Source organism: Nicotiana tomentosiformis, chromosome 12, assembly GCF_000390325.3.
Source record: "Nicotiana tomentosiformis chromosome 12, ASM39032v3, whole genome shotgun sequence".
NCBI lineage: Eukaryota > Viridiplantae > Streptophyta > Magnoliopsida > Solanales > Solanaceae > Nicotiana > Nicotiana tomentosiformis.
The window spans coordinates 31,855,305-31,920,818 of NC_090823.1; the positions used below are offsets into that span (position 1 = coordinate 31,855,305).

Below are 65,514 nucleotides of genomic sequence, written 5' to 3' on the forward strand. Positions count from 1 at the left end.
GATGTGATTTGAGGCCTCGACTAAGTTCGTACGATGTTTTAAGACTTGTTGGTATATTTGGTTGAGGTCTCGGGGGCCTCGGGTGAGTTTCGGATGGTTAACGGATCGAAAATTGGACTTAGACCAAACCTGGAAAATTCTGCCTTCTAGTACAATCGCACCTGCGGAATTTGGCTCGCATGTGCAAGCTCGCAGAAGCGAGCTTGGCAGCGCATAAGCGGATGGGCTTGGAAAAGGGCAGTGGTCGTCGGGGCACATGGAGGACCGCTGAAGCAGACTCTCACTTGCGACGAGTCGATCGTAGAAGCGGAAGTGAGCCTGGAGGGTTGCTTCGCAGAAGCGACAGTGCCGCCGCAAAAGGCGAGTCCGCAGAAGCAGACCTTTTGTCCGTAGAAGCGAAGGAAGCCGCAGAAGCGAGGGAGGACCTCGCATCTGCGAGACCGCAGATGCGGCCAATTTTATCGCAAATGCGAAAGCCCTTGCCATAGTACAAAAATAGAAGGGTCCGAGATTTTTGTCATTTTGGACCTTTCAAGCACGGTTTGGGGCAAATTTTCAGAGAGAATTCACGGGGATTCTTGAGATAAGTCAGTTGTGACTATTTTTAGTCGATAATATTGAATTATCGTCGAGTATTCCGACTAGATTACGTGTTTTTGAGGTGAAATTCGAGAATTTGGGCTTAGGGATTTCAAAATAAGAATTTAAGATTTTGAGGTCGAGTTGATGTCGGAATTTGGTAAATTTTGTATGGTTGGACTCGTGGTTGAATGTGCATTCTTATTTTGTAACTTTTGTCGGGTTCCGAGACGTTGGCCCCACTGTTGAGTTTTGGGTGAATTTTCGGATTTATTTGGGAAATTTAGTATTTTCATATGGAATTGATTCATGTCATTTGTGCTGACTGTATCGAATTAATTGTGACTAGATCCGAGGCGTTCAGAGGCCGATTCGCGAGGCAAGGGCATATTGGAATAGAGAATTTGCATGGTTTGAGGTAAGTAATACTTCTAAACTTGGTTCTAAGGGTATGAATCCCTAAATTAATTATTTGGAGGTGGCGCACATGTTAGGAGACAGTCGTGTGGGCGTGCGCCATAGAAACTACTTCTTAATTATTTTCGTGGAGTTGCATAATCAAATAATGATGTCATTATCCACATATCCTCTACGTGTTAGAGAAATTTGAGCTGAGACTCATATTAAAGATTATGTTTAGGCTACGTACCAATATTTTGGGACTCACAGGGGTCGTATTGCTGTTGAATTAACTGTTTTTTAAAATGTAAATTTCATACTCAGTCATGTTCATCCATTTGTGAGGATATTTATGGGATCGGGTTGCACGACGCAGCAAGCCATATTGGCTTTATATATATTTATTATTATATGGATCGGGTTGCACGTCGCAGCAGGCCTTATAGGCTTTATTGTTATGGGATCGGGTTGCACGCCGCAGCAAGCCTAAATGACTTATTATAGCGCTTGGACTGAAGGAGCCACTCTGGAGTCTGCACTCCCCACAGTGAGAACAGTTGATATTATGTTGAGTACGAGAGGTTTTTATTATGTTGCATCACATATGACATGTACATTGGCATGTAAACGTAGAAATGTCATAATCCTCGTATCATTCGGATTTAATCTATTTTCTTGTATTGAGTTTAATTGTGGAACTTGAAAGTATGCCTACATTTTTGTACTTTTATTTTCTATGACTGGACTATAATTATTGAGCTCGTCACTACTTTCAGCCCAAAGGTTAATCTTGTTACTTATTTAGTACATTGGGTCGGTTGTACTCATACTACACTCTTCACTTCGTGTACAGATCCATGTACTTCCGAATACGGCGGTTGCTAGATTTGGAGATTTATCTGTTGGAGACTATCGAGGTAACTGCTTGGAGTCTGCAGACCTTGACTCTCTTTCCTTTCGGTTATTTGTATTGTTCTATAATTTTAGATAGTATTTTTATCAGTCAGACTGTGTTGTCATTTAGATGCTCATGTACTTAGTGACACCGGGTTTTGGGAGTGTATGGTATAAAGACAATATTTTGTATCAAAAATTGTGGGATTTTACTCTTAAATTTATTTATTGTGTTTTCAAACTTAAAGGAATTTGTGGTTTATTGAGGTTATCAGCTTGCCTAGTATTAAGATAGGCATCATTACGACAGATTTTGGGTCGTGACAGGAAGCTTACGATTTTTGGTTGATTATGTGCTATAAATTACTCGTAGAACAAATTTTCACATAACATAATACAACATTTGATTAAATGCATAATAAAAAACAATTGTCATATATTTAATGCAATATTTGGTTGGAGGTATTAAATAATATATTAAGTTATAATGAGAACATGTGTATTAACAATTTGGGGATTAAACTATATTTAAATGGAAAAAATACCCTTAAGTGAGTAATTCTTGTCCATTGAACTAGCAGATATAAATACATACACTTGGTTATGAATTTTTTATTTTCCAACAAAAAACATTATCAATTTATACAAGTATAACTCAAAGTAAATAGAACTCATGCCTTAGAATGAAAGTTGTGGAATAATACTACATACTTACCTAGATGTTACCTAAAGTAATATTTTGTTATAAATGATGTCCATATACCTGATCCATTCCAAAATGCTGGCACAAGGTTATCCATCTATGAGATGGTGTTTACTTCTTTTTTGTTCTTTTTCTGGGAAATAGAAACCTTGTGTTTTTTTTTCTTTTTCCATCAACTAATCCTAACCAGCTTGTTGAAGAATTCTTATGAAGCTACTGAGCTAGTTAAACATCGTCATAGATATTTAATACATAGAAATATTATATAATATCCTTTGCAAGTAAAGTAAGCATTCTTAGCTGCACTTAACTAGCTATATTTTTGGCTTCTGTTTGCAGTGAATTGTTCACAAAATTTGAGTGGCATTCTCTCGTATTTGCCTGTTCTCCTTGAGTGAGCCATCAAATAAAGTAAACTGAGCTTGGCATTATCTTTCTGCAATGTATCTTCTCCTCAAATCAGGTAACAGTTTCTTGGACTCCTAACTAGTTTTGCCTACTTACCCGCATTCAGTATGTTACATCAAAACAAGCGATTTAACCATATAACAACAACAACCCAGTATAATCTCACTAGTGGGGTCTGGGGAGGGTAGTGTGTACACAGACTTTACCCCTACCCTGGGGTAGAGAGGTAGCGATTTAACCATAAGAGTCAAATATTAAAGTGAGAATACATATTATTAAAGTGCATGTAAGTTTTTTTGCAGCGTGCTCCAACCTAAGCCTAGATTGGCTATCCTTATATGAATACATGGAGTGTCATCCCTGGTTTCTCTGGGTTTTTTTTTGTTTCCCCTTAGTAGAGAAGTCAGCTGAAGACATTGGAGTTATAAATTTTTTTCTCATTCCATTTTCCAAGAACAATAAAAGAGAAAGATGAATATGTTGGACTGCTATTCACTTTGTAACGAGTGTTCTCCAGTAAACAAAATAACTTATGGCAGTGCTTGCTTTTAATCTATACACGGCCATCGGTAAATGAAAAAAAATACTATTGCCATATACATAAATATATATGTACACATATATTTGAGAACTGATACAGACAGAAAATATTCCTCATAGTCAAAAAGATCTTGGTAAGTCTCGCAGCAATACCTTCTGTTAGAGATTGAATGAAGATTGTAACTTGAACAAACTTCGAGCAGGATCATGTGTTTTTCTCCAGTACTGAGAGTGCTGGTGTTAAATAGTTGTTTGCTTTGTCAGGTAAATGTGCAACCTGCAATGTATATAAGAAACTAAAATGAGAAACAAGATATTATTGGTAGAAGGACAAATTCATCCAGAAAGTGAAGTAAATGCTGTACGATATTTTGCCTTAGATTTTTCAATTGAACCAAACCCCACTTGTGGGACTACACTAGGTATGTCGTCGAGATTTTTCAATTGATAAAATCTGCTAATTAAAGGCCTTACCAACTCGTACAGCTCCTTCCCGGGTTCAGCTACGTATTCATAACATACCTAGACAAGGGAAAAAAGGTAAATAGCCACTTTTTCAAACTGTGCTATCGAAACAAATAGAGTGTTCCTCACATCAAAGCTCTTGTTTCTGGCTGTCGAATCATGCAATGCCTTCACACATATGTCAGCCACATCAGCACAACTGATTCCCTGCATTTACCCTTACGAAATGTAAGCTCAATTGTAAGTGCAGTAATACTCTCATGAGTACAGTATGACTCTTACCTGGGATATACGATTTCCTTGATCGAATATGAGCGCGCGTTGACCACCTGGTTCTTCCTGCAGGAACCAATCGTTAAAAATCTTCACATTTTGCTATAATATAATATTTTGGGTGGTAGGTCTCTCATTACTTTCAATAGAATTTGAAATAATTTGTGGTACAACTGCTAAATCGAGCCCCTGCTTCCTTTAGCATTTGATTAGTGGAATACCACATTATTTGGAAGCCGCTAAGCAGAACTTCCCATAGAAATACATCTTTACCACCACACTGATAACTAATTCCATCCTACTCTAACTCTTTGCATTTGATTTATCTTTCAATGAACTTTAGAGCATTGTTCTTAAGCAACAGGTTAACACTTGTTCTGACAAATAAGGAGAAAGAACACTTCTTGCTCTCCCACTCAAAGCCTTGATACAACCTATCGACAAACCATATGTGATGTAAGATTAAATGGCCTAAATGGGGTACCTAATTCTGAGCAAAGCAAAAGCTGATACAAATTCGCCTTATTGCTCAAGGTCAATCCTAAAGTTAACCAGAAGCCAATCATTGACTCGCTATTTCCAGTTCAAAGTGAATACCAATACATGAACAATAGGAAAACATATTTACCATCAGGGGACCTGGGCGAATTATTGTGTATCCAAGGCCAGACCTCCTTAATGAATCTTCACCGGCCTAGAAAATTTCAAAAAACCAGGGAATCAGTTTTAATCCAAGAAAACTAATGAAGGAAGATTTTGAAGAAGAGCTCACCCTCTTGGCTCGCAAAACTTGCTCCCGTCTTGTAGGCTCTATTCCCGACCCCGTACATGATACTAAGACAAAGTCAGTTTCTTGCCCAGTCTGCAAATTTACAATCCCTTTGGTAATAAGTAGATAGTCCAACATATTTCTTGTATCAAACAAATGATTCTTCAACCAAATCAGCATTTTAAATAACTGATGAAAAAGAAAAGCAATAGCACAATCCGAAAACACGACTATTTATAAACCTTTTACTTATATCCAAACAGCGAAGAGATCTATAAGTTGTATCCCACCAACTACTAAGTCACCTAAAATCTGCAGTCAGTGCTTCAACACACAAATGTCACAAGGTTTAGAACTTTTCTGTTGGTGAGGATAATGGTAGTATCTGGGCCAACTTGCGCATCTTTACGATTTAGAACTTAAAAGTATTATACTGAATCCAGAGCTATGTCTTAAAATTCCTTCCCAGTATCTTTTGAGCAGACAACCACACAAGAAACGTAAAGACTGGTCAGAAAATGCCAGGTAGGAGCTATAAAAGAATTGGTTGAAGAAGGATGAAATAATAACAAGCAGACCACTTCTGTGAAAGTAATATCCACACCCCTTCCCTACAAAAAAAAAGCTCTCTGTGAGTGTGTGTGTGTGTGTGTGTGTGTGAGAGAGAGAGAGAGAGAGAGAGAGAGAGTGCTCCACCACTACTGGTTATTCCTGTTCCAATATGCATGCAAGGGCAATTGATATGAATCTATGTAAGCATAACCTCCAATCAAGGCTTGCTAAAATGGCAAACTTGTGGCACCAAGATCCTAGAGTTTTACCACAATGGTGTACTTGTTACTTTGGTTTCTATTTAAGCATACATAAAAATGTTTTGAGTGAGCAGTAGAATCATAGAATACTACGCCAAAAACACGTCACTTCTCGAAAAAAGAGAACAAGTATTCTCTTTTACATTGACAAAGACCTGCCACAGTAATGAACATAGAGCTAGATGGAGATTAAAGTTGTCATCTATCACATAAATGGGGAAATGAGCAGCTCGAAGAAGGAATACTGAGTGGTCCCTGGCTTCAGTATTGGTCAGGACATGGCGGCTAGCAGATAATAATGGGTTGATTGAATGCACTAATCACCAATGACCATCAATTTGAGAGTGGGACTCAAATTAACTCTTGGGAATCAATAATTTTAGCATGTTAATTACATGCATTTTAAGTTTATCCAAGAACTAGGACATTTCACAGGTTGAACCAAATTGACGGAACTCCAAACTTTTGCGGCCAACTGAGGTAAATATAGAAAATAAAGCTGAAAGTAGAATGGAGTACTTTTATCAGGAACTCTCTAGACTGTAAATTATCTTGAAGATACTAAAACAGTTACCAGTCAAATTCCTTTCAGCTCATAGATTATGACTGTTATATGCAGATCATAAGCAAAAACAGGAAGAAACGGAAGTATCACATTATGCTGTTGCACAAACAGACAACTGAACTTACAGGCAAAGCTTTAATATATTCCATAATTAGCTGAAAGCTTCTCAAATCTTGGTTCACCCCACTAGGTCCATCAATTGGCCTCTGTAGCAAATGACAACACGGTTAGATAGTGATCAGAGATAGCAGAATGCCGATAAAACACAGAGTGATCAGCTTGCCGATATTTTCACCAAGTCCCTCACCAGTGCTCATATTAGTTACATATGTAACAAGCTCGGTACATCTATATTATTATAAAAGCATGAGGTTTACAAAAATAACCTTTTAATATTAAGCATAATAAATCACAATAAAAGGATATAACCGGAATTCTAGACATTAGCTTTCTAATCCTATTAGTTTTAGGACATAATATTACACGTTAGGAATCCTACATAATTACCTTTAGGAATCTTATTAGTATAATTATTTTCGGGCATAGATATATAATACCACAATCCACATGTTAGCATGTAAACCTAATACCTTTAGGAACACGTTAGATTTCCTATTAGTATAATTACTTTCGGGATATGGACATATTTTTAGCCATGTAATCTTATTACTTTTAGCATATACTTCTTAAAAAATTCTTATTACTAATTTAATTTGAAAACGTATTGTATTGTCCAAATCCATTTAGAAACAGGAGAGCCTATATATTATTATAAAACACGAATACAATATTGATAGACCAAAATAGCCCTAAAACATTAAACAGAAGAACTCATAGGGAAATGATATAACTGTAATAACTTATTTTTTGGACTACAATAACTACTATGTTAATTTTTTTAATATTTAAGATTTTAAAGTTAATACAATATGTCTATTGAATTCTTATTAAAAATATCTAGGAAGGGTTAATAAAATCAATTTCATAAGAATCCTCCATATTGGTAATACATTACAACTCTATAATATTCAATACCAAGAAAAAATAAAAGTAATGTTAAACGGACTGCATAAAGCATTGAAATTGGGAGAAAATCCCCACGATAATATATTATTATATTATATTTGAAATGCTTTCCTACTCAAATAATATTTTTTTATTATTAATTTTTTGTGTAATATAGAAAAATATACCCAAGTATTAAAGAACAACTAAGAAAATTTTTAAGAATATAAATGTGTGACAAAGAGAAAGAAAAAGGTTGGTAAGAGTCAATACCACTAATGATTTTGTAAACACAAAGATCTAAAAGTGGTATGTCAGAACGATCTTTTTACTCTTTGAAAATAAAATTTATGGTCGATAAAATTATAATTACGGTTAAATATTCAAACATGAGATGAACTAATATTAAGAATCTGAATCAACAGAAAATAAATTATTTTTTATGCTAAAACCAAATAATCAAATCTTTCAATTAATTATTTAGCAAGAGGTTCCAATTAAATTGTTGTTTAAATTCATCATATGAGTAAAATTATTTTTCAAGTTAAAAAAATATATCTTAGGGTACATAAATTTATTCCACAAAAAGAGTGTTAGAGATTTAAAAAAATAGATCACAAAGTAAAAAAGATTAGTATAATATTAAGAAGGCCATACAAGTGTTTGAGGAAGCACAATCAAAGCTAAATCCTGAACAATAATAAGCTTTCAAGACTATATTATAAAAAGTCGACTCTGGTATAGCGAAATTATACTTTGTAGATACCTCCGGCGGAATCGAAATAATATTCTTATGTCATGCATTACTTGAAAATGTCAAATCAAGAGGCATGATATTGTTAGCAATAAGAACAAGTGATGTACCAGCAATGATTTTATTATGAGGTCGTACAACTCATTTTAGATTTGATATACCTTTTCAAATAACTGAAATAACTACCACAAATATATCAAAGCAGAGCATTAGTGCTAAATTTATAAGAAAAGCAAAAGTGATAATATGGTATGAAGCGCTTTTGGCTAAGCGTCAAACGATCGAAACAATCGCCCAGAGTTTTAGAGATATATTGGATATCAATGAATTGTTTGGTGGAAAAGTAATAGTTTGGGAGGTGAATTCTGTCAAGTACGATCAGTAGTACCAAAATTGACGAAAGCAGAAACTGTAAAGCTAGCTTGCCAAAATTATATTTATGGACTCAAATGAAAAATATTCAAATGACGAGAAATATTAAAGTAAGAACAGATCCAACATTTAGTGACTTTTTGCTTCGTGTCGGAAACGAAGAAGAGCATCCAATAAAAGATGATTTGGTTCTTCTAGAACACTTGGTTATCAATCCTAATGGTAATAGTAGTATGTTTAATAAGGAAAATATTTTCATCATTAGATTAAAACATAATTTGTGCAAATTATATGATAGAAATTAAAGAGCTATCTTAGCTAACAGAAATGAATATGTTGATCAACTAAATAAAAGATTGATTGCTAAATTTTATGGTAAAAACAAAATATTTTTCAGTTTTGACTTAACAGAAAATGATACCAACAATTACTACCATGAAGAATACTTAAATACTTTAATATCAAACGGCCTTCTACCGTACATGTTTGTTGTCAAGTTCATTATTTCTTACGTATGTTAGTGTCACCATATATATAACAGACTAAGTTAAAATTAATCTTCCATTGCATATAGGTTGATATTGAAGAAAAATATGTCGTCATGCTACTAAAAACTTAGATCCGCTTAATAGCTTATGTAATAGTACACATCTGGTATATAGAAATTTTGACAATAACGGCATACATGCAGAACTTATGATACTGGTTAATGTGCTTCTAAGTATGTGTTTATCCCCGAATTCAACTTTCGTCTTCCGAAACTAAAGAATATCCTTTTAAATTTGTGTGAAAAGAATTTTCAGTATGTTTATGTTTTGTAGTTATAATAAATAAAGCACAAGGACAAACATCCTAAATATTGGACTATATTTACAACAATATGTTTTCTTACACGAATAACTATATGTTGCACTTTCAAGAGAGATATCAATATTGACAACAAGAGTTCTGATTATGGCAGAGCAATCAAAGCATTAGAAGGAAACATATACAAAAAAACATCGTTTATAAAGAAGTGTTCGGTAAGATACCACCACATTAGATACCTTTAAACTATAATACATAATTATCTACTTAACATGACTAAAATTGATCATTTGTGTAATTCTGATGTCCTTTCATTTTGAAGTCATGTATTATGCTAATGCAACAATATTTTTCGCATTTAGATGATTGTTGTATTATTATATATAAAATTTCTCTCATTAATTAAATTTTATTGTTCCTTTATATAAATAAATATTTAAACCATCATGTGCCATTATTAACGTGCAACGAACGTTTATAGATACTAGTATGATTAATATGCACCGGCTTGAGGGTGAGTGTTAGGTAGTTAGTAGTTGTATAAATAAGTATGGTCCCACATGGAATAGGATTAGTGTATGCATTGTGTATTGTTATAACTAGGGATCCTTGTATTATAGTTAAAGAGATCAATAAAATATAATTTTACGTGTATTATTTTCTCACAGATACCAAGTATCAGCAACAAGCACCGGAAAACAGTTGAATTCTACTTTGAAATAATAACAACAACAACCCAGTAAAATCCCAAGTGGGATCTGGGGAGGGTAGTGTGAATTCTACTTTGAGATGTTACAAGGATTTATGTCAGAGTATGCTTAAGGTATCTATCCTAGAGCAGGCTTTTGCAGGTAGGACAATGAATTTTGTTATCAGGATTGGATCTTCTAGTGAAAATAGCTCTTTTTCCTTAACAAAATTGGTCAAATACTTCAAGAAAGAAAAAAGATTAAAGTGCTTTAGCAATAAATATAATTTGTTTCCCTACATAAGCAAATAAGAATTATTGAAATGACTCCTCAATTATCCATATATATTCATCAAGCCTGGTCTATTGATCTATTTTTTTATTTCAAGATTTTGCTCCTGCTCTATACTTAAATAATGTGGAGTGGGCTCGAGTGTATATGCAATTTGATTCATATACAAAAAGAACATGTGGCATTCCAGAAATATGGTAACCCTAATATAACATAAAAGAAACAGTTAAAACTTACGAAGAAATGAAAATGGCAACAATGATAAAGGGAATGCTTCAGGTTGAGGGCAGACCTGTCTTCTAGGCTCAAAGCGTATGGTCAAGGTATGAACAAGGAATGGATCCAGTGGTGGATCGTCTGGACTCACCGGCCGAAACGAGGAAAATGGAACTCTCACCTGTGAAAACATGTGCATATGCAAAAACATTAGAATAAAAACTAAAGTATTAATAGAATTCATACTGGAGGCATTACTCAATTAATAATTTTCCTCCACTCCGTAAATCCGAGCTCACCCTGCAAAATCCTGCTTTTGTGCTAATTCTGGCAAAATACAGTTTGCTTTGGGTTGTATCTGCTGAAGGACCAGCTTCAAGAATTACAACATAAGATCTCCCATTCCCACCAACAGAGAATACTAGACCCTCGTACCTAAGAATCAAAATATCAATATTGACACAAGTATATGCAGTAAGCATAAATCAACAACTGGGAAAAATAGCATCGTGAAGGAGTAAAAAAGAAAAAGAAAAATTGACATTGATAGTAAATACCTGTCAAGAGTATAACCTAAAGGAAGTGACAGTTTTCTTGACAATTCAACATAGCCTCCTCTTGTGAAAACATATCCTTGGATGAGCAAAGAGAAAGAAAACTTAGAAAACAGGGATCAAAAGTTTGCATCACTGAAATTCAATATTTCACAAACATACTCAAACTCGTCTTACTTAGCACCACATTGCAATAAATGGGACTACAAGCCCCCAAATGTGTTCACAAAACAAAGTATACATGTTTTCAAGACCTGAGATCATCTTTCCTGGTTACCTGAAAAAATAGTCTCTCCGCTTTCAGTAAACTCAAACGTGGCATCCATTCCTCCATCATACTTAGAAGCAACCACATCCTGGAAATATGTCCCTTGACGGACTTCCCACCCGTTCAATGAATCTTCAGACTTGAATTTTGCAATTAAAAGCTTGCTTTTGCTACTCTTCCCGGCGCGTTGCTGTGCTAGTTTATTATTGTAGTCCTACAATTTTTGAAACAGAATGCATATACAGATTACAGACTGATCATTTCAACAAGGGAAGTATTTGAAAATGCACAAATAATAGTTGCCCGGGATTAACTACATTTTCCTTTTTGTTTTCAAAAGTCTAGCATTTCTTTCTCTCCATGTGACCCACCAAACTACTGCTGGGATATACTTCCAAATGTTACCGGACGCTTTATGAATATCTCATTTGTGCAATGAGAAGAGAAAGTCACTGTAAAGTGGTTTTTGGATGTACTCTTGTCCAGCTTTATCTTAAAGCTGGCCCTCTTATACATCAACAATATTCTTAAAGCTGCCTATACACTAAAAAAAAAAATTGTTGCCCAAGATTGTAATTGGATCTCAGTTGTGTATGCTAAATATCATTGCAGGAATTTAAAGCATTTCTGAGGAAGCAGTTCAACTTATTAGTTAAAGAAAAAGTACACCAATGGCCCAGTTAACTAAGAAAAGATAATTCTGACCTTTAACGAAGAAAAGCAAATCATCAAAATATTAAGGGGAAATGGACAATCTATAATTTGACTACATTCCTAGCACAAACTTAGTTCTTTTTCCTGAAAGTAAATCTGTTATACAGAATTCAGCCGCAAGTTCTTCATCAGATTTGACTAGTTAAATATGGATATCGATATTACTAGATAAAAATACCTTTGTTAAGATGTGTCAATTTACTATATGAAAACTTGTCCTTATCTGATATCACTCTGATATTCCAGTACAAGTATCTCGTCTAAATGGTGTCAATTGAAGGACGATTATCTTATGGGGTGGATGTCTACATTTCCATCGAATCGAGATACATATGGATATACAACAAAAATTCACATCGTTTAATGACAAGAAGATATGTTAATTGACTCTGATTGACTAGCGCTAGCAGTATTACGACAAGCATCTTATGCAGCATTTTGAAAGGAAAATGTTGCCATTCAAACTACTGTCAGACATCAACTCAACTATTGGGAGATAGAATGTGCTCTATGAGGACAACATGGAAAAGTAATTAGTATAACCTCGCCAAAATGGACCAAACAAGATAGTGGACGGAAACTAATACCTGCAAAGCTTTGGTTAGATTGTAAACCCCTTGATGATCAACTCTGATGAGATCACCCGTGATTGAAGAACGAGCAGTGGCACAATAGATGATTTTGCTGCAGCCTTGCACTGCATCTTTTAGACTAGAAGGATCACCAACGTCCCCTGTCACCAACTCCACGGATCTTGGTAACATGTCAACCACATCCGGATCAGCTTTCCTTACTAAAGCCTGCTCGGGAATGTAAAACAAATGTAAGTGATGACTTCTATCTTAGCCGGATATCAAGTAAAGTTATTCAACAGGAAAAAGGAAATTATATAGATAAATGGAGGAGCACCATTCGAAGGTGGATTTAGGATTTAAAGGCCGTGAATTCCTAAAATATATACGTCTAAAATTACGCGTCAATTCCAAACTAGTTCAGGTCAGCTATAAGAATCCTCTATATCCTTTCCACTACTCTATTCTCTAAATTTCACACTTATACCTACACTGTCATAAAACCAATAAAATTCAATAAACTCCTGTCAAACACCAGTCAAAAGTAAGTGTCTGAATAACAACTAACGTCACTAACCTTAATTCCAACTCGCTAGCATCACCTATACATATCTAAAACATTTTAATTAGACTTTCTATATGCACATACATAGTCCAACTCAGCGATATTGGTGCACTTGCAACCTGCTAATTATATGCTAAATCAGCCTCTAGCCATACGTAAATGACAATAGTTGGAAAGAGAAACTCAGAGGCGGATGTAGAGTATGCTAATGGGTTCATCCGAACCCAGTAGCCTTTGCTTAGACCCTGTACAGAGACGGAGCCAGGATTTGAACCTTATGGGTTTCAGATTGTAATCCTTTTAAGTTACTGAGTTCTAAATTAATAATGTGTACATAATCAATGAAATTCTTAAGACAAATATATGGTTTGAACAAATGCTAGTGGTTTCGGCCGAACTCGTATCCCACACTCTGGCTCCATCCCTAACCCTGTATATATGTTAAAAAATCCACCGAATAAGTACAAACAATAGATTTTGAACCTAGTAAATCAGATGGGCTGTAGTAGAATCCTGAACTCGAACCTACATTGTTCAAATCCCAGTTTCGCCTTAGTAGAAACTATATGCAATTACTAAACGAACTTACCTTCTATACACTGATAGAATGAAAGAACCTAACAGATAACTAACTACATGTAACTATCCAGAAAAAGCGACATTACGAAACTAGAAATAGAGCAATTTACCTGCTAAATATGCTACAGTGTAAAAATTCTTTACAAAAAAGAAATATATATATATATAGAGAGAGAGAGAGCAATAGGACAAAAGGTAAATTGGAGGATGTAATCGAGAAATGGACCTTGACAGTGTAACCCCTTAGCATGAGTTTGCGCACAACAATTCTACCAACACGGCTAGTCGCACCAACAACAAGGACAGTAGTATTCTGAGCACCAGGAATTGCAAATTCACACATGGGCCCACCTTCCCTAATAAGCAGAGTACTCTCATCATCAGAACGGATTGTTCTCGAAATCTGCCCTAATCCCGAAAACTTACGCCACACTTCATCGAACATTTGACGCGAACGTCTCCCTAATCCTACTGGGTTCACATCATCCAATCTCTTTATAACTGAAACTGAAGATGACTGTAACTCTTGTTGTTGCTCTTGTTCTGGTTCCGGCTCTGGTTCTTGCTTTAGCTCTTCGTTTTCAATTACTACTTTTTTTTTCTTCTTCTTGTTTTTCTTTTCGTTTTCAGTTTCAGGGCTTGACGATGAAGAAGTTGCTCGTGAAATAAAGGAACTGTTGGAGAGCTTGCAGTTTGTAGTAGTGGAAGTTGTCCATATTGGATTTGGTAGTGAATTGGGTACTTTTCTCCATATTGGATTGTAAGGATTGTTGTTGTTGCTAAATGCTACTGGAGTGAATGTTGCAGTAGTAGCACTCATCTGAAAAAGATTTTGGTGCTCAAAAATTGTTGCTCTCTAGCAATTGTTTTTTTGCAGAGCAAGTGATGAAATTGAGAATTTCGGAGGAGAATTTTGTTATTGAAATTAATCAGATCAACCAAGTCAGCAGTGATAGTGACAGACGAAAATTCCCACCACATAAATGGAGGCAACTGGCAAAGTGAATAAAGCAGTGATATTGTGATCGACCCGCCACGAAAACTAGTGTGTTTTATCCTATGGGCAGTGAAGAAAATGTAGAAACAGGGTGTGCCACGTAGAGATACTCGTTTCCTTAGATTCTTATTTTGGCAAAGTTGGTGTTTTTCCCCTTTTTTAAAAAGGAGAGAATTCAATCAACGCATTGGAGAAAAGTTTTATATTTTTTTTTAAAATGAAAGAAAACTTATTCCATGTATTTAAAAAATTTGCAATTATAAGAAAATTTTTCTAATAGAAATGACATATAATTCGCCTAAAACATTTACTCTAGGTAGGCTAATTTTTTCATATATGTAGATTATATGTTGAATTTTATTGACTTCTTCGTACATCATCAGAAGAGTAAGTGACATATACGGTAGCCAGGTCAAAATTTTCATGTATATAGATTATAGGGCAAAGGTCCAAATATGCCTTTGTATTATATGAAATTGAGCATATTTGTCACTCGTTAATAGTTTAGCTCAAATATGCTCTTACCGTCACATAGTTGGTCCATATATGCCCTTAGAGTTACACAGTTGGTCCATATATGCCCTTTTCGAAACGGAACTCACCAAAGCTAATTAGTTCTTTCGTTAATTGTATTAAAGTGTATTACAAACACTATTTTCTTTTTATTAGTAATTTTTTTCTTTACCTTTCTCTTTTCTTTCTTCTTTTTTCTTTTCTTCTCTTTTTTTTTCCTTTTTCTTTCTCCATTATCCGTTTCCTCCATTAATGATGTCTTCTCCATTTTCGTCACCAATTTCACTTGACAAAACTTATAAATTCCAATTAATAAGAAAATTCTCCCATGAGGTAATCAAGTTTCAATTTCACTGGCCCTCTAAATAAACGAAATTAAATTATTCCAAAAATTATGGTTTAAACTTTAAAATAATAAAAATATCTCAACCTTTAACAATACTCAAAAGACCAAAATATTTAAATTATTTCCAGAAAGATAATTTAATGATTAAAAGCCTAGAGTTCAAGTTGTAGTATTATAAATTTGAGTTGTTAGTCTTTTTCATCTTTTTTCAGCTGGATATTTTCTATTTTTTTATTAACTATGTAAATTAGGGGTATACATTGAACGGGTTGGTTCGGTTTTTATCAATACCAAACCAAATCAATTATATCGGTTTAGATTGATCGGTTTTGTTGGATTTTTTGAGTTTTTTGTTACATAAATATTATTTCAATCTTACTTTGTTAAATTTTTTAGAACTAAATATATGTTCAGTAAAAATTAAAAAATTGACAAACATATGATCTATAAAAATATTCTTATAGGAGAATTTTCTTAGTAATTGGAATTCGTGAGTTTTGTCAAGTGAAATTGGTGACGAAAATGGAGAATACATCAGTAATGGAGGAAATCGGATAAGGGAGAAAGAAAAGGGGGGGGGGAGGGGGGGAAAGAGAAAAAAATAGAAAGGTAAAGAAAAAAGTACTAATAAAAAGTAAATAGTGTTTGTAATACACTTTAAACGAAATAGCTAATTAGTTTAGGTGGATTCCGTTTCGAAAATGGCATATATGGGGCAATTGTGTAACTCTAAAGGCATGTATGGACCAACTATGTGACGGTAAGGGCATATTTGAGCTAAAGTATTAACGAAGGACAAATGTGCTCAATTTCGTATAGTACAAGGGCATATTTGGACCTTTTCCGTAGATTATATGTTGAATCTTATTGATTTCTTCGTATCTTTAATTTTTCATATTTAAATCCCCTTAATTAAAATTCAGGTTCCGCCATTGACCTCACCTAGGACGAAACCTCGACTAAGTACCTAAGTAGTAAGTATATATTATTTAAGTATTTCATGAAAAGGTTTTTAGAAAAAAAACATTTTTGAGAGAAAATACATTTTGGAAAAATCTTTTTGAAGAACCTTTTCAGGTTTAATGATAATAGTTTTCCAAATAATAATGTTTCAATTCTTTTCGGAAAAAAGTTTATATAAATGAATTAGGAAATAGTAGTATGTAGTCAAAACATTAGTAGACAATAGCCCTTGTTAACACCAAAGAGTTCTTTGGTTTCCCTCCTTAGGATTTGGATAATGTTAGATAAGGCCAAATATTATCTTTAGTGGACTGATATCCTACAACTAATATTCCTTGTTGGCACCAGAGAGTTCTTTGGTTCCACGTCAGGAATTGGATAATGTGAAATAATGAGAGTTCGGTCTCTAGCATGACACTTACGAAGATATAGCGAGTGTTTGGATTCACTTTTAAAAAATAGCTTATAAGGTAAAAGTCATAATTTGGTTATACCTAACTTTTGACTTTTGGCTTATTTTTATATTTTTCATGTCTAAAAGTAAGTGCTTTTAAGCATTTTTTTATCATTGTCAAAAATCGCAAAAACTAAAAAAGTGCTTGAAAACCAATAAACACTTAAAATAAGTCAATCCAAACAACTCTTAATCAGAGGCCCAGAGGAGTAATAGTAAACAGTAAAGGAAATTACAATATTTGATAATTATATTTCGTGTTTTAGGGCATGCAGTGCATATAAATGGGCATAATTAAGAAGCTATAGCTTTCCTTTGTATATTCCTTTATCCAATCAATAGTCATGCAAGTTCATATTCCAGCAGATACCTCAAATTTTTTCGTGCAAACGAGTTTGAATTTTAATTTTATTTTTTAAAAAAAGTTAAAAATATACTCTTACACCCCATAGCCATTTTTGAAAATAGTCCCTTTATCTTGTTTGTAAATTTGTCTCCGACATTTTGTGTTATGATGTGTAAAAGGTGTCTTGCTCTTCATTAGTCCCTTTCGTTTTGAGTCGCTTATACTTGTTCAATGCACTAGAAGTTTTCCTCGGAATGGTCGGTTTACTATAATAGTTTTTCGCATATATTAACCTCCTCCGTAAATAAACTGTATTTAGGTACTCATTATTTTAATATTGACAGGTTTTAGATTGACATTGGTAAGATTTTACCAGATATTTGGGCACAAAATTATGCCCTTAGCAAATGTTTGTGAAATTATGGGTTATAGGGTGATTGTGTTGGCGTCCTTCCTAATAAATACTTATTTGCACTTGTTGTTTATATCAAACAAATAGATGCATGATACATGATGCATGGGATGCGTTTGCCTATAAACTTATATCGATTAACTAAGATTTTCACCATGGTAAGTTGATTTAATTTGAGGTAAACACTAATTATGATAAGTATTTACCTTCCTTGTGTGTCGATTCAAGAAGGTTGATGTGTATGCTCACCCTTGAGCTTTCTCTTAACTTACTAAAGATCCTAGAGTTTGAGTTGGCCGACTTGAATTGTTTGTTCTCCTTAAACACTCAACTCTTCTTGATAATTCTCTTTCTGATCCTCTTATTTAATCAGGACTCATATTCCAACAATACGTCAACTCTTTTGAGCTCAAATGAATTTGACGCCAGTGTATTATTAATCTAGCTCGCTGTGCGTGGTCAGTCGTAGATTGTCTTGAGTTACATGACTTGTGACGTTTGGGTTAGCAGTTATAGAAACCCAAGTGCAGTTGTAGTAGACCGATTGCATTTACTTTAGTTTTTGTACAGATAAATGAGTCGAGACTACCTGTATTTCTTAGGTCGTTTTTATATTTTTACATTGTATATATAAAGGGTACCAAAAACCTCCAATGCATATTTTTTCATTGATTGGAAATAGAAATCACTTTCTCTCCCGACATTCTCTCTTTCTTCTTCAAAACTTAGTTCACTTTTATAAGATTTTGGATGAATTATAAACTTCACATGGTATTAAAGTAGAAAAATAGATAGCTCTTATTGTCTGCCTAATCGGACAATGAACGAAGCATAAAATGCCAAATGAAGTTGACTAGTCTACCAAAATTTCTGCAAGAAAAATGAAATTTTTTCAAGGACATACAATAATAAGAAGCATATGACCCGTTTTATCATAATTTTATAGTTTTTAAAAAGTAACTTAGTTTCTTCACAAATTGCATACAATTAGGGATTAAAGGATTTCACACGCTAGCTAATAACTTAAATATTACCGTCATCAGTGCTACTCAACTCGTCTTCTTTACAAGATCAGTGTTTGATAACTTCAACTCCAAATTCAAATTTTTAGAAGTAATTTGATATCTCAATTGCGAGAATCCAACAGGGAATTCGAGAATTGAGCAACTAAGTTAGGAGTTTTGCGGAGAAACTCGAATATCACAGCTTATGAAGTGAAGAAATTGTAATTGAGAGAAAGAGAGGATTGAGAGAGAAATTGTAGCTATATTTCATTGATGATTATAAAATGATACATTATAATTCTTTTATGAATGAATACATGACTCCTTCCGGAAGATTCTTATTCCCAACTAACTAACTACCCTTAACTAACTTCCTAACTAACTCTCAGCTAACTTGGACTTAACTAACTAACTGCATTAGCTGAGCTGGAGCTTCCAACTTGAGCTGGTTGCGATCATGCAGAATTTTGCATATCAATACTCCCCTTACAAAAGATTCTTGACCACAAGGATCAAAGTGAGGGAACTTGATCTTTAGTGCATTAAGAAATTCCCATGCAGCATAATTTGTAGGTAACCCTGTCCACTTAACTAGGACTTGAGCCACAACTTTGTTTCCTTTTTTCCCCATTTGCCTTTCTACAGTAGACTCTGCATTGGGACAATGTGGGCTGGCAATATCAGTAGTGGGAGGACAAGTGAATTGTTTGGGCAATTCATAGTATTTTTTTTAGTAAGGACACATGTATTGTGGGGTGTATTATTATTGATGGAGGAAATAGTATCCACAACTCCCACCTTCTTGATAATCTGAAATGGTCCATAGTATTTAGAAGCCAATTTATGAAATGGTTGAACAGTAAGGCTCACCTTCCTATAAAGTTGATTCTTGAAGTAAACTCAATCACCTACTTCAAAGTTTCTATCACTCCTATGAGAATCAGCCTGCTCTTCATCCTTAACTGAGTTCTCAGTAAGTGGTGTTGCAACAGTTGTAGTTTCAATTCTCTGTTGATCAGAGTGTTATCTACATTAGCTGAAGCTGATTCACCTGGCAGATAAGGCAAGTGCAGAGGAGGTGGTCTTCCATAAAGGGCCTCATATGGGATGGTTCTTATGCCTGAATGGAAGGAAGTATTAAAACAATACTCAGCCATATATAGATAAGAATGCCAGTTAATAGCCTCCTCAGAACAGAAGCATCTCAAATATGTCTCTAGGCATCTATGCAGGACCTCAGCCTGCCCATCAGTTTATGGATGATAAGCTGATGAGGTATGTAGTTGGACTCCTTGTATTGTGAGAAGCTCTTGCCAAAAAGAACTTAAGAACATTGTATCCTTGTCAATGACAATAGAATACGGTATACCATATGTCATACCTTTTTTTTGCGGGGAAATGAGTTTTTCCAATTTAAGTGACATTATTGAAATGAGATTAATTTATTTTAATTAGAGTCGTCACTTGAAATAATTATTTACGCCGTCCCAAGTCGCCATTTATTTTAGAATCTCAATTCAAGGAAAATTGACACTGTTTAAAGTCTGCGAAACGTAGAAGACCGGGTAAGAAATTCCGTTAACCCGAGATACGATGTCAGGCACTCCCGGATTTCGTTGTTTTAGCACGGTCGCTTTACAATCTACACTTGGCTTGTTAATTGATTATTACATATTTTAGAACCTACGTGCGTTTTAACCTTTACCACTCTTATTTATTATAATTATTATGGATTATCTTTGAAACAGATCACGTGTGTGTATCCGTTTTGTTTGAGTGTCAAAATCGTGTACACAATTAATAACACTTAATTAATTTTAAAATTGCTTGGCCAAAGTCGCGCGAACGCATAAATCGCTCCTAAAGCATTCTACGAATATTGTGACGATAATTATGAAAATCATTGTGAACTTGAAAGAGATGTAATTTTGATTGTTTAGATTAAATGGAATAAGCTTGAATCAATAATCTATTTTGAAAGGGAAGAAGGACGATCCCCGTACTGTTAATTCAAATTTATACTCTCGATTTTGGTTGATTGAAGGACAAGCGTGTTGGAGTTACTAATTCAAATTGAGTTAGTAATACACAATAAATTAGTCCTGGCCATATTGGCCTGACCAAATTCCAGGTGGAACTCTTATGGGGTTTGGGCCTGGAGGCCACCGAAGTGGGCCAGCTTAAAGTCAGGCTCACAACAAACCTTTAGACAAAATCGTTTTCTCAGATCTGAGCTTAAAGTGAAGCCCAAACGGTAAAGGGAAGAGGTTAATTCAGAATATGCTCATTTACATGAGCTTCATCATATCCAACATCATATACACGATCAAAAGTAGGAATAAATCAATTAACACAAAACGAAAATAATATGAACAACATTTATTGACCTACTGATTAGTTACAATCATTGATGAACGGAGTTATTACAAACCTGTTTTAAACTCATTTTACACAAACTATACAGAAAAATAGTCTTTGAACCATAGACTAAATATCAACATAACTGAGATCAAATCATTATACAAACGAACTTTTTCATATTTCTTCTTCAAATTTCCAGATCTATCTAACACTGACAAATACATTACTGCTGGAAATGGACATTTCTGCAGCTTCGATTCAACCTGAAAATCTCAATTCTAGCTCTATTTTAACTGGTCAACCATTATAATTTAAAAATGCCTTCATGATCATTATAGCATGAACAATTTATGCTCATATTTATACTAGTTTTGTACACTAAAACTCCAATCTAGTTCTAATCTGGCAAATAGACATAGAAGAGAGTATTTATCAAACCCATAAATGACTAAGTACCCCAAGGAACATTTACAGAACACATAAGTAGCCTATGATTACAAGCTTGATGGTAATATAAAATTCAAACAACTGTTACATCGGAGGTGGCGGAAATCAGTACCTTAAAAGAAGCAAGTAGATCTTTTTTTTTTAATAACCGTGGTGTCCGGGTCAGCTTGCGCGCACCTCGACTAATTCCACGGCATACCTCCCACCTCACACCAGCAACAGGTAACTCTATCCACCAAGGCTTGGATAGATGGGAAGAAGCTGGGATTTGAACCTGAGACCTCAAGATTCTCACCCACTTCATTGACCACTAGGCCACACCCTTGGGTGCAAGCAGCAAGTAGATCTTAAATGGCCAAATAAAGGCTAAACATAGCTACAAACTGAAGCTCAGCTACTAATTGACAAAGAACAGCAACAAACAACAGAAATTCCAAGCTGAAATGTCTTCAAAACCCAGAAATGCAGAGGAAATTATTTTTGAAACCACAGAACCAACTACAGCCTTTTTCTGAATTGTTTTTGTTTGTTATTTTTTTGGAGTTTTTTTTTTCTTTTCAAATCTGGAATTCAAATTTGAATGCAGAAAAATTATTTTCAGCCTTTGCAAATTAAGAAGGTGCGTGTGAAGGAAGGAATGAGTATGTATGAATTCTGTGTGAGCTGAGTGAGAGTGAATAAATGATAATCTCTAAAGTGTGTGTGTGTGTGTGTGGTGGTTGGGGGGGGGGGGGGGGTACTATTTTGTAACAGAATAGAGGCTGTATTTTTAGTTATTTCCTTTTCTTTTTACTCCTTCTAAATTCTGTTTATTACTCTTTCAAACCCCAACCTCTATATCTTCTTTATTGATGTTTAACCCTTTCCTATCTCCTAGAACTTTCTAAAACAGTTACAGAAAATATTTCTCAAGTTTAATTCCTAAACTCAACCTTCTTTATTAACCTCACGGGTACCAAAAGACTTGGGCCATCTGACCACCAGGCCCATACCCAAACTCGTCTCCTGAACTTTCACACCTAATGGGCCTGCATGTCAAACAAGACAGGCCCCCAATCAAACAAAACAAATACCAACCCAAATTGAAGTAACAGTTACAGAAGAAAAAGAAAAATTCCAACCGGAAATCAAATAAACCTAAAAATACTAATGAACTAATTTAAACATGCAATTAAACACAACTATAATCATGAAAGCACAGAATTAATTGTTATTAAGTCCTAAACTATCTAAAATATGCTAAACATATGAGAAAACAAACTAATAGAGGAGCATATGCCTTTTGACAAACTGGAAAAGAGAAAAAACTACTCATTTGAGGAGAAAAAGAAATAGAATTACCTGTTGACCTCTAAGTGAAATGCCAGAAGTAGTTTCAGCAAGATTTGGCCAGGACTTGAACTTTGAAATACCCTAATACTTATATCATTGAATAGATCTTTTTAAGATCTATCTAATGATATATGTGTAGAGGTATGCCGGTATTAAAGGTCAAGGTAATCGGAGCAGGGCCGAATGGATTAAGTATTTCTATGGGGTAATGGCGGGGTCGAAATGGGAGTACGATCTTATTATGATGATGTAGAGGAGAAAAAGAGGAGAAGAAACATGGTGGTTTCACGTCGTTTGGCTGACTCCGGCGATGGTCAACGGTGGTCAACGGCGGTTTTAGGGTGGCACGGGCAACTGAGCGATTTCAGGTGGGGTGATTGGTGGCGGCTGATGATAGAGAGGAAGGAGAGTGTATTAGGTTAGAAATGAGGTATTTTAGGACAGTCTCTGTCGTCAGATGAGATCTGATGGACGGCAGAGATTAATTGGGACTGGAACGGTGTCGTTTTGGTGGCTGAAAGGGCTGGACCGGGTATAGAAGTGGGCTAACGGACTGTTGAGAGAATCGGGCCATCCAAGCGCCTGGACCAAAAGTAGAAATAAGAGCAGATGGACTTCTTTGCTTTCTTGCGTTTGTATTATTCAAATAGCCCCTTTTAATGTATTACTCTACTTAGACTTATTTTGCACAATTAACCCACCAATCTATTTTAAACTAACAATTAACTTATTAATGCATGAATTATCCATTTAAACTAATTGATTGATCAAAACACTAATGTATATTATTTCTTGATTTTGTATTTAACAAAAGTGTAACTACATGCCATTAAAAACTAATAATACAATTAAAGTCTAAAAATGCTACAAATGAAGGTAAAATATTTTTTGATGATTTTTAATTATCTAAGAACAATCCTAGGGGTGCGACAACACAAAAATGTAATCAAATAAATAAACAAAAATTCGTAAATAACTAAAAACTATTTTTGGAATATTTAGGAGTAGTTTCATGCGCTGGCAAAAATTACGTGCTCGTACCATGAAGCCTGTAGATGACTTCCATAAACACCCTAGCAATAGATTGAGTAGTATAAGGGTGTTTAAGAGGAATAAAGTGGTCATACTTACTCAGCCTGTCTACTATGAGTAGTATCACCTCATACCCCCTTGGACTCAGGAAGTACATCAATGAAATCAACGTTGATTTGGGACCATACCTCCCCTGGAATTGGGAGAGGTTGTAAGAGACCAGGATAAGCAGCTAAGTCATACTTGTTCCTTTGACAAATGTCACACTTCTTAGCAAAGAATTTTACATCCTTTTATGCCCTTCTAGTAAAACAATCTCAAGATCCTTTTCAATGTTGCCTCAACACATGAGTGACCACCTTGGGGAGTAGAATTCCATAAATCAATGATGTACAGTCGAAGTTGTGGCACTTTACTAACCACTAGTTTGCCCTTTCTCCTCAACTGATCCGGGTGCCAAGTAAATTGCATGTGAGCTGTAGGATCCACTTTCAGTTGTTTAATTAGTGCTTTTAGCTCAGGATCGGTGTCCCAATTGTGAGCTATAGCTTGTAATAACTCTCAGCTGGTAGTAGAGATGACCAATGAAAATGTTCAGCTCCAAATACCCTAGGCATCAACTTTGTCAACCACATTAACTGAGAATTGGTGTGAAGCTTTTGTTTCAATAGAAATTTGAGGGTCGTTTGATCAAACCTGATAATGAACTTCTGGTCAAACATGTATTGAGACCACTTGGTTACAGCATAAACAACAGCTAATAATTGCCTATCATAAATTGAGAGAGCAGCATGTTTAAGGGAAAGGGCCCCGGTGATAAAAGCAATAGGGTGGCCCTGTTGCATGAGGACAACACATATTCCTTGTCCAATTGTCTTGTTAACATCATGTAATGCCAGTAGTGGTGCTTAAGTTAGAGAAGACTGTAACGACCCAAAATCTCAACCTGTCGTGAAGACGCCTAACACATTTACTAGGCAAGCTGATAATCACATAACAACTAAGTATTTGAATTAAAACCATATATTAATAAGCTCAACAGTGAAAAATCTCATGAATATCTGATAAAACAACTATAACTCTACTACAACCATCCCAAAACCTGGTGTCATTGAGTACATAAGCTACTAAGTATCAACATAATCTAAAACTCTAGTACAATTGTCTGAGAATTAGAACAGTACTGAATAAAATGAAAAGAAAGAGAGTCGGGGTTTGTGAGCGTCATAACAACTACCTCAAAGTCTCCGAGCAGGTACTGGCACCAAATATAGCAATCACCGCATCCAGATGTACCTAGATCTGCACACAAAGTGCAGAGTATAATATGAGTACAACCAACCCAAAGTACTCAATAAGTAACAGGACTAACCTTGGGCTCAAAGCAGTGACGAGCTTAGAAGGATACGGTCAGAACCAATATAATGACAACACGGATATCACAATGAGAATAACAGTAACAACTCATAGAAACTTCCATATTCAGCATGATCACAATATAGAAATTTAGACATGCTTTCAAGTTCACAAATAGAGGCCAACACTCGTAAGAACATGTCAAGTATAACTAGCATGAGGAATAGTACGTCTCTATGCCAACATGTCAAATATACACGCCAAAAGTATGATATCACAGTGGTATTTCCAGGTATTCACACTCTCAGAGTACTTAATATGTCTAACACAAATTCCCATTCTTCTCACACAATCACTCAGCACTGTACGGGTGTCTGACATCAATGCCCCTCACCAAAGCACATGTATGTATATCACTGTGCATGCGCTCACTACTGGTATGTCAGGCTCTGAAGGGGTGGATCCTGCCCATGCGCAAATATAAAGCCTATAAGGCTTGCTGCGGCGTGCAACCCGATCCACAATAAATAAATAAATAAGCCAATAAGGCCTGCTGCGGCGTACAACCCGATCCATAATATATAGCCATCTCAACTCGGCTCTCAGGCCCAACTCAGTCATCGATCTCTCAAGTCTCACGGGGATCACAATCTCATACTACTCAGCCCAACTCAGTAAGAACATATAATATAATAGTGAATGATAATAGAGACTAAGATATGATATGCAAGTAAAGGATCATGACTGAGCACACATTTGCAGTTAAAGCAGATAGCTCAAAATAGCAGAAATAACCTCACTAGGCCTCAACAGTATAAGCACATAGCCTAAACATGTTTTCCTAACATGAATTACAGTTCAATTACTCTAATAAGTAAGGCTTTCATGGATAGAACAAGACTTGAGAACAACACAGTACAAAAAAATCAATCAAATCATAATTACCACGATGCACACCCACACGTCCATCACCTAGAATGTGTGCCACCCCAACACAACCATATAACATATTTTTCAAGGATTTATACCCTCAGTTCTAATTTTAGAAATGTTACTTACCTCAAAGTGCGCAACTCAATACTTCAATAAACTTGTGCCTTGTGAATCGGCCTCTGAACGACTCAAATCTAGTTAGAAATAACTTAATATAATCAATACAAGTTATAAGAATCGATTCCATACGATAAAGCTAAGGTCTTTAATCAAATTCAAAAGGTTAACCCCGGGCCAACACCTCGGAACCCGGCAAAATTCACAAAATCCGAACTCCCATTCAATAACGAGTCCAATCATACCAAAATTATTCAATTCCAACCACAAATCGGCCCTCAAATCCCCAAATCTTACTCTCCAATACCTTGTCCAAAATCCCTCAAATTTCACCTCAAAAAACATAACTAGGAGGGAAAATCAACGGGTAATCAATATTAATGGACAAAAGTGATCAAAAGTTGCTTACCTCTTGAATTAGAGTGAAATCCCTCTCAAAGCCCAAACCCTCGATTATATCAGTCTGCCTAGCGATTCTAGCTTCTGCGGCACAAACACCGCATTTGTAATTTCGCTTTTGCAGAAGAAAGGTCGATTCTGCAAAATATCATTAAACTCCCGACTAGCCTCTTCTTCGGCCCAAATCTCGCTTCTGCAGTCCAAGGACCGCACCTGCGCAGTCTTCTCCGCTCATGCGACAACAGCCTCCAAGGCTAACATCCGCTTCTGCGACCCGCTTCCCGCATCTGCGAGCTCGCAGGTGCGGAATTTCCCTCCCAGCTCGACTGAGGACCGCTTCTACGACCCCATGGTCGTTTCTGCGGCTTCGCACCTGCGGCCAAAATCTCGCATGTGTGGTTGCACCAGAACTGAACATAACAGAAATTCCTTAAGTCAAATTCTCAATCTGATTTCAATCAAAATCACCAGTCGGGCCCCCCGGGACCCCATTCAAAGATACCAACACATCCTAAAAATATCATACGAACTTAGTCGAAGCCTTAAATCACATCAAACAACATCAAAAACACGAATCGCACCCCAATTCAAGTCTATTGAAACTAATGGATTTCCAACTTATAAAATTGATGTTGAAACCTATCAAATCAACTCCGATAGACCTCAAATTTTTTACACTAGTAATAAATAATACAACAGACCTATTCCAACTCCCTGAACCAAAATTTAAGCCTGGTATCAATAAAGTCAAATGTCAATCAAACGTCTTAACCTTCCAAACTTTCAACTTTTTAACTTTTGCCAATTCAAGCCAAAATGGCCTACGGACCTAAAAATCAATATCCGGACACACTCCTAAGTTAAAAATCACCATACAGATTTATCGGATCCATCAAAATTCCATTCCGAAGTCATTTACTCATAAGTCAATATCCGGTCAATTCTTTAAACTTAAGCTTCCAACCTTGGGACTAAGTATCCCAATTCATTCTGAAACATCTCCGGAACCAAACCAACCACCCCGGCAAGTCACAGAACCAAAAATGAATATAGAATAAGTAATAAATGGGGAAACAAGGCTCCAATACTCAAAACGATCTACTTGGCCATTACATTCCCCCTCTTTAATAAACATTCGTCCTCGAACGGGTCTAGAATCCTACCATGAGTCTCAAATAGGTATGGATATGTGCTTTACATCTCCCGCTCGATCTTCTAAGTAGCCTCCTTGATTGGCTGGCCTCTTCACTAAACTTTCACTAAAGTTATATGCTTTGATCTCAACTTTCTAACCCACTGATCTAGAATGGCCACCGACTCAACATCATAAGTCAAAACCCCATCTAACTGAACCAAGCTGAAATCCAAAACATGAGACGGATCACCATAATACTTCCGGAGCATGGAAACATGAAACCCTAGGTGAACACCCGATAGAGCAGGTGGCAATGTAATCATGTAGGATACTTCTTACATCCTATCAAGTACCTCAAAAGGTCCAATATACCGTGGGATCAACTTGCCCTTCTTCCTGATCCTCATATCACCCTTTATGAGCGATAATCTGAGCAATACCTTCTCCCCCACCATATATGTAACATCACGAACCTTCCGATCGGCGTAACTTTTCTGTCTAGAATGTGCCATGCGAAGCCGATCCTGAATCAACTTGACCTTTTCCAAGGAATCCTGAACCAGATCCGTGCCCAACAACCTAGCCTCCACCGGCTCAAACCAACAAACTGGAGACCGACACCGCCTCCCATATAAGGCCTCATAAGGCGCCATCTGAATACTCGATTAGTACCTATTATTGTAGGCAAACTCTGCAAGCGGTAGAAACTGATCCCAAGAACCCCCAAAATCCATAACATAAGCGCGTAGCATATCCTCCAAAATCTGAATGGTGCACTCGAACAGTCCTTTCATCTGAGGATGGAACGTTGTGCTCAACTCAACCTATGTGCCCAACTATCACTGCACTGCTCTTCAAAACTACAATGTGAACTGTATGCCCTGATCAGAGATAATGGATACTAGCACAACATGGAGACGAACAATCTCGCAGATATAGATCTCAGCCAACCGCTTAGAAGAATAGGTAGTCACCATCAGAATGAAATTTGCGGACTTAGTCAACTGGTCCACAATCACCCAAATAGCATCAAATTTCTTCAAAGTCCGTGGGATCCTAACAACGAAGTCCATGGTAACACACTCCCATTTCCACTCACGAATATCAAGTCTCTAAAGCAAACCACCCGGCCTCTGATACCCATACTTCACCTGCTGACAGTTCAAGCACCGAGCCACATACTCCACTATATCTTTCTTTATCCTACTCCACCAATAGTGCTGCCTCAAGTCCTGATACATCTTCGCGGCACCCGGATGAATGGAATACCGCAAACTGTGCGCCTTCTCAAGAATCAACTCACGCAACCCATCCATATTGGACACACAAATCCAACCTAGCATCCGCAACACCCCATCATCTCCAATAGAAACTTCCTTGGCATCACCATATTGTACCGTGTTCTTAAGGACAACCAAATAGGGGTTGTCATAATGACGCTCTCTGATGGGCTCAAATAAAGAAGACCGAGAAACCACTCAAGCTAGAATCTGACTAGGCTCCGAAACATATAACCTCACGAACTAATCGGCCAAAGCCGGAAAATCCGATGCTAGTGGTCTCTCACCAGCTGGAATATATGCAAGGCTACCCATACTAACTACATTTATACTCAAGGCATCGGCCACTACATTGGCCTTTTGGGGATGAAACAAAATAGTGATATCATAGTCTTTTAACAGCTCTAACCATCTCCGTTACCTCAAATTTAGATCATTTTAATTAAACAAGTGTTGTAGACTCCGATGATCTATAAATACCTCACAAGACACGCCGTAGAGATAGTGCCTCCAAATCTTCAATACATGAACAATGACTGCCAACTCTAAGTCATGAACGGGGTAGTTCTTCTCATGGGGCTTCAACTGGCATGATGCATAGGTAATCACCCTACCCTCTTGTATCAATACACACCTAATACCAATCCGGGAAGCATCACAATACAATGTATATGAACCCGATGCAGAAGGCAAAACTAGAACATGAGCTTTGGTCAAGGCAGTCTTGAGCTTCTAAAAGCTCTCTTCACACTCATCAGACCACCTGAATGGGACACCCTGCTGGGTCAATCTAGTCAAAGGTGAAACAATGGATGAGAAAACCTCCACAAAACGGCGATAGTATTCGGCCAAGCTAAGAAAACTCTAAATCTTAGTAGTTGAAGACGGTCTGGGCCAATTATGGACTGCCTGAATCTTATTCGGATCTACCTTTATACCCTCACTGGACATAAAGTTCCCCAAGAACTCCACAGAATCAAGCCAGAACTCACACTTTGAGAATTTAGCATAAAACTTCTTCTCCCTCAACGTCTGTAGTACAATCCTCAGATGTTGCTCATGTTCCTCCTGGCTGCGTGAGTACACCAGTCTATCATCGATGAATACTACGACAAAAGAATCTAGATATGGCTGGAATACACTGTTCTACAGATGCATAAATGTTGTTGGGCGGTGGTCAGCTCAAAAGACATCACAAGGAACTCGTATTGACCATAGCGGGTCCTGAATGTCGTCTTCAGGATATCAGAATCCTGAATCTTCAACTGGCAGTACCAGACCTCAAATCATTCTTAGAGAACACTCTAGCACCCTGAAGCTAGTAAAATAAGTCATCAATGCACGGTAAAGGGTACTTGTTCTTAATTTTGACTTTTTTCAGTTGCCTATAATCAATGCACATCCACATAGAACCATCCTTCTTCTTAACAAATAGAACCGGTGCACCCCAAGGCGACACACTAGGCCTAATGAATCCATTATCAAGTAGCTCCTGAAGTTGTTCTTTCAATTCCTTCAACTCTGTTGGTGCTATACAATACCTGGGAATAGAGATGGGCTGAGTGCCCGGCACCAGGTTAATGCTAAAATCAATGTCCCTGTCGGGTGGCATGATCGGCAGGTGTGTGGGAAATATATCCAGAAAGTCTCTCACTACCGGAATAGACTCAATGGTAGGAGTATCAGTAATAACATTCCTCACAAAGTCAAATATGCCAAACATCCATTCCCAACCATCCGTTGGGCCTTCAGATATGAAATCGCTCTACTGGGAACGTAGTCCAGAGAACCTCTCCACTCAATCCTAGACAACCTCGGCATCGCCAACTTCAGGGTCTTAGTGTGACAATCCAGAATAACGTGACATGGTGACAACCAATCCATGCCTAGAATAACATCAAAATCAACCATACTAAGTAGTAAGATATCAACTCTCGTCTCTAATCCTCCAATAGTCACCACACATGACCGATACACACAGTCCACAATAATAGAATCACCCGTCGGCGTAGATACATGAACATGCATAACTAAGGAATCCCGGGGCATATCCAAATAATGAGCAAAATATGATGATACATATGAATAAGTGAAACCAGTGTCAAATAATATGGAAGCATCCCTGTGACACACTAAAACAATACATGTGATCACTGCGTCTGAAGCAACGACATCTAGCCTGGCGGGTAAAGCATAACATCGAGCCTGACCACCACCTAATCGACCTTCCCCTATAGGGTGACCTCGATTTGCATGAGTCCCACCCCGAGCTGGATTAGAGGGTGGTGAAGTAACTGGTACGAAACTCATAGTCCTGAAATAGACCTCCCATAAAACGAGGACAATACCTCCTTACATGCCTAACTGTCCACACTCGAAGAAACCTCGATCTGATAATGGCGGCAGGGACTGAATCGGACTGCGAGAACCAGTATAACCACTAGAAGAACCTAGCATAGACGAACCCTGAACTGATGGAGCATGGGATGAACTCTGATCTAGGATGGCGCTGAAAGATAACTGACCTGGACGAGCACTATATGAACCATAGCTAGATGATGCACCATGATGAACCAGACGAGCCATCTGAGCGGGCCTACAAAGACGACTATTGTTGTGATGGGACTGCCCTCCAGATGAGGCACTGCTGAAACCACTCGAACTACGAGGCCTCTTGGCATCCCTCTCCTCACGCTCCTGATTGCGAACCAACTCTGGGTGTCTAGCAATATCAACCACCTAGTCAAATCTCACACCAATCGCAATCTCCCGGGTCATAATGAAACGTAGTTCATAGTTGAGGCCATCAATGAACCTCTTAATCCTATCCCTCTCGGTGGGAACCAACTACATCGCGTGACGAGCGAACTCTGAAAATCTCATCTCATACTGAGTCAGTGATATACCCTCTTGGCGTAGCTGCTCAAATTGCCAACACAACTCCTCTCTGCGAGTATGTGGCACAAACTTCTCTAAGAAGAGAACTAAGAACTCATGCCACGTAAGTGGCGCAATGCCAGCTGGCCTTCTCAACTCAGAGGCCTCCCACCATTTGTAGGCTGCCCCTATCAACTGAAAAGTATTAAATGAAACTCCACTAGTCTCCAATATACCTGATGTGCGAAGGATCCACTGGCACCTGTCTATCAAATCCTGAGCATCTTCTGACTCGGCCCCACTTAACTCTAGAAGATTAAGCCTCCCAAATCGCTCTAGTATCTTTTGCTCCTTATCACTCATAGGTGGGCCAACCTGGGCCCGATCAGCTACAACCGGCTTGGTTAGTAATACCACCGGTATCTGGAGTCCTTGAGCTACCTGCTCTAGAGTATGAGCGGCGGGAGTTTGAGCATCTCCCTCGGCCTGAGAAGTGGTTGGAGTAGCCGAAACTGAAACCTCCTAAGCAAGGCTCATGCATACAGTCAATATCCGGGCCAAAGTCTCCTAAAGGCCTGGAATCACAATGGGCACAACTGGTGCCTGATCTGGTCCCACCGGCTCAACCACATCTGGTATCTGCTCCTCAGATGGAGCAATTGGTGTCTCCACAAGTGCTTCCCTAGCTGTGGCACGAGCCGCACCTCGACCTTTACTGCGGCCTCAACCTCTCGCGACCCTAGCTGGTGGTACTGGTAGCTGTCTGCATGAACTGGTCACATGTGTTATCACCATCTGTGAGATAATAGAAGAGTAAAATTTTAGATTCCGGAATAAACAAATATACACGACAATAATACAAGAAAGTCAAGTTTCCTAACGGTCCGGTAAGCTCTGGAAGATAAGTACATACGTCTTCATACCGATCCGCAAGACTCTACTAAACCTACTCATGACTCATAAAACCTAAGTAGCCAGAGCTCTCATACCAACTTGTCACGACCCAAAATCTTAACTTGTCGTGATGGCGCCTAACACATTTACCAGGCAAGCCGACAATCACATAACTAAGAATTTAAATTAAAAATATGATTTAATAAGCTCAACAACGGAAAATCTCATTAATATCTGATAAAACAATTGTAACTCTCCTACAACCATCCAAAACATAGTGTTATCGAGTACATGAGTTACTAAGTATCAACATAATCTGAAACTCTAGTACAACTGTCTGAGAAATAGAACAATACTAAATAAAATGAAAAGAAGGAGAGTCGAGGTTTGTGAGCGTCACAGCAGCTACCTTAAAGTCTCCGAGCAGGTACTAGCACCAAATCTAGCAATCACCGCATCCAGATGTACCTGCATCTGCACACAAAGTGCAGAGTGTAGTATGAGTATAACCAACCCAATATTCTCAATAAGTAACACGACTAACCTTGTGATGAAAGCAAATAGTCAACCCCGGGCCTACGCCTCGAACCTAGCAAAATTCACAAAATACGAACACTCATTCAATAACGAGTCCAACCATACCAAAATCATTCAATTCCAACCACAAATCGACCCTCAAATCCCCATATCTTACTCTCTATTCTATAATACCTAGTCCAAAATCCCCTAAACTTCACCTCAAACATATAATCTAGGTAGAACAATCAATGAGTATTCAATATTAATAGATAAAAGTGATCAAAAGTTGCTTACCTCTTGAATTAGAGTGAAATATCTCTCAAACATTGCCCAACTCGAGCTCCACAAGTCAAAACATGAAAAAAAATCTCAAACCCTCGATTATCAGTCTGCCGAGCGATTCTCGCTTCTGCGGCATAGACACCGCATCTGCGGTTCCGCTTCTGTAGAATTTCATTAAACTCCCGACCAGCTGCTTCTGTGGTCTAAGGCCCACTTCTGTGAGATCGCACCTGTGGAGTCTTTTCCGCTCCTACAACAACAACCTCATGTGCCAACATCTACTTCTGCGACCCGTTGCCCGCATCTGCGAGCTTGCATGTGCGAAATTTCTCTCGCATATGTGCAACGGCCCAAATCAACTCAAGATCGCTTCTGTGACCCCATGACCGCTTCTGCGGCTCCGCACCTGCGGCCAAAACCTCGCAGGTGCTGTTGCACCAGAATTGAACATAACAGAAATTCCTTAAGTCAAATTCTCAATCTGATTTCAATCCAAATCACACTCTGGGCCCCCGGGATCCCATCCAAACATATAAACACATCCTAAAACATCATACTAACTTTGTTGAAGCCTCAAACCACATCAAACAATATCAAAAACTCGAATCGCACCCCAATTTAAGCCTATTAAAACTAATGGATTTCCAACTTCTAAAATCGATGTTGAAACCTATCAAACCAACTCCGGTTGACCTCAAATTTTGCACACAAGTCATAAATGACATAAAATACCTACTCCAACTCCCAGAACTAAAATCTGAGTCTGGTATCAACAAATTCAACTCTCGGTCAAACTTCTCAACCTTTCAAACCTTCAACTATCCAACTTTCGCCAATTCAATCCAATACGACCTACACACTTCCAAATCAATATCCGGACATACAATTAAGTCCAAAATCACCATACGGAGCTATCACAACCATAAAAACCCTATTCCGGAGTCATTTATTCATAAATTAATATTCGATCAACTCTTTCAACTTTAGCTTCCAACATTGGGACTAAGTATTCCAATTCATTCTGAAATATCCCCAGAACCAAACCAATAACTCCGACAAGTCACATAACCATAAATGAACATAGAATAAGAAATAAATGGTGGAATAGGGCTACAATACTCAAAATGACTGGCTGGGTCGTTACATAGACTTCAACTGCTCAAAAGTTGTAGAGGCTGCAAGTGACCATTTGAAGTAGTCTTTTTTAAGGAGATTAGTTAATGGCTTACTGTTGACCCTAGATCCCTTGATGTATCTCTTGTAATACCATGTTAGACCTAGGAATTTTCTTAGTTGTTTAATAGTAGTTGGAAGAGGCTAGTTCTTCATAGATTCTATCTTTTGAGGATCTGTTGAGACTCCCTCAGCAGTAATGAAATGCTCCAAATATTCTATCTTGTCAACTCCAAATAAACACTTGCTATGCTTAGCAAACAGTTGGTGTTTCCTTATGTCATTGAATATAGACTTTAAGTGCAGCAGATGGTCTTTCATATCTCTGCTACAGATCAATATGTCATTAAAGAAAACCACCACAAACTTTCTAAGAAAGACCTGAAAAACTGAGCTCATTAGACCTTGGAAAGTTGAAGGAGAATTTGATAAACCAAAGGGCATTACTAGATATTCATAGTGACCAGCATGAGTCGTAAAAGCTGTTTTGGCACATCTTCAATGGCCATTCTCAATTGGTGGTAACCATACCTTAAATCTATTTTTAAAAATATCTTAAACCCCCCCCCAACTCATCCAGCGGGTCCTCTACAATTGGAATGAGAAATTTATTCTTCATAGTCAGCTTATTTAAGTCTCTATAATCAACACAAAGCTTCCATGTGCCATCTTTCTTACAAACTTGAACTACCGGTGCAGCAAATGGACTCCTACAAAGTTGAATGATACCTTGATCCAACATTTGCTGAAATAATGACTCAATAATGTCATTCTTGATTGTTGGATATTTATAAAGCCTTTTGTTTATAGGTTCAGTGACAGCTTGCGATATGATTATGTGATCAAACAGTCCTCTATAGGGGGTCTATAGGTTCCTCAAATAGATCCTTAAACTCATGTAGCAATTGTAAGAGTCTAGGATTTTGTGTAACCTCTACTTTAGATTCTAGAGAATACCATTGTAATGTAGTGCACATAGCAGGTACCGCTTGAATCATATAAAGTTTGGATTTGTTACCTGAGATTCTGGTTAGTTTTCCAGCTTCAGGAGTCAAAATTTCCTTTCATGCACCCCTGAGAACATGCTTCCTTTCTTTATAATAGAACTCCATGGTAGGTGTTCTGAAATTCATCTTGATATCCCCTAATGTCAACAACCATTGCACCCCTAAAATCACTCCACAAGAGCCTAATGGTAGCAGTAAAAACCCAGTAGAGAACTCAGCCCCTTAGAACAACCAAGAGATTTTGCACACGTTATCAACTCTCATCATGTTGCCATTTGCTGCAACTACTAACTGAGGAGTAGTTGATTTAATAGGACACCTTAATTTTTTCACTATCTCTGGATCAATTAAACTATGAGAGTTGCCAGTGTCCACCAGTATATTCAGTGGTTTCTTGACATGGCAACCAGTGACTCTTAAGGTTCTGTACCCAAGAGATACATTCAAGGTATGGATGGAGATCTACACCCGCTCCTTTGGTAGACTCAATTCCAACCCTTGTTCCTGTAGTTCATCCACCACTTTTTCTGTTGGCAATTGCTCTCCTTCATACTCCTCCAATTCAAGTAGGTATAGTTGTTTCAGATTCTTGTATTTGTGACCAACTACATACTTCTCATTACAGAAGTAGCAGAGACCGTACGCTTGTTTTTCATTCATTTCTTCCAAATTCAATGTCCTCTTGTTAAATCCCTTCGATCTTGTAGAGTTACTATAGCTGGGAGTTGGTAACAAGGCCCTACTGATATTCCTTTGGTCTGTACTTCTTCTGGAAGAGTTTATTAGTGAATTTTTCATAGGTAAGGGTTGTCTAATAGAAGCAAGATAAGTTTCTTGCATTCTAGCATTGTTGTAGACTTGTGACAAAGTGGTGAGGTGTGTGATTTTTACTGGAATGTTCAATTCGTATTTCAAACCACCAAGGAAGCAGCTGATGGCATTTTCTTCAGATAGATTGACCCTGGTGAGATGCCTTTCAAACACAGCTTGATACTCCTTAACACTACATGTCTGTCTAACCTTCTTGAGCTCCTCTATAAGATCATCAAAGTTCACTCCAAACCTTTCTGCTAAAGTCACCACATATTCAGTCCATATAGCAGGTTGCAGGTATTGCGCGTACCTCATGTATATTAAATGCCACTGAATGGCTTCTCCTTCCATCTGTATTGCAGCCACTTTTAATTTTTCTTCAACTACAACCTTCTCCATGGAGAAGAATTGTTCAAATTTGAACAGCCAAGACTTTAAATCTTCACCTGAGAATCTAAAAAATTCCATCCGAGACTATCTATTGAAGTTTGAATTATGGCGATTGCAACCGGCAGGACTTTTTTCCCTATGAGGTCTTCGATCAAATGGTTCATCCTCCTGCTACAATGGAGTCTTATCTCTTCGATGTTCTTCCGAAGTTGCAATTTTTTCTTGTAAATCATGCACTTTCTGATCTAACTTTTTGAGGTTAAATACTTCTCCAGCAAGAACCCCAATATCAAAGATCAACTTCTCCATTAATTCACGCAATCTCCTACTTTGAAGAATTCTCGTTCGATCTTATTCCTTGTGTCATTTTTTAGCCAAGAAAATGACTGTTCTGATACCACTGATATCTCAATTGCAGGAATCGAATAGGGAATTTGATAATTGAGCAACTGAGCTGAGAGATTTGTGGAGAAACTTGAAGATCACAACTTATGAAGCGAATAAATTGTAATTGAGAGAAAGAGAGGATTGAGAGAGAGATTGTAGTTATATTTCATTGATGATTGTAAAATAATATATTGTAATCCTTTTACTAATGAATACATAACTCTTTATGGAAGATTCTTATGCCAACTAACTAACTACTCTTAACTAACTTCCTAACTAACTCTCAGCTGACTTGGACTTAATTAACTAAGTGCATTAGGTGAGATGTAGCTTCCAACTTGAGCTGGTTGCGATCATGCTGAATTTTGCATATCATAATTCCAACTAGATCTTATCGCCCCAACAAATTTTAGAGTTACAAACTTCAAATCTGAAATCTACAAACTAAACATCAAATAAGTTCTCCAATTTTTGCTTCAATTGTTCAGTTTAATCTCGATCCACGCCAGTTTAATCTCCCTTCGAATTGCTTCAAGTTTTTGGATTTAAATTTTTCAAGCCAGTTCCAGCTGAGTTTCAAAAACCTCACCTAATTTCATATCACAATATTTCAAAAATATATCATTGATGATAACTATTTGGCATTAAAATTGTTAAATTCACCCACAATTTGCTACAATCATAAAATCAAACCGTGTTCGACATTAATACACACAATTAACAAGCTATAAACCACTATATTTTTTTCTCTCACTGAATCTACCATTAATGGCCATCGAATTTCATCTTAAAGCCTTGAAGTGGAAGGCAAATATATTCAAAAAATAACAATCAATTTGATTCGAGCATAAAAAAAACTTGCCATAGTTTCAAAATATCGCAACACAAATAAGATCAAAAACAACAGACAATTCCAATCAAGCAAGAACAAAGAATTTCTGATATAGTATAAAAGCAGATGTAACATGGATTCATTATCAGTTAAAGTTTATTGTCATGCTTCATACAACTTCCATATATTTTTCATACAACATCGTATAGTTTTCATATAATTCATCATACATACTTTCATACAACTTTCACACAAACTCTCGTACAATTTTTATACATCTTTCAACATAGGTTTTATTGCCATTGTGTCACACTTCATAAAATATCATATAACTTGCACTTAATTATTATTATTGAACAAACAACGGATGATTGCTAAAACTTTCAAATCATGTCATCATATTCAACTAATTAATGAGTACTTGTGTGATTGTATTTTCATAAGCTCATCAATCTAGTACTTCATTGATATATTTAATATGAATCTATTAATGCATGAGATATGAAGATCAGAACTCAATAATAAAAAATTTCATGATTTTAGAGAGAGAGACAGAGTTCTAAAAGGAATATTTAAATTTTCATGGAGGGAGAGTTAGATCAGAGCGTGAGGGGGAGGGATTTAGCTGATAGGCATGGGTTACCCATTTAATTGTCTAAAATTAAGTACTTATTTACTAGCAATTTGTATACAATTGGTAATTATGTATAGAATATGTAATAAAATTGGAACCTATCAAATAGTGGAAATTAGGTTCATAATTTAGCATATATAGGTAAAAATCCCAAAACAAATCTGCATTTTGTATCTTTTCTTTCTCTTTATAGGGGATGTTGTATCTCTATATTATGTGTATTCAAAAACAGACTTAAAAATAAGATCTTTTAAGGCTTTAGACAACAATGAGCTTATAAAAGTGGGCTGTTCAAGTGAGTTTATTTTAATTTACATGGATAGAAAGAAAAATAAGAGCTTAAACCCAACAATGAAAAATTATTTTTTCTTTTTGGTGAAAAATATTTTCTTTGAAAATTACTTTCTGGCAATCAAATACCAAATAATAGCTGATATTTTCAGAAATATTTTTCAGTAGTATATAATGTTTATGTCATCTGGACGATTATGATGTTGCCGAAATAAGTAGGGGACCCAAGCATGGGGTAGGGAGGAGGAAGTGCAGATATATCCGATTTTGGGGCTACCATTAAAGTCATACCCACATTGTACAAAAATTTATAAAATTTACCCACTTTGAAACTCACTTTAGAATTCACCAATGAAGTTACAAATATATGATTTTATAAAATCTGAACTTATTCTATCGCTTCAAAGTGTAACTTCAGAATCGAATTCGAAATTCTTCCATTGCTTCAATGCAACTTTAAAAAATTGAATGTGAAATTCTTCCTTCTATTCAATACAACTTTAGAAATCGGATCTGAAGTTTCATCGCTTCAATGCAACTTCAGAAAATTAAATCTGAAGTTCCTCTTTCACATCAATGCAACTTCGAAATCGCATCTGAAGTTTGCTTGAAGCCGTCGTAACTTCATATCTCTATGGTAAATACTTCATTTTCTTCTTCCTTAAACCATATGTATTACTAATTAGCATCACGTATGCTCTCTCTAATGGATTCAATTCGAATTTCTTCACCTTTGAGCGAAACTCGTCTTATGGCGCAAACAATGACCGGCAAAGTACAAAAAGGAGCAGTCGAATGGCGGGAACGGAATGTGGGTTCCTCAGTAATTACAGTATAACCCATAAAGCTTTTTTGAAGGAGAAGAAGAGAAGCAGGAAGCCGAAGAAATTGGAAGTGCCGCTACACTGGATACCAGTTAAATTTTTTTAAAAAGTGGATACAGGTTAAATAAGGGTGACCAAATAGGACGACCGTTAAAATTTTACGGGTATGTCATCTCATATGGATACTTGGTGACAACTTAGTTTTCTACGGATGTTTTGTCAGCCCAATCATCCATAGTGTAAGGATACTCAGATAGTGTAAGGATACTCTCATAGATTTTCTTCCATAGTGTAACACTTTTTTAGTTTTCCTCTATTTTGTCGAGTCTGAATAGATCATTACAAACAATTTTTTAATCTTAGCATAAAATAATTAATTTCTATTGACATGGCTAGAGTGTTTACCCTCAAAATCGAATAACAATTAGATTTATAAGTGATTTTAAGGATACTCAGATTAATTTGATACAAAGCGATAAATTAAGTTGTTATTGAATAAAGAAAGATAAAATAAATTCAAACCACATGAGTTGAATTATTTCAGCCTTAGTGAAATAGTCACTCTCGAGTCGGGCTCACCACGACCGATACAGATGAAAAAGAACAAGATCTAAATAAAGAAAAAATAATAATATATTACTTTTAAGTGAGTATTACAATGTCCTTCATGAATTATCAAACCTCCTTTATATGGTAGTGGAGTCCTACTATAGGTACAACTCTATAAAAGATAAAAAAAATCTTCTGATTCACCAATTGACGGTTCCTTATTGATACGTGCCGAGATCCCCGCCGTGATATCCGGCCGGTCACACATATTTTGGCTTTTTGTTGGCTATGATGGATTGTTTGACAATGTTCTTCGAAGTCATTCGAGGCTAGGATCGATTCCGGGACCATGGCCTCGATATTCTCGTGGGCGGTCGTCATGCCCCCGGGTGCTGGTCCGGTGGGACTTTGGCTCGATTTCGTTCCCTTGCCTCCATGTCTCGAGCCTGGCATATTTTATCAGAGATCGGGATATACCATGAGCTTGATTTCACCCGTATACAGATAGTTCCCTCGTTTTTTGGGAAAGTAAACGACGAGAAACGACATGAGATTTTGATTCTTACTTCGACACATCGTGACAGAAATGACAAAACATTTGTAACGTCTCGTCAATCAAGTCATAATGGCATTAAATGCATGTCATCCGCCGGTCGGCTGTCCCTGGACGTGAAACGCCGCTGAACTACTATAAATACCTCCTTCTTTGTTCATTTTTACTTTACATCAAACCTTCTACCCTCGTACCTTCAGGATTTCATTACTCTTTAGCATTTTTACCCCGGTTATTCGAGGTCCTTTGCAAGAATTTTTATCCATCTTTTTCTCAAGACAACAAGTCTAATCCTTCAACTTCCTTTCTTTCTTCATCTTTCTCAGATTTTCCTCCATCTTCTTTTTCTAAAAGAATAGCAAAGACTTCCAAAATCATTCCCCAGAAAGAAGCTCCTTCCGCTTCGCAGGCGGCTACTGAGGCCGAAGAGACCACTCCGTGCGCGACCGTCGATGAACCAGTACCCGAACCCCCTTTGAAAATGTTCATCCCTGGGGGATGCTCAGTCAACGTACCGTACAGGGTCGGTGTGAGAAGGTCTCGAGATATATCTGCTCGATTACCAAAGAGGTCCTCCCTACGGTCCAAAAAGACTGTAACTGGGCCGATAAAGACATAGTGGTCCCCGACCCCGAAGAGGCCATCACCACCCATGTCAAGGGATATCTAAGTATTTATACTTATCCCTTCACATTGGGCCTGGTGGACCCAGTCATTTTAGATTTCTGCAAGAGGTACAACATGTGCCTAGGCCAGATTCATCCATCACTCAAGAGGATCATGATCCTACTCCAGCTTTTTGTGAACAAAATCGATGGGTGCTCGCTCACCATTGATCATCTACTCCGATTATACAGTCCCTGAATCTTCCGAGGAGGCTGATAAAGCTTGTGGATCGGGTTAGTAAAGCCCGTTCTCAAGTATTTATGAGGGCCGGGATCGAGGCTGGCAAGGCCGTTTTATCCGAGTGAGGACTTCGGACTTTATTTTGGCTGAGTGCAGGCCATTCCCTAAGCAGTTGAATACTTCACGTAAGTAGAACTTACTTTCCAATGTTGATTTTAAACTTACTTCTCCTTTCCTTATCGGTGCTTTGTGGTGGTGCAGCAGTCGTTCGGGTCCCAAATGTTGTCCCTCGACTCAAGGAGTGAGTCGAGGGTATCGTTTCATAGATGCCTTACTCCAAGCGCTCATGGCGCAAACTCTCGAAGGGCCATTGGAAGGCCCGTTCCCATGGTGAGACTTCTTTCCCGAGTAGGTTGTATTAGGATTCTCCTTTTAACATTAAGCCATTACTCATTTTACTTCTTTTTGCAGGCTTATCTAAGGATGTCGAGCTTAGGCCTCCAGTCGGTGGAGAGGGATTACTTGCTGAGTCCCCTGCTCCGAGACAGGCCGAAGAGAGGAAAAGGAAGAGGGCTTTGAGTTCCCCGAGCTCGGAGAAAAAAGAAAACAAGGAGAAGTCTGGTGCGCAAGTCAAAGGAAAACACCACCTCCCAAGTACCGACTTCGAATTTGCTCTATCGACTGAGGGACGAATCCGAGGGAGAAGAACCTTTTGTTCTGGTGGCCTGCGAGCCGTCGCATCTCGAAGAGCAGGGGGCCTCTGAACCAGAGATCCGTGAGACCGATCTGCCTCAAGTCAGGGAGACCGGGGTCGAGGCTTCCCAGGATGTGGGAAGTGCCCCGAAGGAGGCACTCGGCATGATAGACATCACTGAGTCACCCTTGTTTACCGAGTCCATATACAACGAGGCCCAAACGATGAAAGAGTGCCCTAACGAGGGGGACCACGGAGCAGATGACCCCCTCCGATGCTTTTCTTGATGGCGTGGATTTCACCGCCACGAAAGACGTCACCGTATTAGGTGACTTGAAGGCACCGAGGAAAAGTTCGTCCTCGGGGGCAGGTGGGCCTAACTCGAGCCAGAAACTAATCAACTTGTTCCCTGCCCCTAGTGTGGATCCTGATCGGAAGCGATCCATTATCATTACCATTCCGGAGGATGCCCGGGTTCTTTCCACCCCCGTAGGGTTGGGCAGTTACCTCCGGTTCCTGGTGACCGAAAAAGACCAGGCCAAAATGAACGAGGTAGACGCGCCCTGCATGTTCAACGAAGCACAACAAGCGCTGAACCGGGTAACTCCAGATAACTTCTGTTGATTTCAATTTCTCCTTTGATACTTGAACTAATTCATTGATAATCTTTACATTTTTCTTCGTATTTATAGGTCTCGGTTCTTTACCACAAAACTTTCCTCCGGTATCGGGATGAGCTGAACCAACTTGAAGTCGAAGTCAAAGAGCTTGCTGAGAAGAGAGATACGTACAAACTTCTCAGCGAGAAACGTGAAGGAGAGGCCAAGATCCATCGAGCAGAGTTGGAAGCGGCTCGGAAAGAACACGTCGACCTCGTTGAATAGGTAAAAATCTTTGAAGTTAGTAACGGTCGGAACCCGCAAGTTCAATAGAATATTGATTGGATCGACCAACTCAAGGTCGGAACCCGTAGGTCCAACGATGCAATCAAGGTCGAGCCCGAAGAGTGGAGAGGCAAGATGGACCGCCTGGCCTCGGAAAAGGAGATTGCTCGGGCGTATTTGACCTCTGTGGAGGCCCAACTTCGAGCTACGAGGTAGAAGGCTGAGGCACGGTCCCAAAAAGTTGAGGAGCTTCAGTCTCAGCTAAGCTCGGTTGTTGCCGATCGAGAGGCCATTGCTAAGGAGCTTAAAGTGTCCAAGTCAGTGGTCAAAGTAACCAAAGTCGATGCCGATGAGATGGTGGCCCAATATAAAGCCGATGCCAAGGCAGCCCAGGACCGCGTGAAAGATATTGTCGAATGCATGAAGTGGTCGTCCCGAAGGGAGGCCCTCGAGGAAGTTCATTCAAGGGGTTTTGATTTGTCAGCCGAGGATTCGGGAAGATCCGGGGGCGGAGAAGACTCCGATGGTCCCGATGATGAGGCGGGCTCCTGTGGAGACCAAGCCGTTTAAGTGCCTTGTAGATTTTTCCTTGTTTTTTTACCTTTGTACTTTTTTGTTAAGATTGTTTGACCTTTGTAAAGATCTTTATATATATATATATATATATATATATATATATATATATATATATAAGACTCTTTTTCCCTTCGACAGTTTTTAAGCTTGATTCCTTTTGCTTTTTTCTTTATGATTGTAAAGATATTGAATGCCTTAGCACGTAATAATTAGGTCTTGTTCGGAGGTTCGAATAGGCCTTGCTCTCAATATTATGTTGCTTAAGACTTGTGGGGGGGCTAGGTACGACCGGAAGCTTTTCCCAAAGTACTTAGAATATTATAGATTACAATTTGTTGAGGGTAGCCTTTTGAACCGATTTAGAAATTTTGAAGGTCTTATATTTTGGTTACGGGTTTCGGACGTCTCCAAGCTGTTCTAGGGCAGTCGTAGCCTTTCTAGTTTGGGTGTTGCCCAGTGTGCTTATTACCCCGAGTTGTACGATCTTAACCGAGACAACCATCCCCGAATGGGAATGGTCGTAGCCTTGAAAGTTTGGGAACTGTCTAATAAGCTTTGTGCCATCGTGCTTAGTTATACCGGGTCGTTCGAAACTGCCTTGGGAGATAATCCGCAAGTGAGGTGGCCTTTGGGCTCGATGTCTTTAGGGGATCAAATGTACGAAAGAAAAATTTTCATGGACAAAATATTTATTCGCAAGGTAGAAAATTCCTTTCATTTTTGTGCATAATATACAAAGTTACACATGTGTTCAAGCTTTGTGTCCAGGCTCGGGCGGTCTATGTGAGCACGGTTCAATTGACTATTTGTCCCTTATAGTAAAATCCTATCGATCGAGCCTAGACTATTCGAGCACAAAGTTTCTTTCCTTGCCAAAATCATTATCCGAAGGTGATGCCCCCAGTGCTCGAGGCTGATCATAGAGAAGACTCAAATACTATTGAATTGATCCTTGACATTGGTTCAGAACCAGTCTTCGATTCTAAGTTAGCACGATCCACTGTTGCCTCCTTAAAAACCTTGCCGGAAAATCCATTTGGGATAAAACCGGTTCAAGGGAAAAAGAGTGCAACGCATTCTTTCAGGCCTAAAATATTATATCGCCCTTTGATGGTCACCTGAAAGTGTTAGTCCAAAATATAAATAAATAAAATAAATAAACGGGACCGTACCTTAGTAGTAATATCGTTTCAAGTGAGTTATGTTCCAATTGTTTGGTAGTCGCTCACCATTCATTGCTCCGAGTTTGTACGACTATTTTTCGGTGATCTCGATAATTTGATACGGACCTTCCCAGTTCGGCCCCAGCTTCCCTTCGTTCGGGTCCCCAGTGTTTAATGTGACCTTCCTCAACACTAAGTCTCCAACATTGAAATGTCGAAGGTTGGCTATTCGATTGTAATACCTCTCGATCCATTGCTTTTGGGGGGCCATCCGGACGAGGGAGGCATCTCGTCTTTCATCTAATAATTCCAGGCTCATATTCATGGTCTTGTTGGTTGATTCCTCGGTTGCATATCAGAACCTGAGACTCGGTTCTCCGACTTTGACCAATATTAGAGCTTCATCTCCGTAAACCAACAAGAACGGGGTGGCCCCGGTATTGGATTTTTAGGTCATACGGTATACCCAAAAGACTTCGGGCATTTCTTTCCATTTTCTTTTGGCGTCAGTCAATCCCTTTATGAGGTTTTGGAGTATGGTTTTGTTCGTGGACTCCGATTGCCCGTTCCCACTAGGGTGATAGGGTGTTGACAGGATTCTTTTGATCTTATGATCTTCGAGAAACTTGCTTACATTTTTGTCGATGAACTGCTTCCCATTCTCACACACGATCTCAGCCGGTATTCCGAACCAACATATAATGTGGTCCCAGATGAAATCAATGACTTCCTTCTCCCTGACATTCTCAAACGCCTGGGCTTCCACCCATTTAGAAAAATAGTCAGTCATGAATGTACCGGGTGACAAGACCGAATGTAATAGCTCCTCGGACTGATGAATCATCGGAGCATGCCTTTGACATATGTTGCATTTTCGTACGAACTCCTCCACGTCTTTTTCTATGTCGATCCAATAGTAACTGACTTTGATTATTTTCTAAACTAATGATTCGGTGCCCGAATGATTTTCGCAGGTGCCTTCATGGATTAATCTGAGAACATATTCGGTGTCTCTTGGTCCTAGACATATTGCGAGTGGGCCATCGAACGTTCTCCAGAACAGTGTACCATCTTCGGACAGGTTGAGTCGGGCCGTCTTCGTATGCAGAGTCCTCGATTCCTTAGGGTTCGAGGGTAGTTTTTCGGTCTTCAGATATTCTATATATTTATTTCACTAGTCCCAAGTTAGGCTTGTTGAATTTATCTCGGTGTGACCTTCTTCCACTACCAATCTCATGAGTTGTACGACCGCCCCCGAGTTGAACTCATCGTCATCGACCGACGATCCCAAGTTAGCAAGGGCATCGGCCTCGCTGGTTTGATCCCGAGGCACGTGTTGTATAGTCCACTCCTTGAACCAATGTAATGTTACTTGCAGTTTATCCAGGTATCTTTGCATTCATTCCTCTCTGACTTCGAACATCCCATTAACTTGGTTCACCATAAGGAGGGAGTCGCACTTAGCTTCGGTCACCTCTGCCCCAAGCTTTTGGCCAGTTCGAGACCTGCAATCATGGCCTCATACTCAGCCTCATTGTTAGTTAATTTTACAGTCCTGATAGATTGTCTAACTACATTACTTGCGGGTGGCTTCAATACAATTCCAAGTCCGGACCCCTTTGCGTTCGAGGCGTCGTCCGTAAAGAGGGTCTAGATTCCCTAAGAAGTCCCTGAGTTTAACAACAATTCTCTTTTGACCTCGGGTATTAAGGCCGGCGTAAAGTCGGCTACAAAGTTTGCCAAAATTTGATATTTAATGGAGGTCTAAGGCCGATATTCGATATCGTACCCGCTGATCTCTACGGCCCATTTGGCCAACCGTCCCAAGAGCTCAGGTGTATGCATTACATTCCTTAATGGGTAAGTGGTTACGACACATATGGGGTGACATTGAAAGTACGGTTTCAGCTTCCTAGAGGCGCTTAGCAAAGTGAGCGCTAATTTTTCTAGGTGAGGGTATCTAGTTTCGGCCTCACCTAAAGTCCTCCTAACATAGTAAATTGGAAATTGCGTACCTTTCTCTTCTCGGACTAGGACCTCACTTACCGCTATTTCTGATACTGACAAGTACAGGTATAACTGTTCGTTTATCTTCGGTGTGTGAAACAGTGGTGGGCTCGATAGTTATCGCTTGAGCTCCTCCAAGGCTCATTGGCAATCCGGGGTCCATAAGAAGTTACTCTATTTCTTCAACAATGAGAAGAACCGGTGGCTCTTGTCGGAGGACCTCGAAGTAAATCATCCCAAGACGGCTATGCGTTCGGTTAACCTTTGTACGGCCTTCACGTTGTCCACAACAGTGATATCTTTGATGGCCTTGATCTTATCGGGGTTGATCTCGATTCCCCGGTTGGATACCATGAATCTGAGGAATTTACCTGATGTGGCTCCGAATGCACATTTCTCTGCGTTCTGCTTCATATTGTATTTCTTCAATATGCCGAAGGTTTCCTGCAAATGTTTCAAATGGTCATCTGCTCGCAGGGACTTAACTAACATATCGTCTATGTAAACCTCCATTTATTTTCCTATTTATTCTTTGAACATCCGATTTATTAGGCATTGGTAAGTGGCGCAAGCGTTTTTAGTCCAAACGACATCACGTTATAGTAATAGGCGTCGTACTTGGTGATGAAGGAAGTTTTTTCCTAATCACCCGGGTTCATCCAAATTTGGTTGTACCCGGAATAAGCGTCGAGAAAACTGAGGATCTCGTGGCCGGTCATTGCATCGATTATGCGATCGATGTTAGGCAAAGGGAAAGAGTCCTTGGGACATGCTTTATTCAAGTCTTTATAGTCCACACACATTCTTAATTTGTTCCACTTTTGGGGGACTACTACTACATTTGCTAACTAGTTTGGGTATTTAACCTAATGGATGGACCCTATTTTAAGTAGTTTAGATACCTCGTCCTTGATGAAAGCATGTTTGACCTCGGACTCGGGTCTCCTCTTCTGCTTGACCGGGTGGAACTTCGGTCCAGACTTAGCCTGTGAGTAGTTATTTCCAGCGGGATACCTGTCATATCAAGGTGGGATCAAGCGAAACAATCTTAGTTAGCTATAAGAAATTTAATGAGTTTTTTCCTGAGCTCGGGATTCAACCCCGTGCCCAGGTATACCTTTTGATCGGGCAAGTGTTTGATCAGTACGACTTGCTCCAATTCCTCGACCGTTGATTTGGTAGCATCGGAATCATCGGGAGTTATGAAAGACCTAAGAACCCGTAGTCGTCGTCCTCACCCATCTCTTGCTTCTCTAGTTGGGACGGAGTCAGTGTCAGTAGTTGCTATTTGGTTTCTCCCTTGGTGACCGAACCCAGCTCCTTCGGTGTCGAAAGCGTAGATATCGGGACCACCTCGTCAACCGCAAACATCTCTTTTTGAGGCCAATTATTCTCCGTAAACTATTTTATTTCTCCCGGCGTCGGGAACTTCAACACCTAGTGTAGAGTCGAGGGTACCGCCCTAATGTTGTGAATCCATGGTCTGCCGAACAAAGCATTGTACCTCATGTCCCCTTCAATCACATAGAAATTTGTTTCCTGAACGGTCCCGGCGGCGTTCACCTGTAATGTTATCTGCCCTTAAGTGGTCTCACATGCCATGTTGAACCCGTTTAGGACTTGGACGGCAGGCACGATGTGATCTTATAGGCCGAGTTGTTCCACGACCCCCGATCTGATGATGTTGGCCGAGCTACTTGGATCAATTAACACACGCTTAACTCGAGCTTTATTTATGATATTACCAGTGCATCGTTGTGGGGCTGCACGATCCCCTCAGCGTCTTAGTCGTTGAAGGATAAGTTTCCCTCCGGCACGTGATCCCGAGGCTGTTTTTCACTTGTAATGGATACATTGGTATGCTTCAGTATCGGTCCTTGGGGAACGTCGACCCCACTGATGATCATGTTAATGACGTGCTAAGGTTCCTCCTGCTCGATCTGTTTCCTAGAATCTCTATTCCTGAAGTGGTTCTTGGCTCGATCGCTCATAAACTCTCGGAGGTGTCCGTTGTTGAATAACCGGGCTACTTCCTCTCTTAATTGTCGGCATCTGTTATGTGGCCGTGAGTGCCATTATATTTGCACATTAGATTAGGATTCCTTTGGGCTGGATCGGACTATAGAGGTCGAGGCCATTTGGTATCTCTGATGCGTCCAATGGCAGATACGATGGCAGCGACATCGACGTTAAAGTTGTACTCTGATAGCCTTGGCGCCTCCTTGTGCCCGATGGGCCTGTCAAAACTATTTTTGCTCATGAGTCCTCGATTGCTTTGACCCTGATCACTCATTCTTTCACTTTTCATGGGGGTTCGCCCGGATTTGCTACCTTTTCGGTCTCCATTGCATGGCTGATACTGATCCATGTTCGACCTTGGTTCACAATCAACGTCTCTCCTGACTCTGTCGATGGATCTGACGGGGTAAAAGGACCCGAAAGGGGCTCCGAGTTGATCGTCTTCGACCCTGATTTTTGATTGATACCGATTATGCACGTCGGCCCAAGTGACAACCAGGTACTCTACTAGATTTTGTTTTAACTGTTGTGAAGTCAACGAGCTTGGAGCATTGAGTCCCTGGGTGAAGGCTTGAACAGCCCAATCGTGTGCGACCAGAGGCAAGTCCATCCGTTCCATTTGAAATCAGGACACGAATTCCCTGAGCATCTCATTATCCATCTGCTTCACTTTGAAAATGTCTGATTTTCTAGTCTCAACCTTGATAGCTCCGACGTGTGCTTTTACGAAGGAATCTGCGAGCATAACAAACGAGTCAATAGAATTAGGAGGTAGGTTGTGATACCATATCATAGCTCCCTTGGACAGAGTTTCCCCGAACCTTTTTAGCAGGACAAACTCAATCTCATTATCCTCTAAGTCGTTCCCTTTGATAACGCATGTGTAGGAAGTCACATGCTCATTTGGGTCAGTCATTCCATTGTACTTAGGAATCTCGGGCATGTGGAACTTCTTTGGGATCGGCTTCGGGGCTGCGCTCGGAGGAAAAGATTTTTGAACAAACTTCTTAGAATCCAGGCCCTTTAATATCGGAGGTGCTTCTTGGATTTGGTCGACCCTAGAATTGTAGGTTTCCTCATTTTTGTCATTGGCTTCAATTTTCTTCTCCCCCGATTCTATCTGTTTTATCAATTCCTAAAGCACGTTTATGATCTCGGGGCTAGTCCCCAATTCATTTTCATTCGGCCTCTCCGTGATCGGTTCATATCTGCGGGTGACTTCCCAGGATGGTTCGGCCACAACCCTGCTCAGCGCTCGGCTCTGGTTCTGCAACTGGGCTATCGCTGCCTGTTGAGCCTGTTACATTTCGAAGATCACCCGTAAATTGATCCCATCGTTTTCACTGTTGTGCGTATTCTGGGCAATCGACCGGACTTCCCTGTGCATGTTGTTCTCAGGATCGGTAGGCAAATTTGTATTGATGGCCATATGCGAACTGGCGTCGATAAGGTCCACGACCGGAACTCCGTCGAGATTGACTCGGGGCACCTCGTTACCGGGTGCTACATTGTTGTTCTCGCCATGGTAGTTGGACTCGGCATCTATGTTTTAGAGGGGCGGACTGGGGGTTTGACATTTCGACTTTGACCTGGTATCAAGGACACTTCAAAGAACAAGTGTAAAATAGGGGTGTGTTACGAGAATTCGTATCAAATTACCGTTATTATCCTTAGCCCCACGGTGGGAGCCAAACTATTTATCCTCAAAATCGGATAACAATTAGATTTGTAAGTGGTTTTAAGGATACACGGATTAACTTGATACAAAGCGATAAATTAAGTTGCTATTGAATAAAGAAAGATAAAATAAATTCAAACCACACGAGTTTGATTGTTTCAGCCTTAGTGAAATAGCCACTCTCGAGCCGGGCTCACCACGACCGGTACTGAAAAAGAACAAGAGCTAAAGACAGAGAAAATAATAATGTATTGCTTATAAATGTGTGTTACAATGTCCTTCATGAATTATCACACCCCTTTATATAGTATGGGAGTCTTACTATAGGTACAACTCTATAAAAGGTAAAAAAATCTTATGATTCACTGATTGCCGGTTCCTTATCGATACGTATCGAGATTCCCGACGTGATATCCGATCAGTCACGGATATTTCGACTTTTTGTTGGCTATGCTGGATTGTCTGACAATATTTTTCGAAGTCGTTCGAGGCTAGGATCGATTCCGGGACCATGGCCTCGATATTCTCGTGGGTGATCGTCATGCCCCCGGGTTCTGGTCCGGTGGGACTTTGGCTCGATTTCGGTCCCTTGCCGCCATGTCTCGAGCCTGATTTATTTTGTCGGAGGTCGGGATGTACCATGAGCTCGATTTCACCCATATACATAGAGATTAAATCAAAACTTATTAGAGGGTTCGAAATTCTACTGAACATAGTAGCTAAGGATTACAGTAATCAAATCAATCCTAGATGCCCTCCTAAACCATGTCACACAAAATAAATCATTCATACCTAATTCAGTTATAGGAAAAACATAGTCAACTACAAAGAAAGAAATTGTATTGGGATCAACCATCAGCCGGAAGAAACTCCATCTAGAAAATTGGATTACAAAATTATGTTGTTAACACTTCCAGAAAGCAGATATGGACTGATGATCATATAACAAGTACGTTTATGAAATACCAGATTCGTTGTGACATGCCATCATAGGGGAACGTTTCAATATTTTTTTGTAAAATACGATAAACTATTTATAAGACAATTGCTTATATTATTCATAGAGATCTAATTACTTTTTATATTGAACATAACATACAACTCTTTATAGTATATAGTTTAGGAGGCATCTAGAATATTGATGTGACAAATATACATTAGAGTCTCTTTCTTAGTTGTAAAGTGGAATATGTGGATTCAAACAGTACAAAGATTTCCATACCAGCTAAGCTAATGCGAAACAAATTCCTTTGTTTTACCTTTCGTTCTTAGTTTTCCATAACCACTTTTTCTCAAAAGCAAAACTAACCCCATATTAATAGTCTTTTTCACTTGTCTGACTTAATGTATTTTGATAACGAGACTTGCTTTCTAGTGAAGCATATTGATTCGTCTTTCTTTCTACTCAATGTCCTCATTATTAGTTTCACAAAATTTCTTTGTCGAATGTCTTTCTTATACTGCTAATATCTAGAAAGAAATTCAGCACGAATAATAATTATTTTCTTGAATTTTACTTTTAGCGTTCTGTTGAAAATGGAATTAGGTGATGTAGGGAAATTTGTAATTTGTACTCAACCTCCCCAGTAATGGACGTCTCTCGTGTGTATGTATCCCCCCCCCCCCCCCCCCCCCAAAAAAAAAAAAAAAAAAACCCAATTTTGCCATCAGCTTCCTCTTCTCTTTTATATCCAATAAAAAAACAATGAAAAAGTTTACTCGCATTTCAAGTTTATATATATATTATCATATAAATTATTACTCTACTTAGTTATACTTCCTCCGTTTCAATTTAGATGATATATTTTGACTTAGCACAAAGTTTAAGAAAGAAAAAAAGACTTTTGAAATATGTGGTCCTAAAAACTTAAGAGGCAAAAGTTTTGTGGGTCCATGACATTTGTGCGGCTATAAAAACGGTAAAATGGATAAACTAAAAAGTTTAAAGTTAAATTATTTCCAAATATAGAAATGTGTCATTCTTTTTTGAACGGACAAATAAAGAAAATGTGTCATTTAATTATTCCTCGATGTAGTACTAATTATAACATATTAGTATAATCTAATGTAAAAATACTATGGTCATGACTCTTCAAAGATGTGGGACTTTTAGGACTCGTTTGGTACGAGGGATAAAAAATAATTAATCCGGGGATTAAATTTGAGATGAGTTTATTCCATGTTTGGTTGTGATAAAATTGTGGTATAGCTAATTCCGGGATTAGTTATCCCGGGATTGTAATATTTTTCTATCCCTGGAAGAGGGTGAAGTAACTAATCTCGGAATAATTAATATTGGGATAACTTATTTCCAACCAAACTACCCTTAGCCTGTTTTCCTAAAACACAGTCATGAATAGACTTATGTTTAGTTTTTAATAATATTAATAATTAATAATAAATAATAAGAGGGCGCTTTGTCTTTAAAAAAAAAAAAGAGAAAGAAAAATCATGAGTGGACCCACGTGCGCTTTGAATAGTAAGATTTTATCATCATAGCCATTCACAGACAAGGCACTTTTTAAGTTTTGGTAAAGGCTATTCTGGAACAGGTGTGTGAATCAAGACAATTAGGTGGCTTTTGGAGCTTTAACATTAAAAAAACTGCAAAATACTTTTTTGCAAAAAGTGATTGTCTATGAAAAATTTGCGAAAAAAGAATTTTATTTTTCTTCAAGTTTCATGATTTTGAAGAAAAAATTACAACAAGTTTTTCCAAGTTGAAAAATTACCTGCAAATTTTCTATCAAACAACCACTTCTTTTAAAACTTTAGAAACTGCCATACCTTTTTTTGTTGTTGTGGGCGACGGATTTAGAGTTTGGTTGATTTGATAATGATTTGACACGGGATATGAGAATTGAAAACTATGTTCTTATCCCATCAAGAAAGGAAAAACAAAACATTGGATGGGACGTAATAAAAGGGGCAACTTTACTCATTTTTCCCTTTCACATCCACCTAATGTTGTCCATTGTCCACCAAGGACCACGCTTTTGTAATGGAAGTTCACGTGCTCAAGATTTTATATTAAGTAGCATAAGGGATGTTCAAGAAAAATTGAATTAAACCAACTTCAAAAAATTGAAAAATTGATTTGTAAAAGGTTTGGACTGATTTGAGGTTTGAGGGTGGTTAAATTGAACTTAAGGGATAAAGACCTAACCGTTGGAAGTTCTGAGTGTTGAAAAAGATGGCAGGGGCAAAATCCAAACCATTTGCATAGTTTAAGTGCGAATTTAACCCTTTTTCTCATTTAAAAAGGTCTTGCGTGTTGGAAAGCTTTTGTTGTTATTCAATAAGGACAAATCTAACTTATTATTATGGTAATAATAAAGATAAACTTGACTTCAATTATTAACGGAGGACAATATTTAGACCATTTCGTAAAGTTTGAGGGGAATTTGGACTATTTTCCCTTTAATATAAGATATTTTGTTGGGACTAAATGCCTTGAAGGGACTTGAATCCAGGATAAAGTGCAATAAACTTTAGCCAAGTGAGTACTTTCCTTAAGATCATAAACTTTAGAGACCGTTTGGCCATGAATTTTTTTTTTACTTTTTTTCGAATAATTTTTATTTTTTTCGAAATCAGTGTTTGACCATAAAATTTTCAGTTTTCACTTAAAGATTGAATTTTGGTTGAAAAACTCCAAAAGGTTATTTTTTTAAAATTTTCTGTCAGAACACTCACAAAAGTTAAAAAATAACTCAAAATTATATTCATGTCCAAAAATAACTCTAATTTTCAAATACCATTTTCGGTTTGAATTTTTTTTTACCTTTCTCAAAATTTTACAATTTTTATGTCCAAATGCCCGCTTAGTCAAGAGCACTTTCCTTAAGACTATAAACTTGCCAAATAAGCACTTAAGACTAGTTTTTTTTTTTTTTTTTTGGGAAGTAATCACGCAAACTTTCAGAATGTCCAGAAGCGCTTCTATTGATAAATATTAGATCTTTTGTTTGGATGTGATGGTTTAGAAAGGCCTCGAGTTTAAGGTTTAATTGTTTTGAACATGGTAAAGCTATGAAATTTAGGATAAAGTGCAATAAACTTTAGACAACCGAGTAATTTCCCCCAAGACTTTTTCCTTTTTTGAAGTAATAATCCCACAAAGTTTCACAATGCCGCACTACAAGCGCTTTTGTTTGATATACAACCCTTTGTTTGGACAAAATATTTAAAAGGGTCTCGATCGGGTCTTAAGTTTTAATTCTTTAAATTTGGCAATGTTATGGAATATAGGAAAAAGGATCTCACTTGACCTAAGGGGTGTTTGGCTGCACTTTATCCTAGAAACTAACAACCACACCAACAACAACAAAATATAGTGATCTCCCACAAGTGGAATTTGGGGAGGGTAAGATGTACGCAGCCTTACTCTTACCCTGGAAGGGCAGAGAGGTTGTTTCTGATAGACACTCGGCTCGCAAAAGAATGAAAAATAATTATGGCAACAAGTAGGAACAACAACAACAAGATAAAAAAGACTAAAGCCAAAAAAAAGTTAAACTCTAGATAGTAATAGCAGTCTATGAATAAAAAAATATCATACTAACATTAATGCTAGCGAACTGAGTAAGACAAAGAGAAACCCTCGACTACCTACTAGCCTCCTGTCCTAATCTTCGACCTCCATACCCTTCTATCTAGGGCCATGTCCTTAGTTAGCTCCAGCTGCGCCATGTCCCGCCTAATCACCTCTCCCTGAGATTTCTTAGGCCTGCCTCTACCGTTCCTGATACTTACCAGGGCTAACCTCTCACACCTTCTAACTGGGTTTTTATACTTCTTTTCTTAATATGCCTGAACCATCTCAACCTCGCATCCCGCATCTTATCCTCCACATGGGCCACTCTCACCTTATTTCGAATAACTTTATTCCTAATCTTATTTGAATAACTTTATTCCTAATCTTATCTAATTTGGTATACCCACACATCCACCTTAACATCCTCATCTCAGCTACTTTCATCTTATGGACATGAGAGTTCTTGACATGCCAACACTATGCTCCATACAACATAGTCGGTCTAACTACTACCTTGTAGAACTTACCTTTAAGTTTCAGTGGCACACTCTTATCACACAAGACACCAAAAGCGAGCCTCCACTTCATCTAATCTACTCTGATACGATGCGTGAAATCCTCATCAATCTCCCCGTTACCTTGTGTTATAGATCAGGGTACTTGAAATGTCTCTCTTGTAAATGACTTGTGTATTAAGTATCACACTCATATCTGTTTCCTGGGTAACAGCGCTGAACTTGCACTCCAAATACTCTATCTTGGTCATGCTTAGCTTGAAACCTTTAGACTTAATAGCCGGTCTCCAAACCTCCAGTCTGTCGTCAACACCTCCTTGTATCTCATCAATCAGAACTATATCATCCACAAATAACTTACACCACATCACCTCCCCTTGAATGTATCGCGTCAATGCGACCATCGCCAAGGAAACAAAATGGGCTAAGGGCTCATCCCTGATGCAATCTCATCACAATCAGAAAGTTTTCTATGTCTCCTCCCGTTGTCCTAACCCGCATCTTAGCTCTATCATACATGTCCTTAATCACTCTAATGTAGGCTACATATACACATTTAGCCTATAAACACCTTTACTTTGTCGTATATTTCCTCTAGGTCAATAAACATCATATGTAAGTCCTTCTTCATTGTCCTATACTACTCTATCAATCTCCTCACTAGATGAATGGCTTCCGTATTTGTGACGACCTGACCAGTCGTTTTGAGATCTAGCACATTATTCGACGGTTTGAGGATTTGAGTAGCTTCACTTCAGGTATTATGACTTGTACGTGTGGTCGGAATTGAAATTCGGGAAGTTCAGAATTGATTTGGAAAGAAAATTCTAATTTCTGAAGCTTTAAGTTGGAAGAATTGGCTAAGGTTTGGCTTTGAGTAAACGACCTCGGAATCGAGATTTGAAGGTTCTGATAGGTTCATATGATGATTTCGGACTTGGGCGTATGTTCGGGTTGAGTATCGGATCACCCAACAGCAATTCGACGCTTATTATGGAAAGTTGGCATTTTTGAAAGTTTTAGAATTTCATCAGTTTGGTTTGAAGTGGATTTTGATGTTATCGATGTCCGCTTGGAGTTTCAAGACTTGGAATAGCTTTTCTTATGTCATTTATGACCCGTGTGCGAAATTTGAAGTAATTTCGGATTGATTTATTATATTTCGGCACAAGATATAGAATTTAGAAATTCAAAAATTTATAAGTTTGATTCAAGGCGCGAATCATGATTTTAATGTTGTTTATCGCGGTTTAAAGATTTGACTAAGTTCGTATTGTATTTTGGGACGTGTTGGTATATTTGGTTAAGGTCCCGAGGGCCTCAGGTGGATTCCGGATAGTTAACATATAGGATTTTGGACTTAAGGAAAAAGCTAGAGAATTCTGGTTGCTGGTGCAACCGCTTCTGCGCAAGATTCACCGCAGAAGCGAGGCAATGAACCGCAGAATCAGTTGGGAGTGACCTGGGTAGAGGTCGCAGGTGCGAAGGAAATCCCACACCTGCGTGATCGCAGATGCGACCACTAGATCGCAGAAGCGGAGTTTGCTGGGGAATGCTGGAACTGCAGATATGGAACCGCACATGCGGCGGATCGATCGCAGAAGCGAAAAGTGTGAGGGAGGGCTGCTTTGTAGAAGTGGCAATGTTGCCGCATAAGCGAATCTGAAAAAGCAGACCTTTTGTCCGCAAAAGCGAGGAGGAGCATCGCATCTGCGGAGCCGCAGAAGCGACTAATAGACCGCAGATATGAAAGGTCGTTGGGCAGTGTGTTCTTTTAAAACGGGTGTTTAACCCATTTTCACTTTACTTCATCCATGGGAGCCCATTTTGAAGCAATTTTGGAGTGCCGTATTCATCATCTATTATGGGGTAAGTGATTCCTTCACATTGTGAGTTAAATACATGGTTTATATATGGATTTAAGCATGAGGATTTGTAGATATTTGGAATTTTGGTGGAAAATCGAGAAATTGGTATTTTTTGAATTTTGACCACGAAATTGGTCATGGAATTGAGAATAAATTATATAATTGAGTTCGTAACGTTATGGTTAATGTTTATCTTCAAAAATATTCGGAATCCGGGCATGTGGGCCCGAGGGTTGATTTTATAGACTTTTCGAGCGGAGTTGGGAATTATTATGAATTGAATTATTATGAGTATTAGAGTATATCTTTATTGGTTTGTACATTGTTTGACTAGTTTTGGAGAGATGGGGATCCGTTTGAGGTGTTTGAGTGGCGTTAGAGCCGGTTATGGAACTTCAGAGGAAGGTAAGTCTCTTGCCTAACTCTGTGAGGGGGAAACTACCTTGTGCTACTTCTTGCGGGGGCTACGTATGCACGAGGTGACGAGAGTCCGTACGTAGCTAGAGTCATGTTATGTTTTGGGTAGACTTAGGTTTTCGCCATGCTATAACTGTACTATTTGAGTTATCTCTTGCCTATTAAATTTCCTTTATTTTCCGATGTGACCTTAGACTAGACTTGTGTAAAGTGATAGACTTGCTATTGTAGAGACTCGATGAGCTTCATGATTAGCCGCAAAATAATGGTACTCCTCTTACGAATTTCTCCCGCATTATGCATTCTCATCGAAGGGTTTCTCTAAAAATTTATAACTTACATGTCTATTCGTGAGTGGGTCAAGGACCCGTCCAAGATTCTTATTCTAATGGGATCGGACCGTTCGCCTCGGTAGTATAATAGATGCATCTATGGTTTGTGTCGTTCGACCCTCAGCAGTGCGCATATTATGGTAGGATCGGGTCGTTTGTCTCGGCAGGATTATGTATCACACTCTCATGGGAGCGGTCCATTCACCTTAACAATACAATAGATGTATCTATAGTTCGGAAATATTATGATGGATTGGGTCGTACACCTCGGCATTTCTATAAATTACTCTTATGAAATCATGCGTAATAATTGGCAAGAAGCTAGTATATTTGTGAGTTTTCCTAATTTGAAATGTGACGACCTATCTGGTAAGGTCCATTATATATATATACTCCGATTGAGGAGGTAACTACTAGCTGAGAGCTTGACTTATTTCTAAGAGGAAAACTGTACCACGTATTTACACTTGTTATTTCGTTTATTTACTATGACTCACATATGTTTACTTCTATTGTATCTGTCTCATTGGACCACTTGTAAGTGTCAATGTCGACCCCTCGTCACTACTTCTTTGGGGTTAGGCTAGATACTTACTGGGTATGCATTGATTTACGTACTAATGCTACACTTGCTGCACGTATTGTGCAAGTACATATATGTCTGGTGGTCTTTTGGGTGCAAAGGCGCGGCTATTGCGGGGACTTTATCGTGAGCTACACTTCGTGTTACTATCTGCAGCTGGCAAAGTCTCCATCAGAGTTATTTATATTCTCCTGTCTAAGTTGTAATCCAGACATATGTGTATTTTATTATATTTCCTAGTTGATGCTCATGCACTTATGACACCGGGTTTTGGGGGTTCCTACAGGTTGTTCATTATTGTAGTTCTATATTATCATGTACCCTGTAAATTTTATTTCATACTATTTAATTAACGTAAATTATGATTTCAAAATACTAAAATGGGTAATCAAGCTGATCAATCACCGTTGGCTTGTCTGACGGCGGTGTTAGGCGCCATCACGACCTTTAGTGAATTTTGGGTCGTGACAGTTTGGTATCAGAATGTTAGGTTTACTTGAGTCTCACGAGTCATGAGCAAGTCTAGTAGAGTCTTGCAGATCGGTACGGAGACGTCTGTACTTGTCTTCGAGATGCTACAAGGTTGTTAGGAGCACTTCCCTTCTTGATTTCCTCACCGTGCGGTTTGATTCCATTGAGGCTTGTGCCTTTATTTCCTTCCTACTAAATCTTATGCGACATGAGGCATTTGTTATCAATTGGGGGTCGAGTAGTTGTATTGGTACTGCAGACGTAGTTGTACTCAGTGTAGCGTCGTTGGAAGATGTCGGTAAGTAATTCTACAGGTGGGTGATCTCCTGTGAGCAAATTAGCGGTTGCGTGATTCTTATGAAGTTTCTGCGAAGAGTTCTACTAACTACCCGGTACAGTCACCAATATGCGACTGTGACGGATAATTCAGAATGTTTATGAGAAGTTTGACGAAAGATTTTGAGAAATTTGGCGGGTTAAATGTGCGAGATCATGGTAATTAAGAAGGAGGAATCGTTGTGGGCTCTATATTATGTGATGGTAGCTTAACTCTAAGAGGGGGAGCCCACCGTCTATGATTGGATCACATGGTTGCATGCTTGTGCAGTTTCTGGTTATCAGTGTATTGGTGGGTTATTATGACTAAGGAAAGAAAACATCAGGGGAAATTCGAGCAAAGAAATTGATAAATGTGCACTATATTCTACCTTATCGATTCATGTGCAGTTTTGGAAAGACAAAGAGTTTATGCTTCTTGTGGATGTGATGTACAAGGACAAGAATTCAGCCGGTTGCTTTTTTGAGAGGGTGTTCATGTGCTAGTAAAGCGTTGAAGTTTGGTTATATTCGGGATCAGGTCAGAGTGGGTGACTCTCAACAACGGTCCTAGTGGGTTCAAGATTTGAAGTGCAGTGCCTGAGGATTTCGGGTCCGTGGTGTGGTTAAGGATCGAGTTTTCACAGTGGATTACGAGTGAGACTTGGAATGTTCTATGTTATCATTGGGTATGCGGTGCAGTATTGGAGGAAAGGAAGAAATATTTTTGGATTCACGGAAGGTCTTGCAGAATGGGTGTACTAGTTGGAGATGGTATGGTGCGCGTAAGGAGAGTATGTGATGATTCATGGGTATTGAAACGATGTGGTCTCGCGATTTGGGTCACTCGGGATGAGTGCGTGACGGGTTCATTTATGTTTTGAATGGAGCTATTATTATTTCTAAGGCAAGTCTAGAGTAAATTGAAAGAAGTTGGGTCGGTTAATAATAGGGTTGTGCGTGGATCGGGTCGGCCGGATTTAATACATTTCGAATTCGGATTTCGGATTCTACAAAATGCAATCCGAAATAATATTGGATCGGATCAGATTTTAAAGTTTGGATCGTATCAATATTTCGGATTTTGGGGCAATTATGAGGGTACTATGGTGCCAATATAGATAAATTCAGTAATTGTAAAGGTAATAACCAAGAGTAAGATATAAAGGAAGTACTAACTATCTGAAATTAAAGTTTAGTATTTATACATGCCCTAATAATTTCGGATTGGATCGAGTTAAAATTATACCAATCCGAATCCCATCTGAATATCCAAAATTTTAATAAACATAATCCGAAATTCGATCCAAATATCCGAAATTCAAAATTCGAAATTGAGTGGATCGGTTTGGATTTCGGATATCCAATCCAAATGAACATCCCTAGTTAGTAATGGTTTAACTAGCATAATTGTGGAAATGATCAGTTCCTTTGGCATGTGAAGTTATAAATGTGGTTTGTGGTTGTACGCGCGGGCTTGACAACCACCACAACTTGATTGATTTAGGAGGTATTTTATTCAGATGGCCTTGTGGTATAAGTGGATTCCGGAGGAGTCATAGCGGTTTAAACCGCGACTTGAGGTTTGTATTTTATGCGGTTTGGGAATTCAATTGTGTGTTGCATTGGCTCTTCTGAAATGGGCTAAGTGAAAGGTTTCTAGCCAATGAAGTGTTTATTCTACTGGTAGTTCAGGGGTTATGATGAATTCGTGTATTCTCGCATAGCGGCATGATAGGTGCAGTGAGCGGTACAGGAAATTGAAAGTTAAGGATCAAGGTTTTGGTTTGGTGTTGACAAGAATGCCATGAGCTCGGATGAGCATGGGAGAATTTAGATGTTCAGAGTAAGCTGGCATTTTCTTTAATGTCGCCTAAGAACGACGTTCTGTGTAAGATGCTTGGTGTATTGATTTGCGGATTCTTGATTTTGTTTACAAAATTAGAACTGTTGGAGGTATGGATGTGCCGACTTTGCTACCTGGTGCGAAAGGTCATGGGAGAGTGTCCCATGGGGGAATCAATATAAGTGTGACATGTTAGTCACTTGATTGTAAAATATTGAAAACAAGCATGGAGATTATGGTACTACCGTTAATGTGAGAGTTTATGCCTGGAATGCGTTCTATTCTTTTTGTTGTGAAATGTGGGAGTTGTTCCAGATTCAGACAACTTTATTATTCGCACATGTGTTGAGGTCTCGTATATTTTGTGGTGTTATATGAGCAGGATGGATCTCGAGATGCAGGTCATTTATCGCGCCTTAGTTGTGCTTGGGTTTGTGGCGTATTACGCTATCCGTCTCCCCAAAGTTGTATTTTTGCACTTGGCGTGCTTGTGGATGATATTCGCTATTCCGCAGGTATAAGCATTATGGCTTGATGGGTACGTCCTTATTTATTGTTATGTGTGGATCGAGTGGCACGCTGCCACGGATACGTTGTGTGGATCGGGTTGCACGCCGCAACGGTATCATGTTTGGATCGGCTTGCACGTTGCAATAGTATCATGTATGGATCGGGTTGCACGTTGCAACGGTGAGATGTTGAGTACGGTCCCCTATACTTTTTTGTGTATTTGTTTCTCATTATCTGAGAAAGGTTCATAGCATCTCTTCGGCCGTTTTATTCGTTACACGGGCTGGATAGTTCCTTTCCAGAATTCGTTTTTCCTTATGTGTCAGATTCAAGTTGTAGCTTGTCGGCGCATTGATGGCGTCATATGAGGTCTGGGTCAATGTTTGAGGTGATTTATTATCTGAGCGACGTGTACTGGGTGAGACGAAACTATTGGACCTGAAATTAGTGCAATCAGATTTATATAAGGTATATTAAAGAGGAAATATCGTTATTCAGTTCGGAACGAAGTAATGGTTCGTGTCAGGAGGAGAGATTCCATGATTTATTGGTTCGGCAGGTGGTTATGAGTTTCTACACATCCCTTTCATCGTGGCGGTATTGCGAGAGTTGAATCAGGGTTTATATGTGTTATGAGGAGTATTGAGGGCACCCGATTTGTGAAATGGCGGCTATTATGGCTAGAGGATGTTGTTATGGTCAAGCGACTTAGGTGGTGCATGGTGTGATTTCAGCGGAGGATCATGGTCATGTTTGAAGTGTGAAAGGGTTTGTATGGTGTTCGTATGTTAGAATCAGGTCTTGTAGAGAAATTTCAGATGTTGGAATTTGGTTCTGAAGCTTGTTAGCTAAGGTTACAGGAAGGATCTTCAGTCTGGCTCGAGATAATATGCTCACATGGGTTGTAGTGGCACGGGTAGGTGCACGAGGTGTTAAACAGTGATTTTGGACAACTCCGGAACAATTCTTGGCACGTTCGAGAATGAACGTATGTTTAAGTGGGGAAGAATGTAACGACCATGTTGATACCCGATTTTCCCTCATATTTTTTAAATATATATATATATACCTTCAAAATAGCGCATAGGCGTCATCATTTGATTTACAAGCATACACAAGTATTTTCATAATCTTCCATGATTTTTAAAGTCTTTAAACCAATTTATTTCTCCATTTTTATTGTATAAATATCCAATAATTATCCTCCAAATTATTTTATGATGATTTAATCATCTAAACTTATCATTTACACCAATACGAGGTTTAAATATTTTCAGGACATTTCTTATAATTACATTTGTATTTTTTCTAGGGCCAAATTGCATATTTTGCAATAATAACCCATATGCATGTATAATTACATTATTTATGCAAAAAATAATTTTTTATATTTTTATAATATTAAATAATTATTTTTAATCATTTTCATGCACAAATAATAATTTTAATATTTATTAATTACTTTTATAAATTATTTATTTATTAAACATTGGGTATTTAAAATCTAGCCCTAAACTCTTTTTAATTTCGGACCTAACTACTCAATCCCAGCCCAATAACCCTTGATCCCAAACCAATTAACCCAACCCCATACCCGGTAGTGATATGTTTCACTAACCCGGCCCAGAACCCCCGACTAATCGTGGATGTTGATCTCTGAGATCAACGGCCCATATTACATCCGCCTCTTTTAAATTATACTCGAACCCCCTAAACCCTAAACCATTCGTCCCTTCACCCGCTGCCCTCGAACTCTCTCAAACTCCCCTTCTCTCTCTGTCAAACCCTAGCCATCCCCCCTAGTTTTCTCTCCTAATCCCACCGATCATGGGATTCCATGGTCGCTTCTTGCCATATTCGACTCCCCCTTGGTATCAGAACCTTCTATATACCGCTTGCCTAAACATGGCAAGCGGATTTCATTGATTTCGAACCAAAGTTGATTCATTTCCTTGACCTTTTCTGTCTATGTTCGTTCTTGTTCGTTTATGGTATGAATCTCTGTGCATTTTCGTGATTCCTACTCACCCTAAAATTAAGGTTTCAGAGTTTTTTAAATCGAACCAAATCTGGTTCGATTCTTTGATTATAAAAGGTATTTCTGTCTATGTTCATTTTATTCTATGCAGCATGTGATTTTCACCTTTTATTTATTTTTGGTTTCTGCAGATTTTACACTTTCCCTAAAATTAGGGTTTGAGATTTTTCTCTTTTCCTTACTGATTTAGTTGCATGTGATGATTCTTTCCTTTCTCGTGTTTGATTGATGATTTTCCTTGTTTGGATTTTAATGTCTACTACTATATAAACCCCTCCCCATTCCCTTTTTTGGGACAGACTTGAATCGTGAATGTTTACTAAAAAACTGTAATTATCGCTCTTTATTCTCTAAATACTCTTGTTCTATATTCTGGTTCCTGGCCCGCTGAAAGCCAAGCCCAAAAATTCTGGGTTCTTATTACTGTGTACTTTGTTCTTTCTTGTCTCTTCGCTTAACAGCCAAGGCCAGAAATTCTGGGTTCTTGCTACTGTGGACTTTGTTCTTTCTTGTTTTTCGTTTAACTGGTGAGTTGCTGAACTTTCGTCGCTTCATTCCTATTTACCTATCATTAGCATGTGTTTTCACTTCTAAAGGTTGTTGTTCAATATGTGTTTGGGCTGTTCTCGTATGCAATCCTGACTGTCTTACTTCAATTCTAGGCCTCTCTAATCTAAAATGCCATTACGCTTGTAGTTTGAGACATGTTTAGACCTGCTTTAAGTTGATTAATTTATTTTTAAGTCTGCCTAGCCTATGTGTTACTAATGTTTAGAACCTCTACACTTTAGCCATCTCATTAGTCTTTAAATTTGCTATTAACCCTGTTACTTGAACATTCTTTCGTATCCCCTTTTATGGATTAGATGACTAAGCATGAAGGTATTCACTAAGTGTTTAGCATAAGTTTATTTCCGAACTTGTTGTGATGGCATGTAGCATGTTTGATCCTATATGCTTCTACCATGTC

General features: G+C 38.4%; 1 protein-coding gene and 1 long non-coding RNA gene across 2 annotated transcripts; both read right to left on the bottom strand.

Moving 5' to 3' along the window:
* Positions 1 to 3,449: 3,449 nt before the first annotated feature.
* On the bottom strand, positions 3,450 to 14,810 carry LOC104118315 (protein HIGH CHLOROPHYLL FLUORESCENCE PHENOTYPE 173, chloroplastic). The gene is made up of 13 exons (XM_009629537.4): positions 14,020 to 14,810; positions 12,665 to 12,877; positions 11,373 to 11,577; positions 11,099 to 11,174; positions 10,841 to 10,976; positions 10,618 to 10,722; positions 6,533 to 6,613; positions 5,034 to 5,123; positions 4,890 to 4,955; positions 4,271 to 4,327; positions 4,118 to 4,195; positions 3,998 to 4,045; positions 3,450 to 3,800 (listed from the first exon to the last, which is right to left on the bottom strand). The coding sequence occupies exons 1-13, from the start codon at positions 14,611 to 14,613 to the stop codon at positions 3,729 to 3,731; spliced, it is 1,821 nt and encodes a 606-aa protein (XP_009627832.1). The 5' UTR covers positions 14,614 to 14,810; the 3' UTR covers positions 3,450 to 3,728.
* A 6,382-nt stretch (positions 14,811 to 21,192) lies between these two features.
* On the bottom strand, positions 21,193 to 23,704 carry LOC104118316 (uncharacterized). Its single transcript, XR_011412961.1, has 2 exons — positions 22,978 to 23,704; positions 21,193 to 22,664 (listed from the first exon to the last, which is right to left on the bottom strand). It is a non-coding gene; the product is annotated as an uncharacterized lncRNA (long non-coding RNA).
* Between the last annotated feature and the right edge of the window lie 41,810 nt (positions 23,705 to 65,514).

Bases quoted from the DNA above. Each gene is read 5' to 3' on its own strand.
- LOC104118315 (XM_009629537.4), bottom strand. From the start codon at position 14,613: ATGAGTGCTACTACTGCAACATTCACTCCAGTAGCATTTAGCAACAAC. The intron at 11,578-12,664 runs GTATTAGTTTCC...CAAAAATTGTAG, and splicing joins ATCTAACCAAAGCTTTGCAG to GACTACAATAATAAACTAGC. The intron at 4,956-5,033 runs GTGAGCTCTTCT...GAAATTTTCTAG, and splicing joins AAGTTTTGCGAGCCAAGAGG to GCCGGTGAAGATTCATTAAG.